General features: G+C 35.5%; 2 protein-coding genes and 1 long non-coding RNA gene across 10 annotated transcripts; 2 read left to right on the top strand and 1 right to left on the bottom strand.

The window, feature by feature from the left end:
* The first annotated feature begins 13,892 nt into the window (after positions 1–13,892).
* Positions 13,893–15,120, top strand: LOC107894678 (L10-interacting MYB domain-containing protein-like). The gene is made up of 3 exons (XM_041083609.1): positions 13,893–14,335; positions 14,443–14,731; positions 14,906–15,120. Exons 1-3 carry the CDS (start codon positions 13,988–13,990, stop codon positions 15,118–15,120), a joined length of 852 nt encoding a protein of 283 aa, XP_040939543.1. The 5' UTR covers positions 13,893–13,987.
* Positions 15,121–45,215: 30,095 nt separating this feature from the next.
* On the bottom strand, positions 45,216–54,527 carry LOC107894142 (protein FAR1-RELATED SEQUENCE 12). Of its 8 annotated transcripts, none has more exons than XR_005906176.1 (5): positions 54,192–54,362; positions 52,734–53,278; positions 50,913–51,113; positions 49,598–49,743; positions 48,862–49,503 (listed from the first exon to the last, which is right to left on the bottom strand). XR_005906176.1 is itself a non-coding variant. In XM_016819364.2 (4 exons), the coding sequence occupies exons 1-3, from the start codon at positions 54,244–54,246 to the stop codon at positions 50,919–50,921; spliced, it is 795 nt and encodes a 264-aa protein (XP_016674853.1). In that variant the 5' UTR covers positions 54,247–54,362; the 3' UTR covers positions 45,216–45,400; positions 50,913–50,918. The 8 variants fall into 8 exon arrangements, 6 of the variants coding, with proteins under 6 accessions (XP_016674853.1, XP_016674855.1, XP_016674849.1 ...); XR_001683169.2 differs by having other exon boundaries at positions 48,866–49,503; positions 49,598–49,670; XM_016819364.2 differs by lacking the exons at positions 48,862–49,503; positions 49,598–49,743 and adding an exon at positions 45,216–45,400.
* A 2,148-nt stretch (positions 54,528–56,675) lies between these two features.
* LOC107894942 (uncharacterized) lies at positions 56,676–58,947 on the top strand. Its single transcript, XR_001683327.2, has 4 exons — positions 56,676–56,754; positions 57,227–57,309; positions 57,422–57,502; positions 58,898–58,947. It is a non-coding gene; the product is annotated as an uncharacterized lncRNA (long non-coding RNA).
* The last annotated feature ends 13,142 nt before the right edge of the window (positions 58,948–72,089 follow it).

Genomic DNA, 72,089 nt, shown 5'->3' with positions numbered 1-72,089 from the left:
TTCGGTTGTGCAAAAAGGTTTTTTTTTTTGCTTAAATGAAACCTTTGACTCTAGACAGTTGGTTTTTAAAAGATTGATGGAAGTTCATGACATAAAAAGCTTGCTAGGATAGTGGTAAGTGGCATGTGAAATATGCCTTCGGGTCTGAGGTTCGAAGCTTGGTGTTGAAAAAGGAAGTATTTATTTTGTTGCAGATGCTGAGGAAGTGCCCTTGGTTGACCGAAATTGAGGTGTTTGAAGAGTTTTGAATAGGCGGTTGAGGAGATAATAGAGGAGAGATTTTAGGAGGAGTTTGTGGGATTTGAAAGTGGGAGAGGTTGTGCTGAATTTGAACTCTTGTTCAAGAGAGTTTCGATTCAAGTGGAAAAGGGTTGGGATGTTGTCGAATTAGGAGTTCTTTTTGGCAAAAAAATCGGCTTTAGCTTCTCCTTATGCTGTTGGTGCCGATTTTGGCTATTGTTTTGGTGCGGCATTCTTGACTCTTAAAGTCGATTAGTGCTTATTATTTTGGGTCTTTTTCTATTTAGTGCTTTGCGATTTTTATGTTTCTTTTCTGACCTTTACTTCTGGGTTATTGATTTTCTATTCCACTCTTTCTCATTCGGCTTCTTCTCCCCTTCTTGACCGATTGTTGCTATCATTTTTCCCGTCTCTTCCATAATCGGTTGTGCTCTTAAGGCAATACCTCGACCACTTCTCCTCTCTTTCTCTTTCATTTTTCTACTCTCTCTCAAGCCCTTCTCACTAATGAGTGGCCTAATATTGATTGGTAAGTCACGGTTTGTCTCTACTCTTTCGGCTTATATCCTCTTTTCCCTAAATGCCAATTTTCCATCTCTTTTCTCCTTGGTCATGGTGCTTTTGTTTCAGATTTTAGTATTACTCATGGAGTGAGAGAGTTCTCTAAGATTCCAGAAATGATCAGAATCTTCCTCTTGTCTCTCGTTCTAAGGTAACACTATTCACTGGTATTTTATTGATCTGAGGTACTTTGGTTTGGGGTTCTTTGATCTTGGCCGAATACTCCTTTTCATTATTGAAAGTTGTGTTTTCTTGGGGTTGGTATGTGTCGCTCAACTCTTGCGTATAAGAAACAGGCATAATGGATTCGCTTATCATGCAGATAATCTTCAAGGAGTCTGTTAGAAACTTTAGTCAACAATCTAAGTGGGCTATAATGTGACAGCCCAAAATTGACCCTAGTCGGGAAGTGGTTTCGGGACCACAAAACCGAGTTATAAAAATAATTAATTGCTATGTTCTATGTTTATTATGTGTGTGTACATGCATATGTGGAAGTTTCATTCCCTAATTTTGCCAATTGCATGAGGAATTATTAAATAGGGATCAACATGAGACATGGTGAAATATGATAGGCTAATTTTAAAGGGCTTATTAGTGCATGTCAACACAAGGGTGGACTTGCATGTCAAATTGCCCAATTCCCTTATAGTGGCCGGCCAAGATGGATTGATGATGGGCAATATATTTGTTGAATTTGATATTATAATAAGAAATTGGGTTATTGGAGTTATAATGAATAAAAGAAAGAATAAAAGAAAAAAGAAAGGTAATGAAAACAAAGCTTGTATCCTTGGTTCTTCTTGGCCGATTGTAAAGAGGAAGATAGGAGGGAAACATTCGGTCACTTGAAGCTTGAGAAGGTTAGTAAAAATTTTGTTAGTTTTTGAAATTTTAAGTTTAGTTTAAGTCAATTAGCTAGTTCCATATTAGCCCATTTGAAAACTTGGAATTTTAGATGTTGGTTTGAGCTTTCGGTTGTGGTTGTCAAGGGAGGAAATGAGATTTTGTTTGTCTTCAACAATTGATTGGTTTATAAGTGTTAAATGTGAGAAAATTTTGTTTGGGTAATTGTAATAAATAATTAGAGGCTTAATTATCAAAAGGTTTCGGTTTTGATATTATTTTTATAAGCATAATTAGTTCAATTTGATAATAAGGTATGAGGTGATAAGTAAAATTTTCATGGTGGTTTAGGTTTAATGACATTCGGCTATGGTATTTGACAATGGTAAATTTTGTTGTTTCATGATAAAGATAGATGAGTGTTTGAGCTATACAAATAATCATATGTGAGCAATGGGTGCTAAAGGGAAAGGAATCGACTACCTCATTATGTACCAAGGCCGAATGTGTACTTGAATTAGGAAGTTATTGAGTAATGTTTGTACCTTAAGTGATAGAATAGAGTGAATGCTTGGAATGTGATATGTGTGAATTATATGTTAAATTAAGGTTTGCTAAGCTAGCTATTAAGGTGAAATGCAAATGTTAGTATTTGATTTGGTAATAATCTGCTTGGGGATAGCAGCAGTAAGGTGATTTTGGAAAATCACCATAATTTTTAGGAGTTGAATTAGAAGCTGAGTAAATTATGTCATTAAAGCTTGAAGAGTCTATTTTCTTACAAAAGAAACTATAAGAACTAAAGAGTTACCGATCTTGAGATATTTGAAGTATTGTGGGGCTGAGTCAAAATGACTACTAGATTCCCTGTTCTGTTTTTAGGAAATCATTATAAATTGTATAAAAATGATTATAAGATAAAATTTATATGCTTAAACTCCTTAATGAGTCTAGTTTCAAATGAAATCAAATACAACACATTTGGAATTCTGTAAAATGAGAAATTTGATTCGTAGTGAAGAGTGGTCAGATTAGTCAAACAGTGAAACAGGGGAAACTTTAAGAAAAAATCTGGTATTGATTGGCCAAGCCTAAAATTCTGAAAATTTTATGGATGGAAGATATACGAGTCTATATTCAGGGAAAATTAACGTCAAGTGATTTGAAGTTTTGTAGCTCCAGTTATAAATAATTTAGTGACTGCTGCTCAGGGAAAACAGCTCGTAGTGAATATGTGATTTTGTTGTAAACATTAATGAAAATTTGCTAATGAATTATTTATTGATTTTTATAAAGCTTACTATAATCTATGTGTGTGAAAGTCGAATCAATTTATATATTATTCTGAAAGTAATACTTGAATAGTCGATTAATGACTATTTTAAAATTTGTTGAACTTAAGCTCAAGAGCAAAGGGGAACTAAATCCGATAAAGGGAAGGAAAAAGTAATTGAATAGCCATTGAAGTCGTTCGACAACATCCGAGGTAAGTCTTCGAGTAATGACCCTACTTGAATTATATTGAAATGATTAGTCATCCTATGATGGATAGTCAAATGTGCATAGAGACTATGTTATAAAGCCAATTGAAATCATGCTCTTTGTGTGTGGCTATTGAGCCGAAATTGGAAAGGTTTAATAAATGCTTTGTGTTTGAGCCTTAGTAACGAAAGTGAAATATGGATGTGTCATGATTGTTGATATATATGTGCTAGTGATTTTATCCGGGCTAAGACCCGCAGGCATTTGTGCGAGTTGATATATCCGGGCTAAGACCCGCAGGCATTTGTGCGAGTTGATATATCCGGGCTAAGACCCGCAGGCATTTGTGCGAGTTGATATATATCCGGGCTAAGACCCGAAGGCAATTGTGCAAGTTGATATATCCGAGCTAAGACCCGAAGGCATTCGTGCGAGTTGCTATGCCCGGGTTAAGAACCGAAGGCAATTGTGCTTGTGGTAATATCCGGCTAAATTCCGAAGAAACTTGGGTATGAATGTGAGCGTTTTGTGCTGTAATAAATTCAATTAATACGCTCAACAAACCCAAACGATAAGGTATGTTTGCATGTGATTCGGAAAAGTCGATTCGTTTTAAGTAGTATTCGTTCAATCGACTAACGAACTTTTGGGCTTTTATATGGGTTGATACCTTGTGTGTGTATATATGTTGACGAATTGTGAAGTAAGCATGATTATGAGAATGTGTATTAATAAAGTGATTCATTTAGCTATGTGAATGTAATACTTTAGTCAAAGCCGATTTCATTACTTGAAACTTACTAAGCTTTAAAATGCTTACTCCGTTGCTTTGGCTCTCTGTTTTATAGATTTTGTTCGTTAGCTATCGGATTCGGGATCATCGAAGTCGAAGTCATCCACACTATCAAAGCTCTTTTGGTACTCTTTTAGTTGAACTCTGGATATGGCATATATAGGACTACCCCTTGTTGTTTTAAGCACTTTTTGTGATGTATGTGTGTACAGCCATGCGAAAATGGCTTGTAGAAGTGGAGTATGGCATTAGACCATTTGTGTTTATGCATGTATATATGGTTTCATGATGTGACTATGGTTTGGAATGGAAGTGTTGGGCAAATGATCAGCCATTGGAATGGCTAAATATGATCATATGTGGACCTATGTATGACAAAACCCTAGTTGGTCCATGGTAACCACGAAATAGGTAAAGTTTACCTTGAAAACAGATGCTGACAGCAGCAGTGGTGTGGATTTGAAAAATCACAAAAATTTGTAGGAATGGAATTAAATAGTGAATAAATTATGTAATCGAACCTTGATGAATCTATCTTTATATTAAAGTAACGAAACAATCATATGAACAGTATATTAAGAGATATTAAAGTTCTCGTGAAACAAGGCCAGAACGGTTTCTGGATCTTCTGTTTCGAATTTTAAAATTCACCATAAATTAACCAGAGATAATTAGGAGTCATACCATATATGTATAGATTCCTCTCTGAGTGTAGTTTCTTTAGAAACAAACGGCATCAGTATTGGAGCCCTGTACAAGGAGATATTCAAGTCGTAATGCGCAAAGGTCAGGGTAGTCGATCCCTGTAACATGGGAGACTTTGACTAATAAACTTTACTAATTGGCCCGACCAAAAATTCTAGAAAAAATATGTAGATGGACGTATGAGTCTAGTTTCAGGGAAAAATCACGAAACTGATTTTTGAGTTGTGAAACTCAAGATATGATTTTTAAAGCGACTATTACACAGATTGGCAGTGTCTGGAAAATTTTTAAAAGTCTGTTAACACCTCGTGTTCGACTCCGGTGACGGTCTCGGGTTCGGGGTGTTACATATAACCACTCTTGTTCAAGAAAGGCAATAGTAAGTAATCCTTTGGAACAAGTTTCAGTTAAGGTTTCTTGTAACACGTGTGTTAGATATTTAACCAAAGTTTCTATTGTAATATGTTAGAGTACACGTGGGCTAATTCGCTCGTTTTCACAACCATGTGTGTAATCACACTGCTTAAAGTGTAAATCGACAACAGCCGAAAAAGTATGACCATTGACGCTACCCAAGTGTACGCTCGCTTGTGTGGTGGTTCGAATGAGTAAACGTGAGTGTTTGATCATAGAGGCCACTATGAGCGATTTCATGGGCTTAGGCCGTTTTGGACCGCGTTGGACCGAAATGAGCCATGTGGGCCCCATAGGCTCGTGGCCCCACACGGGTAAATCACACGAATGTATGGAAATTATTGGGTTAGGCTGTGTAGTTCACACGGCCAAGGCCATTTTTGGGCTTATTGAGCCACAGGGGCATGTAGGCCCACATGGGCCGTGTTATGGGATTTGGGCCCATTTTCACTGATTGTTTGTTAAGGTTGCACGGGTCGGCCAAGACAATTGTGGACCTACTGTTGGGCCGGTAAGTGTACCTGGACCCTTATTTTTGTAATTGTCTGATATACCCCTATGTGATGTAAGACTAATTGAACATGCCATGGGTGCTGTATATATATTTATATTATGTTGCATTGCATGAGGTGGGATATTTGATTTTGGAGGAAGTGCTCTGAAAGGCTATAAGCTTATTACTGGCGGCTCTGCTGTCAATACTATTTTAGTGCCGCAACCAGTGCTACTTGGAGTGCAGGGTTGGGTGGGTCGATTTTATCCCCACATGATGTTTAGGGTTGTTACGGAGATGGTGTGTAGAGACTGGATTGGGTAGGATTTTTTGATTGCAAACTGTACTGATACTGTAATGCGCTTAGGCCCCACTGATACTGTTACTAAAATGGCCTCAGGCTTAGACTGCTATTGTTACTGAAATGGGCTAAGGCCCTAACTGAGACTGCAAGGGCTTAGGCCCAAAATGTGTTTACTCTGATTGGTTGCTATTAGGGGATTACACACTGAGTTTCATAAACTCACCCATCTGTTAACTGTGCAGGTAATCCCCAGACTTAGGCAGATTGTTGCAACGGAGGACTTAATTGTGGCCACTCACTTTACTTAACTTTTATTAATTTACGTTTTGGTTTACTTTGGGTTGTCTTTATGTAATAAGGCCACTTGGGTATTTATTTTTAATTTGTTATTTTTTTATTTTATTCATTGGATATATATATCTACTAGCAGTAGGATAGTCGCATGATTTCAAAAGTCAAACGTTTCAAAAACACCACAAAATCACAACTAGATTTAAAAGCTTCTACGAATGAAAACCGTTTTACAAAATTAATCACTTTATAATATAAGTAAACTTTAAACATACAATCAATGAACAAACACGACTTTCAATTGGCTTTTTAAATTATAAAAAGAGGCTGGCTAAAGTTTGGATTTATGCTTTTGGAAAAACACTTCAATGTGATATCGCCAGATTCGGTCCTGCCGTCTGGGTCGGGTTTGGGGTGTTACAGGTTGTACTATGTTGATATGAGTATGCACGAAATGGTATAATAGGTACAAGCATATTTATATGAAAGTTTGTTAAAAAAGGTAAGATGGATACTTGAACATATGTAGTAGTATATCATGCATAAGATTGGTTGTGGCTTGGTTTTAATGTCTTGGATTGGTTGGTGCATTGTGTTGGAAAATTTATATAGGTAGAAGACAAGTTTGGGTGAGAAATAAGGCTTAGAAATAGTCTTATTTTGTCCACACTGTCAGAGACACGAGCATGTGTGTCAGCCATGTGTGACACATGGCTATGTGTATGGGCATGTGGTTTGGCTGTGTGTCCCTTGCATCTTCAAATTTTAGAAAAAGAATGTTTCGAATTGCTCACACAGGCGTGTGTCTCAACCGTGTGTGTCACATGGCCTAGCACATGGGCATGTGACTTGGCCGTGTAATCCCTACACTTAGTTTTTGAAAATTAAATTGTCCACACAGCCTAGCACAAGGGCATGTCGCTAGCGTGTGACCCAAGTTAGAGATTTACATAGGAATAGACACGGGCTGGGACACGACCGTGTGCCCCACATCAAATGCCCACATGGGCATGTGTCCCCTGCATCTAAGAAAAATTTTGAAATTTTGCAGAAAATTTCCTGAGTCCTCAATTCTATCCCGACTTGTTTCAAATGCATAAATTGGACCTCTAGGGTTCATTTAAGGGAAAATATAATTGAATATGATTGGTATTGGATATGAATAGTAAATAACATGAATTAATTGTTTTTGTTCTGTAAACTCCAGTAATGTTCTGTAACCCTATTCCAACGACGGATGGGTGAGATGTAGTACATTTATTTGTATCAGAGTTAAGGTTTAGCCGATTTTCAGACTAATGTAGCAAGTATGAGTCTAGCTATACATGACATTATATAATTTTTGATAGTGTGATATCACCTGACCATTGTAAGCATGTTTTTCATATAGGAAAGTCGTCCAACCGAGCTAAATCCGAGGAAGCTGAGAGCAATGCTCAAGCTTCAGTTCAAAGAGCTGCTTCAAGCAGTAGAAGACCTGTACCTAAAGGTCGAAGTGAGGAGGCAAAAGAAGCCTTCTTTCAAATAATGAATGAATGATTCACTGAATACTTGAGAACAAATCCTATTGTACAACAACCTCCCCCTCTTTCTCTTCAACAGTTCCTGAAATGCCATAAGGTACTGAATTTATTAGAACTGGTAAACCTCTGGTAGATAAAATTCGTAAATATGGGGTAGAAAAATTTAGGGCCACTGCTAAAAATGATCCGAAAATGGCTGAATTTTGGTTAGAAAATACCATTAGGGTTCGGGATGAATTATCTTACACCCCAGCAGAATGTTTGAAATCTGTAGTCTCTCTGTTAAAAGACTCAGCGTATCAGTGGTGGAATACCTTGATATCTATTGTACCGAGGGAAAATGTTACATGGGTATTTTTCCAAATAGAATTCAAAAATAAGTATATTAGCCAGAGATTCCTTGATCAGAAAAAGAAGAAAGTTTTAGAGCTTAAATAGGGGAATATGAAAGTATCCGAGTATGAACAAGAATTTGTCAGATTAAGCAAATATGGCAGAGAGTGTATCCCAGCTGAGGTTTCCATGTGTAAACGGTTTGAAGAGAGATTAAATGAAGATATCAAGTTGATAGTTGGGATTCTGGAATTAAAAGAATTCATTGTATTGGTTGACCGAGCACATAAAGCTGAGGATTTAAGTAAACAAAAAGACAAGCAGAGATGGAAGCCCAGACTACAAGTAAAATATTTATGGGAAAGTCATAATTATCAGTTTCAAAGAAATTGAAGAAACATCATGATTGTTCTATCACATATATAGGGTATTCTGGAAGAGACTGAAGTACTCAACGCTCTAATCTGAGATCTCCGTCCCCATCTATAACAAGTGTAGGAAGTGTCAGAAACCCCAAACTGATATGCAAACATTGTAATAAATTACACTTTGGGGAGTGCCGCATGAGAAGTGGGGCAGGTTTTAAGTGTGGTTCTCTTGACCACTATCTCAGAAAATGCCCGACAAAGTCTGAAAAAAAAATTGTTCAAACTTCAAATCCAGGCAACACCGTCTCGAGAGGTAGACCATCCCGTCACACCGAGAATATTGTGGTATTTAAGGTGTGATGAAAGATTCAACTGTCAAATCTAGTAAGCATCACTAAAAACATATGCTATTCGTGCACGTGATGATGCTTCTGCACCTGATGTTATTACTGATACATTTTCTCTTCTTGATACTGATATTACTGCTTTGATTGATCCTGATTCAACACATTCATACATATGTACAAATTTAGTGTTTGTTAAAAATTTACCTATTGAGTCCACTGAATTTGTGGTTAAAGTTTCAAACCCCCTAGGCCAGTATGTGATGGTAGCTAAAATTTGTAAAAATTATCTGTTGATGGTACGGGGTTATTATTTTTCAGCTGATTTGATGTTGCTTCCATTTGATGAATTTGATGTAATTCTAGGTATGGACTGGTTAACTCAACATGATGCAGTAGTAAATTGTAAACAAAAGTACATTGTGTTAAAATGTCAAAATGGTGAATTGCTCCATGTTGAATCTGATAAATTGGATGGGTTGTCTAATGTGATCTCAGTTATATCAGCACAGAAATATATCAGAAAAGGGTATGATGCCTATCTTGCTTATGTATTGGATACTAAAGTGTATGAATCGAAGATTAAGGCTTCCTTTGGTTCACCGTTTAAAGCTAGTGAGGTGCAGTTGGACTACCAACCTCACTGGGAAGCTGTTTGGTTGAGTGTTTCAGTGCAACCAAAATCAATTCTCACCACACTTATATCCCAAAAATCAACTGGAGCTTTCAGCAGCAGTATGCTCACTGGTGCAGCAAAGGTTGAACTTCCATTTATTATTTTACCATTTTATCCTTAAAGTTTCTTTATCAATCTTTTTTTTTCAGATTTGGCAGCCAAATCCCGCTGATAACGGGGAAAGAAATACCTTTGCTGCAAGCTGTGTCAACTCCTCCTCAATCGAAAACTGATAAGCCTGTGATTGTAAGTGTTAAGCTCAAATTTATCCCTTTGGAGTCTTCTTGATGCTTTCTGTGTGCCATTTCTTTTCATTTCTGGGTGTATTTGTGCATTTTTCTCTCCCACGCCCTGTCACTATCCCCAAACCTCCCTTGTCTCCCAATCTGCTTTCCCCCTATGGCTTATGCCTTTAATAAAAATCCCTCATTTTTTTCCATTCTTAAGACAAACTTCATTTATTGACCCAACTTTATCATCATTCTTTGACCATGGCATCGGTTAGTTCTTGTTTTCTTTTCCTTTCTTTTTTTAATTGATTTCTCCATTTGCAATATGATTTTTGTTCATAGTTTTTTTTCTGCTATTTCTTTTGTTTCGAACTTTGGGTTTTCTTCATTTCTTTGTTGATCCAACAATTGGTGTAACTTTCTGCTTATTTGAGGTTAATTGGATCCTTGGGAAGTACTTTAGTCTTTGATTTTTTCTTCTGAATGTGTGTGCTTATAGTAAGCAATAGATTATATATCTTAATTTTTTTTTGTTTAAGGGGCTGAATTTTACCAATTTCTTGTTTAGTTTGGATAATGCAAATAAACTGAAGAAATTCACACCTTACTCTTTCCTGATTTTGATGTGGAAAATCCCTTAATTGCATTAATTTTATACATTAGCAGATGTAGTTTTTGTTATGTATTTCTAAAAAACAATGTTGAAAGTGTATCTACCTTTGGTTCATTTTGACTTTGTGGATTGTTGCATTCAATAAGCCATTTTTACTGAAACACAGTCCTAGGAACTTGAATCTCTTTATACGTAACTTAACTGATGATAAATCTGATCTTTTTAAACATTGGTTTCATATGACAAAGAGTATTGCTCTGTAATATGATTGGTTTGTCTTGCACTTTTGTCATTCTATTTTCTGGATTTTATGATTCAGTTTATGTTCCTTTGTTCACCTCTTGCAAATTCCAATACTCAAAAGATGGAAATGTCACTGCATTGATATGGGGAGCATCACCACAATCACGATCTGATCGGCAGAAGGACCAAGTTGAGACAAATGCTAAACAGTTGGCAGCTGCATCAGCTCAAGCTGATATATCCTTAAAACTTTGTGCATTTTTTCTTTGTTGTTAATGAATTGACATTTGATTTTGTGTTCATTACAGTATAAAAGAAAATTAGTTCTCTGGTCACTAGTGTTGGCCTTTCCAGTGATTCCTAGTGATGATTTAAATCTTGTAAATCATGCTAAGTGTCTAGAAGAGACTAGTTTTTTGTGTTCGTTAGCAATTGCCTTATTATCTAAAGCTTTAGTTTTTATAAATGTGCTTGAACTGTGTTTAATTTGAAATGATAATTTTTTCTCCTTAGCTGCTTTCACCAAAAGCCATTTTTAGAGCTAACTTGAATTTGTTAATTTCTGCAACTTACACCAAATGTCATCGGCATAAAAATGTAGAGCTAGTATAACTTTTACTAGAAATATATTTCGTGTGTTCTGATTTAGTGACATGCTCAAGATTCTTAGCTTTGTTGTGAAATTAACTTCAAGATACAGAATGACTGCATCGAGGCAGAACAACACGAGTTATTGGGTGGTACCATTCACATCCCCATATTACTGTTATTCCTTCTCATGTTGGTAAGTTTTGAACATTTTAGTTTTGTTTTTGCAAAAAATCTTAATTTGCTGACCTAGCTTTTTGATACGAAAATATATTCGTCTGTTTGAAGCATTATATTGAAATAAGTTGGGAGAATAACATGATAATCTTTGTATGTGCACTCTTTTGTTTCAGTTTGAGCAGAAATTTCACATGTACAGTTCCCTTTTTGAAATCCTAAGTTGTTTTTGTTTGTTTACTTGTATCATGAATTATTGAATGGGCAGGTGCTTAGTCCTTTTTGCATGTCTAGGTTATTCAATTTTCGGTCACACTCTCCTATTAACTATTGGATATATTTTATATTTAATCCAATGGTTGCAAGTTAAAATGATTGGTTTTCTAGTCCAGTTAATTTTCAACCTGGCAAGTATGGAACCACATCTTTAAGATTTGAACGCATGACATTGTGTAGCTGATAGGAGAGTGTTTGCTTATTGGTGAAACTTAACGAAGAGGATTCTTCATTGTGTAGGCACAGTGGGATTGTTTATTGGTCATTACTTTTAACTGAAGCCCACTTTTGGTTATTTCTTGTTAGATAGTGTCATATTTATGATTGATTGCGGGGCATTGAAAAGATTTTCTACTTTTACCTTCTGCAGATGTGCGGACTCAGGCAATGTATCAACTTCTAGATTCTGGATTTATTGGGCTCATATTTTCTTGTTTTAGTGAAGATACAAACAAGGTTAGTGCTTCATTATAGAAGTTCTTGTTAACCCCGGAAAGCTCAATAAATATAATTGTGATAATTTCAGGTGGGAAGAATACAAGTCATTGCTTTTCAGTCATTACTTTATCACCACTGAATAGAAGCTCAGTTATTGATCTGGAGTCATCTCTAAGCTCTTCTGAAAATCCATTCTTGACATCTGGATCTACAAAAGTAGATAGTCACATGCAAGACACCAGTGATTCCAGACCAATTAAAGGATCTGCCAAGGTGCAATTTATGATTATTGAAGTTAAAATTTGTCATATATCTTGTTATCGTATCAGGGCTCTTAAACAAGCGAAAGTGAGGAGATAAGTAATGCTTTAGATGATGGAATGGAACATCTTTGTGTATTATATTGCACAAATTTTAGTTTCCATAAACAAAGTGCTTCTTTAGATTTGTTGTTACTTTGCTTAACTTTTCTTTCTTAGTGACTGCTCTAATCTCCTCTGAGAATTTTTCTACTTGGAAAAATGCAAAATGTTTAGGCAAAAATGAGCTATTCCTGCTGTTAAGGGAAACTATTGTTATAAAAGAATATTTAACTATAAAAGATTAAAAATAATTATCATTTTATCTAATAAATAGTTTAAATTGATTATATAATTCATGATCCTATATTGCTTTGATTTAGCATAATTTACTTTATTTCTGATTTCTTTTAAATTATTTGAGCAAATTTTCATTTCATTTTTGTTTTGAAGTAAGCTATTCCCTGTATGAACAAATTTGACTGAACTAGAAAATTTTGGTATATCTCCACTGAGATTATTATTGAGCATGCTAGGCTGTTTGCATTCCTATTGTTTTCATACCTTTAGGTATATCACTACCTTGTAGGTATATCATTAATATCATGCTCGGAATAATTCAACGGCACTTAGCCTGCTAGATTTAACCTGAAATCATTTCAACGGCAACTAGCCTGTTAGGCTCTTAGCCTGAATATCACACATAGTAATTTCATTCACTTTATAGCATTGACTAATATCCAATTTCATAATGCATTCGGTCATTACATGATACAATATATTTAAGTTACCATTCACTTATATTAATTCATAGCACATTCGGCTATTACACTTAGCCATTACTAGATTCATACTCATATCATTTACCCTTGCTTCTCCGAAATACAATTGTCATTTATCATTCTCTATAAACTCTTAACATATAATTCATTGCCATCCACAATTCAATTAAACATGTTAGCCTTTTCGGTTCATAACGTAAATAAATTTAAGCCTTTTCGGTTCATAACGTAAATAAATTTAAATATGATTGGTAATCTTAATGCTTGAGTTACTTTTTTGTTGTAGGTACATCATTTTGAGCTGCCCTGAGCTTCCTCTTACTTTTGCTTATCCCACTCCTGAGTTTCCAACTCCAAATTTTGAGTATCATACTACTTTCGACGTTGTTGTGTTTGGAACTGTAAGTAATTGATCACCTACATGGCATTGATATAATTCTTAACTACTCTGTTATCGCCAGAATTATTGTAAGAATGCATCTTTGGTGAATTACTGCCTCTAAAGTTAATTAGTAATATTGAATGCATACAGTTGAAGACCATATGCATGAAAAAACATGAATAACAGGATGTATGCTAACTTTTGGATAACAAGAATACTATTTATAGTTGGAGGTATGGATTGTTCTTTGCTCTATTGAGTGAAATTTTCCTGTTGGTACTATGGCTTTTGTTCTTTCTTCTTATTTTATTTTCATATCTACATGACACATGACACATGAATTGCATCTCATTTTGGAAGATTCTTTATGCTTACACTTCTTTGATGGAGTTATATGTATCTGCACAAGTTATTTGTTATTTAATGCCCTGTTTTATTTACTGATTTATGTTGTCCAAAGTAGGACATATTGATTTCATTTTTGCTGCCTAGTGCCCTATTGTATTATTGATTTATGCTTACATACTGATTTATGCTTACACTTGTGTTATTTAATGCCCTATTGATTTCAAAATAATAATAATAGATGGTAAAGACACGAAAATTTGTGGAGAGAGATAGTACCTTAGCAACAAAAGCTGTTTGGGATGACGAGCTGACATTGATATTTTGTGAACTTTGCGTGAATGAAGTCAATGCTGGTAATAGACCGACAACTCATCTAAACTCAAAAGGATGGGAAAATGTTGTTGCTCTTTTTCAAGCAAAAACACAAAAAAATTATGGAAAACCTCAATTGAAAAATAAGTGGGATACATTAAAAAAGGAATGGAGGTTATGGAGGGAGTTGCTTAAGGACTCTACAGGTATTGGATGGTGTCCATCTAAAAGGACGGTCGATGCTACCGAAGAATGGTGGGCTGAAAAAATACAGGTTAGTGTTAACATTGTCATTATTTTAATGCATAAAGTTTATTGAAATTAATCATTTACAACTATAGAAATCTGAGTATAACATTTAACATTTAACATTTTATGTAGGAAAATCCTGATTTTAAAGGATCTAAGAAGAAAGGAATTGAACCACGATTGAATGATTTAATATGGCAAATGTTTGGTGGCATTGTAGCCACTGGAGAGAATGCATGGGCACCTTCGTCCGGTGTTCTTCCAAGTGGGGTTCCTATGGGAGATGATACACTTAATGAAGGATTTGGTGATTCAGATGAAAATAGCAATAAGAATGAAGATATCCCTCCTAATGAGGTACCATCAAACCCTTCTCATGAAACTCCTAATCGAAGAAAGGAAATACTTGGGGTTGTACACGGTAAAGGAAAAAAATCAAGTTCAAGTAGAAAATCATCAAGAAATTCATTAGCTACTCATATTGAGAAATTGTGTGAGAGTATGGCTAGTCCAAGGAAGTCAATCAATGAAATTATTTTTCCTCACTCTGAATATTCTATTTCAAATGCAATGGATGCTTTGCGTGATTTGGAAGATGAAATTCCAAAAAAAGATGAACTGTACTATTTTGCCATCAAAATATTCCAAATACCGGTGAAACGAGAAGTGTTTTTGAACTTAGATCCAGATGTTAGAGTTTGGTGGCTTCGACGTGAGTATGCTGAACAAAATCCGATTGCATCATTTTCATCCTTGGTAGCAACATCCTTATTCCCCTTCCAATCATACCATCCACCACCTCCACCATAAGCTCCTTAGAATTATTATTGTAATATAACTATGCTAGTTTTTTATATGTAAAACTAATGTATGATCTACTTTTTTATATGTGAACCTAATGTATTATCTACTTTTTTTATATGCAAAACTAATGTATGATCTACTTTTTTATACGTAAACCTAATGTATCATATTTTTTATAATATCCCGAATTAGGGCCTAATCGGAATAGTGGTTTTGTGACCACAAATCCAAGATAGAAATAATTATTTTATAATTATTTTGAGGTTTATGATATGAATGCATGACTGTGTGAGAATTTTGTGAAGAAATTCTATACGTAAAATGCTTAATTTGAAATTAGGGACTAAACGGAATAAGTTGCAAAACTTGCATTCTAGAAGTTTTTAGTATGAAATTGATTTGGAATATTAATTACGAGGCTTTAAATATTTACCAATTTCTAAAATTTTGGAAAAAAATGGGCTTGTACATGAAAGATTATAAAGAAAGGCATTAAGGGCATTTTTGTCAAATGGTAAATATAGCCATTAAAAAAGGAAAATAACACAAAAAAATCTGCTCATCTTCTCCATAGAAGCTGCTGAAATTCTCCTAACACCATAGCTAGGGTTTTCAACATTTCAAGTCTTGATTGTAAGTGATTTCCATGCCCATTTTTAATGTTCTTTTCGATTTTAAAATCTAGAAAGCATGTTCTATCATTTTTTAGTAATATTTTGAGCTAGAATGCATGTATGAAAATTTACCCATGTGTGACATAATTGTAATTTGATGAATAATGAAGGAATATGATGTGTTAGTGTGTGTTTAACTTGTACCTACTGATTTTATGTGAAAACTTCTAAAAAGGGGACTTAATTGTAAAAAGGGTAAAATTGAAGGTAATAATCTAATTTTCATGTAGACTATGGGCTATTATGGATACTAGGAAATTCGGCTATGTCTATATGTCATGTATGTTTAATGTACTACCTAGTCCTTGAAAATTCATAAAAAAGGTGAACTTTGTTATAAAACAGAATCCTGCAGCAGCAATGACGTGAGTTTAAAAAATCACTAAAAATAGTAGAGATAGGATTAGATGACGAATAAATTATAAAATTGAAGCTTGATGAGTCTATTTTCATATGGAAGAAACGAAATAAGCAAATGAGAGGTATTATAAGATATTTAAGTTTTTACGAAACAGGGCCAGAGCGATTTTTGGATCTCCTGTTCTGATGTTGAAAATTCATTTAAAATTGTAAAAAACTAATTAAGAGACATATTTTATATGTGCAGATTTCTTATTCAGTATACTTTTAATAGAAACAAACGACATAGTCATTTGAATTTTTTACAGAGGGAAAAATGATTCGTAGTGAACAGGGGTCATAGCTGTCGAGTCCTGAATCAGGGGAAACTTTAACTAATAAACTGTACTAATTGGCCAAACCAAAAATTCTATAAAAAAATTAGTAAATAGATATATGAGTCTAGTTTCTGGGAAAATTTATGGATCTTAATTTTGATTTTTTTAACTCAAGATATGATTTTTTTAGTGACCGTGACATAGATGAACAACTTAATACAAATGTTGAAGTCAATGGTTTAAAATTGTCCGAATGATAAAATTAGGTTTATTAACACCTCAAGCTCGAATCCGGCGACGGTCTCGGCCGTGGGGGTGTTACATTTTTTATGTTTGGTATTTTTAGGTATGATTTTATTCAATTTTTTATGTTGTATAGAATGTCACAAGTTATTAATTTATTTTTATTTGATTACTTTTTCAGGTTATGGATGAATTTAACCATATGTGTAATAGTTTTTATATGAATTATGATACCCCTGAATTAAGTGAAGAAGCTCAACGAAGAATAGCCACAATTGTTACACAAGTTCAGCACAACAATTATCATGAAGAGGAAGAACAAGTGTTAAGCAGTGTATTGCTACACCATGAAACTTATTTCACTAAGCAACCGTGTATGGATTCAAATTATACAGGTCAAATGTGGGTGGACGAAGTATTAAATGGGCATGATGATCGTTGCATGAATAGTTTTAGGATGCCAAAAAATATATTTCACAGCTTGTTGCATGATTTGCAAACAAATTATGGCTTAAAGCATGGGAAGGTATCTGCGATGGAGAAGTTAGCATTATCATTGTATATTCTTGGAAATAGAGAATCAAATTCAAATGCAGCAGAGCGATTTCAACGATCTGGGGAAACCGTTATTCGAATTTTTACTGATATGTTACATATATTTGCTCGAATGGGAATAGACACGATTAAACCCATTGAAGGTCAATTTGAGGAAGTACCGAACCATATTCAACATGATACAAGATATTGGCCTCACTTTAAGGTAAAATTTACACAATCTTTATATTTTTAAAATATAAATTATTTCTAACTTTTATCTCATTACTTGTATTTATTTTAAAGGATTGTATTGGGGCCATAGATGGAACACACATAAAAGCATGCATTTCGCCTTCTTGTCAAATACCTTATATCGGACTGAAAGGTGAACCAACTCAAAATATTATGGCAGTTTGTGACTTCAACATGTGCTTTATTTTTGCATTTCTTGGTTGGGAAGGAACAACACATGACAGTAGAATTTTGTTGCAAGCACTTAGAAAACAACAGTTAAAGTTTCCACACCCTCCACCAGGTTGAACTTTAATTTTATTAATTAATCTTTACATAAAAAACAATATTAAAATTTTTAATTTATTTTTAAACTGATGTTATGTTTTACTTTTTTATAGGAAAATATTATCTTGTGGATTCAGGATATCCACAAATGGCAGGTTTTCTAGGTCCATATAGGGGGGAACGATATCATTTACCTGACTTTCATCGAGGTAATCATCCAGCATCTGGAAAAAAAGAAATTTTTAATCATGCCCATTCTTCGTTACGCTCTATGATTGAACAAACATTTGGAGTTTGGAAAAAAAATGGCCAATATTAAGAGATATTCCAAGCTATTCATTCGACAAGCAAGTTTTAATAGTTATTGCAAAAATGGTTTTGCATAATTACATTCGAAGACATGCTTGGTCAAATGATGAGGATTTTCGATAATTTGAGAATATACCCGACATGCCAATCTCTTCAGGCCATTTTGATAGAGGTGAATCGAGTTCTTCTAACAGTGAAAGTGACCTTGAAATTGCAATGTTAAGGGAAACCACTGCAAATAGTTTAATGAATCAATATTTGTAAAAACAAATTTGTATCAAAACCTAATTTCTAGTAATAATGAAACTTGTTATGTCTTATGTTAATAGATATATATTTTTTATTGAAAATCATTCGTTTAGATACTTCAAAATTTGATCCAAGTATAATGTTACTATTTCCGAAAATAATATTTATCATTGTTATAAAATAATATTTAACTATAAAAAATTAAAAATTATTATCATTTTATCTAATAAATAATTTAAATTGATTATATAATTCATTAAAATATTTATAATAAAATATTAAAAGATACATTTTAATATTTTATTAAATGAATTTATAAATTCACATATTTTAATAATTTTATATAAGTAAAATAATTTAAAAACTTCTATTATATATCAATTCTAATATGATGTCCTTAATAGTCATTTTTCATTTTCACCTCACCGCTACAGCTGCATTTGAATCCAAACACACACTCCACCGTTGTTTCTAATCTCACCGCTACAGTATCCAATCTCACCGCTACTGTAACTAATCTCACCGCCACCGCTGTTTTTAACCTCACCGAAGGTAAACACACCGCCCATCCAAACTAAGCCTAAGTCAGTGTCGATTGTTTATGAGATTCCTGATGTGTTTCTGAAAGAATTACCCAGATTACCACCAGTCAGAGAAGTAGAATTCTCCATAGACCTTATTTCAGGGACAACACCGATATCTATAGCACCTTACAGATTGGCCCCTACAGAATTCAAAGATTTTAAAGCACAATTGTAAGAACTGACTGACAAAGGTTTTGCTCGACCTAGCTCATCACCTTAGGGTGCACCGATTTTATTTGTTAAAAAGAAAGATGGATCATTGATGTTATGTATTGATTACAGGCAACTCAACAAAGTCACAATAAAGAATATATATCCACTGCCTCATATTGATGACTTTTTTGATTAGTTGAAAGGTGCCACTATATTCTCGAAGATAGATCTTCGTTCTGGTTATTAAGATAGATCTTCGTTCTGGTTATTATCAACTACGGGTAAAAGAATCAGATGTACCAAAAATAGCCTTTAGAACTAGGTAAGGGCATTATGAATTTCTTGTGATGCCGTTCGGTTTGACTAATGCACTTTCGGTATTTATGGATCTGATGAACATAATGTTTAGACCGTATCTAGACAGATTTGTGATAGTATTTATTGATGATATCCTAGTACATTCTCAAGATGAAAATGAACATGCTGATCATTTGAGAATTGTCTTGCAAACAATGCGTGAAAAACAACTGTATGCCAAATTTAGTAAATGTGAATTTTGGCTTTGGGAAGTTAGTTTTCTAGGACATATAGTATTTGCTGAAGGCATCAGAGTTGACCCGAATAAAATTTTAGCAATTGTTAGCTGGAAACCACTGAAAAATGTGTCAGAAGTTAGAAGTTTTCTGGGACTACCTGGATATTATCGAAGATTTGTAAAAGGATTTTCTATGATAGCTTCTTCAATGACTTGTTTGTTCCAGAAAGATGTGAAGTTTGAATGGACTGATAAATGTCAGCAGAGTTTTGACATATTGAAAACCTTGTTGACAGAAGACTAGTGTTAGTTTAGCCTAAATTAGGTAAGGAATTTGTGATTTATATTGATGCATTATTGAATGGTTTAGGCTATGTCTTGATGCAAGAAGGTAAAGTAATAGCCTATGCTTCTAGCCAGCTAAATCCACATGAAAAAAATTGCCCGATACATGATTTAGAATTGGCAGCCATTGTGTTTGCATTGAAAATTTGGTGACACTATTTGTTTGGTGAAAAATGTCACATATTCACTGATCATAAAAGTTTGAAGTACCTGATGTCGCAAAAAGACTTGAATTTGAGACAACGCAGGTGGCTTGAATTATTGAAAGATTATGATCTGGTTATTGATTATCATTCAGGAAAAGCCAATGTGGTTGCTGATGCTCTGAGTAGAAAATCTTTGTTTACTTTGTGAGCAATGAATATCTGGTTTTCATTGATAGATGATGGTTCAATCATAGCTGAGTTAAAAGCTAAACTGACATTTCTGCAGTAGATTTGCAAAGCTCAGAAAAATGATGATGAGTTACAGGCTAAACAGGTAAACTGTGAGTCAATTTCCGATTAAGAATTTCATATTGGATCTGATGATTGCTTGTTATTCAGAGGCAGAATATATGTACCGAGGAATTCAGAACTTACTGAATATTTTGAACGAAGCTCATAATGGTACTATGACTGTTCACCCGAGAAGTAACAAAATGTACAATGATTTGAAAAAGATGTACTGGTGGTCGAGAATGAAACGGGATATTTTTAAATTTGTATCTAAATGTTTGATATGTCAGCAAGTTAAAGCTGAACATCAAGTGCCTTCGGGATTATTATAGCCAATAACAATACCGGAATGGAAATGGGAAAAAGTTACAATGGACTTTGTATTGGGATTACCCCTATCTCTGAAAAAGAAAGATGTTATTTAGGTAATCGTTGACCGTTTAATGACGTCTGCACACTTTATTCCAGTAAGTATGGATTTTTCTTTGGACAAGTTAGTAGAGTTATATGTTTCTGAGATTGTTAGATTACATGGGGTACTAGTCTCCATTATTTCTGAATAGAGATCCCCAGTTTACATCCCGGTTCTGGAGCAAGTTACAAGAAGCTTTAGGTACACAGTTACATTTCAGTACCGCATTTCATCCTCAAACCGATGGTCAATCCGAATGTGTAATATAGATACTAGAGGTTATGCTTCAGTGTTGTGTTCTAGAATTCGAAAGTAATTCGGAAAAGTATTTACCTTTAGTTGAATTTGCATACAATGATAATTATCAGTCCTGCATTAATATGGCACCGTATGAGGCTCTGTATGGTCGTAAATGTATAACTCCGTTATATTGGATAGAGCTCAGTGAGAAAAATATACACAGAGTTGATTTAGTCCATGAGACTGAAGAAAAGGTAAAGATGATTTGGGATAGTTTGAAAGCAACCTCTGATCGTCAAAAGCCCTTATGCCGATCTTAAACGAAAAAAGATAGAATTTCAAGTCGGAGGCAAGGTATTCTTGAAAGTATCACCTTGGAAGAAAGTTCTCCAGTTTGACCGTAAAGGAAAATTGAGTCCATGATTCATCGGGCCATATGAGATCACAGAAAAAATCGGACCTGTTGCATATGAATTAGCATTACCACTAGAGCTTGACAGAATTCATAATGTTTTTCACGTGTCTATATTGCAACAATATCGGCCAGATCCTTTACATGTTATATCCCCGACAGAAGTTGAGATTCAGCCTGACATGACTTACAGTGAGGAATCGATCCAAATCTTGGCACGTGAAACAAAAGAGTTAAGATATAAAAAGGTACCTTTAGTGAATTTTTTTGGCAACGACATGGAATAGAAGAAGCTACATGGAAATCGGAGGAAACAATGAGAAAACAATATCCGAATCTTTTCTTGGTAAGGTTTTTTAGGACAAAAATTCTTTAAGGGGGAGAGCTGTAGTAGCCCAATTTCAATTCAATCAGAACAGTGGTTTTGGGACCACAAATCTGAGTCAGAAAGAAATTTATTTTAATATTATTGCATGGTCTGCATTATGACAGGAATGACATGTGAAAATTTCGTTAAGAAAATTTTACCGATTTCATGTTTAATTATAGAAATGTCCATATTGCATAAAATGAAAAAGTTTAATTCTAGTATCTAGAAGGATTAAATAGCTATGGAATTCAAAATTTAAAGTCCTTACAAGGCAAATAGACCATTAATAGAAGTTAGTAGATATTTATGATGATTCATCCATGGAAAATTAGAAAAAGAAAAGTACTAAATTGGAAATTGAATTAATTAAAAATGGAAATAAGCTAATATCTTCTTATTTCATCATCTTCCCCAAATTAAAATACATGGAAACCCTAGCTAAGAGAAAGTGAGTTCCAGCAAGTTGTTTTGGCACAATTAGGTATGAATTCTTGTCTCGTTTTTAGTAAGTTTTATATTTCCAAGATCGTAGTAACCTAATTTATCTATTTTGGGGATTAATTTGTAAAGTTATCAAAGTATAAAATTTTTTCCATGGATGAGTATGCTGAAATTTTGAAATTTATGGTAGAAAATTAAAGGTTGTTGATAGATAAACAACTTTTGTAAAGGAAATTTTCATGAAATTATGATTTAGGGGCTAAATTGTAAAGATGTAAAATTCACAGAAAATTTATGAATTTTATGAATTGCATGGGATATAATTGTTATATGAAAAATTTGGCTAGGCATGGAATAAGGATTAAATTGCATGAATGATGCGAACCTGGTTGCATCATAGTTCGACACAACTCGACGTCATCGAGAGTGGCCTAAACTCAAGGAGCCCAAGTGCAAAATGAAGCTTAATCACAGCTCGTTGAGCTTAATTAAGCTCATTTCCAGCTCAATAAGCTTGTTTGCTTGTTTTGAATTTATTTCGTTTTAGTTGTTGGAATAATTACTTGCTTAGCTAAATTAGTTAATTTGGTTCAGCTCAATTAGTCCATGCGTTCTAAAGCTGCTAGCTATTTAATTAAGTTAGTTAATATAGTTTAGTCTAAATAAATGTGTCTAAATTCTGGCCATTTTAATTAAGTGTTAGTTCATACATAATTTTAATATGTCCAGCCTATTACATGTCTTAAATATGTTCATTTACAGTTTATTAAATTAAGTTAAGAGTTAAAAGTGTTTATTAAGTATAGTGTGTTTAAATGTGTTGTTAATGTGTTTGTTAAAGCTTGTAGGTGACTTTTCAGCTGGAATAAGTTAATTCCAAGTGAGCTGTTACAAAGTGTTAAATATGACTATTCAGTTGGAATCAGTTACATTCAAGGAGCTGTTACAACATTTAAAGAAGAGCATTATGCGCCATTAAATTTCAGCAGCCTATTCCTCTTCTCCAAGGAGTTGTTCAAGAATAGCAATGGACAAAAATTAAAGGAGAGCATTATAAATGTTGCTGGTGTCTATTTAGCTACCCAAGGCTAATTTAATGAAGGAATTGAAGTCGTTTGACTGCTCAAAATGTTGAACTCTTCCAGCTTAAGTTTTTAGCTCATTTATTCAGCTGAATTGGAACATTAAATCATGTTAATAGTTGCTATTACTTAGGCTTACAGATTTCAAGAGTTTTTGCTTAGTAATTAAGTTTTATTTCAGCTCATAACCACACATTAAAGCTGAATTCATGTGACTTTTCAGCTAGGTCTCATGTAGCACTATAAATATTTTGTAATCAGCTTGTTTAGGAGACTTTTGATCCTTTGATTAATGTTTATAACATTTTTTGAGTTTTCAACTCTCCTATTTCATTTTAGACTCAGCATGACTTATCTAGTTTTCTAGTGGCATCATCCTATTCTTTTCGAACTTATCACTCTTAAACAGAGTGTGTCATTCACCCTTTTACCTACTAGTTCCCATCTCCATATAGATAGTGGGTCACAGTTTATCTATCCTTCTATCAACCTTTAAGTGTCCTATAAGATTTGGGCTAGTACTTTATTTTTAGTGCTAGTTCTTTCTTGACCTTAAAGCCATTCAAACCATCCACATTACCATTTTTCAAACCACCAAGTTCCTTGTTAAACCGATCCATATCCCTTAATTGTCTTAAACTATCACATACCCCTTTGTTTAAAGCCTTACTTAGCTGAATTCAATCAATACTCTGTTCAAGAATGATACTTCTCCATTTTAATGATCGGGCAACATAAACGACTAGAATCATTACTGAGGCGAGTTCATATCAATGAATTTCATTTTTCAAGCCTAGGGACGAAATTGATTAATTAAAAGTATAGGGACAAAATGGTACTTTTACCTAAAATGTGAATTTGATTGAATTGAATATGAATTTCATTAAATTGAGTTAAATTTACACGTATAGATCTAGATAGACCTAGTACAGAATTGGATCGAGGAAAAGAAAAAGTGTAGGATTAATAGATTCTCATACACGAGCAAGTGTTGAGGCAAGTTCGTGTAACTAAATTGTGTACATTTATATGTTTGAATTAAATGTTGTATATGTAAATTGTATAATTTCCATTTATATGAAATTGATTAAATATCTAATAATGCTTGATAAACATTAAATCCCATTTGAATAAATGAAATTCAATGGATATAGGATTTCCCATACTGGTTATGAACCTGCATATGTTGTGGACACACCATAGCTCTTATAAGCAACCTATATAAGCCCTCTCGAGCTTTCCGTTACATGGTTCCTACGAGCACACCAATCGGTATTAACCCTGCATGTGTTGCGGTCATACCACAGCTCTTTGTGAATGTTATGTTATATGATCGGTATGGATCCTGCATATAATGCGGACATACAGCAGCTCTTTATGAGCGTCCTGATATAGGCTCTTTGTGAACTTCCTGATATGGCTCGCTTGAACTTCTTGTTATATGGTTATCCGAAGCTCTATAATAATAACTCTTCGGAGTTACCTGTTAAGCTCAATAAGCTTCTTATTTTAAACTCTTATAAGTTTCCTGTTATAGCCCGGATAAGCTTCCCGTTACATGGCTCACATGAGAATCCTATTTTATGGCTCGAGAAAGTGCTCTTTGATTATGTGTCCTAATGGGTACCTTCGAATATGAATTGACAGATCATTGTTTTGTACATCTCGAGTGTACTACTTGGGATCCATCGATATTTTAGTAATTCGACGAGCAAAACTCTTGAACTGAGAAAATATGAGATTTATATGAATTATATCTCTAATATCCCTGAAATACCTAGAAACGGTTGCACAATGAGCTCATCTTCAATTTCATGATAATCACGTAAATTTCATGACTAACTTGTTTGATGAAAGCATGTGCTTAAGTAATTGGCCAAAATTTTTTGGATGCATGTATGTATACTTACATTGAATGAACATGATTGATAAGTTAAATTCTTGTTATACGAACTTACTAAGCATTAAATGCTTACTCTTTTTATTTCCTTTGTGTTTTAGTACTCAGAAGCTCGAAAAGGTTGGAGCAGGTTGCATCAAGATCACACTATCCTTCAACTCAAATTGTATAATTAGCAAAACTATTTTTGGTATAATGGCATGTGTAGGCTAAATTAGACCAAATTATGAAATGTTTTGGCTGAAAATAGCCATTGGAATGGTTAGTGATGATATATTTTGTGTATATATATACGTGAGGTTGTATTATGTTGATATGAATATGCACAAAATGGTATAATAGGTACAAGCATATTTAAATGAATGTTTGATCAAAAAGGTAAGATGGATACTTAAACAATGTAGTAGTATATCATGAATAAGATTGGTTTTGGCTTGGTTTTAATGTCTTGGATTGGTGTTGGTTTTGGTTTGGTTTTAATGTCTTGGATTGGTTAGTGCATGTGTGTTGGAACATTTATTTAGGTGGAAGACAAGTTTGGGTGAGAAATAAGGCTTAGAAATAGCCTTGTTTTGTCAACATAGGCAGAGGCACGGGCATGTGTCTCAGCCGTGCGTGACACACGGCCATGTACACAGGCGTGTGTTTGGCCGTGTGTCCCCTGCATCTTAAAATTTGAGAAACAAAATGCTTTGAATTGCTCACATGGGTGTGTATCTCAGTCGTGTGTGTCACATGGCCTAGCACATAGGCTTGTGACTTGGCCGTGTGACCCCTGCACTTAATTTTAGAAAATTAAATTGTCCACACGGCTTAGCACACAGGCCGCCGTGTGACCCAAGTCAGAGAGTTTCACGGGCATGGACACGGGTTGGGAAACTGCTGTATGCCTTACATTGAATGCCTACACAGCCTAGGACACAGGCGTGTCACTTCACAGTGTGGCTCACACGGCCTAACCACACGGGCGTGTGTCCCCTGCATCTAAGAAAAATTTTGAAATTTTGCGAAAAATTTCCTGAGTTCCCGATTTAGTCCCGACTTGTTTCAAATGTGTAAATTGGACCTCGATGGTTCATTTAAGGTAAAATGTGATTGGTTTCGAATATGAATAGTAAATAAAATAAATTAATTGTATATGTTCTGCAAACTCTAGTAATGCTCTAAAACCTTATTTCGACGACGAAAATGGGTTAGGGGTATTACATTCTTGGTCCTATTTAGCCATTCTAACGTGCTTTCACATGATGTCATAGTGTTTTTCAACTATAGACTTACTCATTTCTATCATGATGTCATAACATCTTTCAGCTATGGTCTTACTCATTTTAGGCATATAACCTCTGATCGGTCCCATGGCCTAGCCATGATCATTCTCTTTACTACACTCATTGCATTCCATCCATTCATTCATTTCACCACTGTAAACTAACTTTTATAACCATTTCATGTACGTTTTTACACTTCATGGAAATGTCCACATATCATCTAAACACATTTATGCATCTTTATACTAATATACCCTATTCCTTGTGCTACCTTCTGATCCTTGTTTCGAATAACTAATATTTCCATCATGTCGTACTGTAAAGCCCATAGACCAATTATACCACCGAACCTCTACAAATCCTCTTTGTTAATTTGAACACATAAGTGTTCCCTTGCAAGGCCGGGTATTCACCGATAATGGTTTGCATCAAAGTGCCATAACGGATGTAACACCCTGAATTTTGGGGTTATGTGTTTTGAGCTTTGGGGTTAGGGTCAGTGAGTAGGCTGTGCTATTGTGTTTAATTGCGCGTTTAGGTGATAGAATGGGCCTGCTGGTCTAGTGGTTTATTGTGTGTTAGTGTACCTCTAGGTTCTGAGTTCGAGCCGTCATGTGTATGGTTTGGGGAAATAATTTTAATTTAACTTGGTTTTAAAGTCTAAAATACCTATTTTAACTTTTAGTTTAATGATATTTTTGGATAAAAACTTTCCAAAGTGATTTTCACGTTCTCTTGTTTCTTTCCCTACTCTCTCTTGTCAGATTTTATTATTTCTTTTCTTCTTTTTATTTTTCTTCAGGATTTAAAAATTATACTTTTCTCTTCCTTTAAGTTCTCATCTTTAATTTTCATTGATGGTTTTTGGATAGTACAAGGTTTCGAGCAAAGGTAAGTGGTGTTCTTGGTTTTTGGTAGAGCAATTTTAGGTTATTCATATGTGTTAGAATGGTATGGTGATGATATGGGTTTTTTGTTTGTGTAATTGAGATTTCAGAATTGTGTTGAGGAGGATTTCAGATCTTCTTTGGTATTGGAATCGTGAATTCAAGTATGGGTTCAAAAACTTTCCTTTCATTATTAAAATTTTATTTTGGATATGTGAATTTCGACATATTTTGTGTGTTTTTGTTGACCAATCGAAGGGTTGATTGTGGTGGAATTGCTTGAAATTCTGACTGTTTTTGATGTATTTCTATGTTATTGAGTGTTGGGATCGTTTCAACATCAAAGGCATGTTTTACAGCCTATTTCAGTGTGGTTTCGTGATCACATGGGTGGCCACATGGGCGTATGCCCCACATGGGTAGCTCACACGGCCTTATGAAATTAGAAATTAGGGTTTTGGGGTGAATTTTGGTGCCACACGGCTGGCCACGTGGGCATATGTCCCACACGGGCGTGTGAGATATCCACACGACCGTGTCTCCTCTGTTCTTAATTTTCAGCATTTTTGGACAATGAGTTGCACGGACTGCTCACACGGGCGTGTGCCCCCTCCACACAGGCGTGTATTGCTTTCACATGGATGTGTAGACCACCACATGGCCTGGGCATTTCCACACAACTGGGGCACATGGTCGTATGGCCCTATCTCACTAATTTTTGTACTGTTTTAATTCATGACCTGTTTGTGGTTCTGTGTGTTTCGACCCTTGGCTAGGTCCTAGTAAGGGTAGTCAGGACTCTATTTTGACTCGGACATATCTGTATATGCAATTTTTGCATTAGTTAAGTGACTTGTTAATGTTAATGTGCCTAACATTTGAGTATTATGATGTGTGATTCTGGATTTGGTTGATTGAACATGCGTACTTTCGCTTCTATTTAACTAGTGTGTGACTTTCTGAAAACTGTGTACATCGATTCTACAATTGATTGACTAATTATGAGCTTCTGTGTCTGTGTAATTGATAGTGTTTGGTGTGTATCCTTGCATTTGCATTATGATTTCGGGTTTGAGATATAAAGAGAAAGAAGTCTGATTTTATTTTGCAGTTTCAACTACAATACATCTATATAGCTGTTTACCACACAGTACGATACTTCTGGTAGCTCAGCTGCATACTATTATTTACGTGGCTTTGATCTACATACGTGGTGTGTAGGGTTGGATGGGCCTTCGAGGTCTTATGTGGTGTGTAAGGTTGGTTGAGCTTTTTATAGCTCATTTGATGTGTGAATGGGGGAACGAAGAGGTGTTTGGCTGGATGAGTAGGTTTCATTTTGATGCATTTGTTTTGCATTCTGTCTGTCTGTCTGTCTGGTTGCAAGATTAACAGTATATAAATCATCGCATTCAGTACTGATCTGTCTGTTCTGGTTGTGATGATTATTTGGATATCGGATTGCCATTGTGATATTTTTTTATTGTGGCACTTAATTTTTTTTTCTGTCGTTCCGATCTCACACTGAGCTTGTGTAGCTCACCCCCTCTCAGTTTATCCCTTTACAGGTACTCTCATTTTCTGTTTCTGTAGCTGAACTTGGTGTACGGTGGTCTCAAAAATGTCACACTTTTAAAACTGGTTAATAAAGTATTTTCTGTAAATTTTATTTTGAATATTGAGGTATGACTTTTGGGTTTTACGCACGTAAGCATCTTTTGGATTGAAATTTTGGTAATGTCAGCATTTTACAATGGAGAGTTTTACGTAACTTAAATACCGTTTGTTTTCTAGATAGTTAAACTAAAATTTTTCCTATGATCACTTCGGTGATCAATGTAACCTCCGAGATTCGGTCTAAACTTCTAGGTCGAGTTTTGGGGCAGTACACTAGAGGCGAAACATAAAATAACATTTCTCCTTTCTTCTTTTCACCATCATACGTATCAACACTCTGATACCCATTTTTGTCGATCCAGATATAGAGCTTATGCACTAAGGAAGGAGTATTCATATCAATGCATATGCAAGACTCATGTCTATGACTTACCGAAATCAATAGTCCATGCATCATCTCATTTCCATATTTCTTTTATAGACGTACCAAAACCAAAGGTTAGTGTAACACCCCTAATCCTTATCCATCACCGGAATAGGGTCACGGAGCATTACCAAAGTTTACAGATCAATTACAGAAAATTTCATATCATTTACTATTCATATTCGAAATCAATCATAGTTTCCCTTAAATGGGTCCTTAAGGCCCAAAATACACGTTAAAGTCAAATAGTGACTAAATTGGAAACTCAGAAAAGTTTTCGCAAAATTTTAAAATTTTTTCCACAATTTAAAAATTTTTCTTAGGTGCACGGGACACACGCCCGTGTGATCAGGCCATGTGGCTCACACGACCAAGTGACTCACCCGTGTCTTAGGTCGTGTGGGCATTCGATATGAGGCACACGGTCGTGTCCTAGCCCGTGTTCAAATTAGGGTAGCTACTGACTTCGGTAAGACGGCCAGCCACACACTCAAGACGGCCAACCACACACTCGTGTGCTAGGCCATGTGGACAATTAAATTTTTGAGACTTAGGTGTAGGATTCACATGGCCAAGACACACACTCGTATGTTGGGCTATGTGTTTCACGTGGCTGAGACACACGCCTGTATTTCTACCCGTGTGACCAATTTCGAGCATTCTGTTTCTTAATTTTTAAGATGCAGGAGACACACGGCAAAACCACACGCCCGTGCACATGGCTGTGTGTCACACACGATTGAGACACGCCCGTGTGTCAACCCGTGTGGACAAAATAAGGCTATTTCCAAGCCTTATTTCTCATCCAAATTTTTCCTTGTACCTACATTATTACTTGTATACATATACCAACCAATTCAAAATGTTAAAACCAAGCCAACATTAACATTATCATGATATATCATCACATGTATTCAAACTTACCATTTGTAAGACATATATGTTTACCATAATTCAATCTAACCATATCAAGCACACATATATTAACCATATTATAATCTCATATATATATGTTCACTAAACATATCATCACTAGCCATTCCAATGGCTATATTACAATTAACCATTTAAGTGCCAACACTGACCAAGATAGCCTATACATGCCATTATACCAAAATAAATTTGCTATTTATACCAAAACAAGCTGAAGGATAGTGTAATGGTGCTCCGACCAATTTCAACCTTTACAAGCTTCCGAGCACTATAAAACTGAGGAAAGTAAGACAAAGTAAGCAATTAATGCTTAATAAGTTCGCATAATGGGAATTTTAACTTACCATTCATTTACATTTAAGGTAAGCATACAAAAATGCATCCAAGCAATTTAGCTAACAGCCTAAAATACACAACTTCTTCAAACATGTTAGTCATTATTCCACATAAATTTCGAGAATCAAAGATAAGCTCATCATATAGTAACTTTCATATTACATGTACATTTCCATGACAGATCATTTCAAGTTCAATTTAGCCATGTCAAAACTTTACTCGTTCAATTTATTTGAAATATCAATGGATACGCTCATGTAGTATACTTAAAATGTACAAAACTGAAAACCCGTCAATTTATATCCAGGGGTACCCATTAGGGCACATAATCAGGAAACACTCTCTCAAGCCATATAACAAGTTGCTCGTATGAGCCATGTAACAAAAAGCTTATTCGGGATATAGCAAGAAACTCATAAGAGTTTAAAACAGGAGGCTCATTGAGTTTAACAGATTACTTTGAAGAATTATTATCAGAGAGCTCCAGATAGCCATATAACTGGAAGTTCAAGTGAGCCATATCAGGAAGCTCAAAAAGAGCCTATATCAGGACACTCATAAAGAGCCGCGTTTGTGTCTGCAATATATGCAGAATCACAATTGATCGTATAACAGGACGCTCACAAAGAGCTGCGGTAGTCTACAACACATGTAGGATCACTGGCGATCAAGATGCTTGCAGGAACCATATAACGGGAAGCCCGAGAAGGCTTATAATAGGATGCTCTTTCGAGCTAAGGTGTGTCTGCAACATATGCAAGACCACAACCAATCGGGAAATCATGTATCCATCGAATTTCATCTATTCAAATGGGACTTATACTTATCGAGCAATATTAGGCATGTAATTAATTTTATACATTAAACATTTATACAATTCACACATATTCAAAATTCAAGTCCAAACATATTAATATACATAATCTAGTTACACGAACTTACCTCAATAAGCTTTCGTATACAAGGATCTACTAATCCAATACTTTTTGTTTTCCTTGATCCAACTCTGTACTAGGTCTATATGTATCTATATCAATGAATTTAATATCAATTTAATCCATTTCATTATCAATTTAATTCAATTCAATTCCTAGGAAAAATTACCATTTTACCCCTATACTTTCATAAATGACGACTTCATCCCTAGGCTCGGAAAATGAAATTCGTTCCATTTAATCCTTATTCCAAGCCTAACTGATTTTTACATATAACATTTACAGCACATATTTCATAAAAATCAGAAATTTTCCATGAATTTTACATCTTTACTATTTAGCCCCTAAATCACAATTTCATGAAAATTCACTTTACAAAAGTTGTTTATCTATCAACAACCATTCAATTTCTACCATAAATTTCAAAATTTCAACATATTCATCCATTGAAAAATTTTAATACTTTGATAACTTTACAAATTGATCCCTCCAAAATAATTAGATTAGGTTATTTCGATCTCAAAAATATAAAAATTACTAAAAATAGGACGAGATTACTTACCCAATTAGGCTTGCTTGATTTTCTTTCTCTTTCCTAGGGTTTCCATAGAATTTGGGGAAGAAGATGAAATAAAATGATTGTAACATCCTGATTTTCGGATTTATTCGCGGTTTTCAATATTTTGTAAAGATTTTAAAATTTTGTATTTGGATGTGAAATTAATATTTTGAGTAGGTAAATGGGCTTATAGAAGGCCCATGTGTTGGCCAAAACCCGGTTGAATTTTTGAATTTTTGGACTTAGGAGTTAGGGGTTCTGGCTAGATGGCCCTTGTATAGAGATATGGGCAAATTGCATCACAAAAGGAGCCTTAGTAAAGTGGAAAGGGTGACGCCACTAGGCTCCTAAAAAGGTGGCGTGTGGAGCATTGGGGAAAGCATGGGATCGATTCCCTGTGTTGACAAATAGATGCATTTATTTTTAAGTGCTGGAGGGGTAAGTGTTGGAGTCCAGGTGGATTCTGCTAGAGGAGAGTTTGAAACAGTCTAAACGCTTGGATTAAGGAGTGATAAGGGGAGAGATTTAAGGGATTGGGAGAGAGGCTAGGAGTTGGCCGAATTAGAGGAATTAGAAAGGGGATTTCGGCAGAGGGGTATTAGGTTAGTATTTCGGCACTTAGGGTATTGAGTGGTGCCGTTTTCTTCTGCTTAAACACCTTAGGGTTGTTCTTTTCTCTCTTTTTTCCTCTCTAGCCGAAACCACCATTCTCTCTATTCTTCTTTCTTCATTTTTCTTCTTCAAAACTGTTCATCAAACCTGCGTTCATCAACACTTGTGCAGAAACCACAAAAGCCGAAACCTCAAAAAATACATTAGTTGTGCCGATTTCTTCCAAGCCAAATCCTTCGATATTTTTGTGCCTAATAAACGAAAATCATCTTTTCTAAACCCTAGATACCTGTCGGCAATTCTACATCAAGGTTATAGCCCCACATTGTCATCTCCTTCATCACCCAAAAGCCGAAAAACCATAGATTTGGGGGCTTATAGCCGAAACTTCAAAACTCCGAGAGTCGAGTTCTACCGTCGTTTGAAAGATAAATCTGCACCAGATTGCGTGGAGATTAAAAAGGAGTAAGGGGTAAGTGTTCATCATCTCAGATCTGGTCCTATTTTACAAAGTTAGGAAAAGCCGAAGTCCCTAAAATCTAGGGAGGCTGTTGATTTGGGCATGTGGCTCTAAGGGTTTTTAAATGACGTTTTCTGTCAATTATTAGTGTCTTCTTTAGTGTTGGATTGAAGGTGTGGGTTGTTGGAGCAATCAGATTCGGAGCTAGCTATCGATTTTGGCAAAAAGGTAAAGTTTCAAAGGCTTTTAGGGACATGGTTCGGTCATGGATAAGTAGGTTGTGGGTTTAGTGATTATGGTTTTTAAATAAGTACTGTGCTAATCAATTGTAGGACATCGGAAGAGATCTCAGTAGCAGTCGTCGCGAAACAGGTGTGTACCGAACACCCTTTCTTAGTTCAATTCGGCAAAAGCAAAAATACCGAAATTTCGGCATTTCATGGGCTTGTGAGTATGCGAATGCTCTCAAGATGTAGAGTAATTGTTATATCTAGCACCGCAAGGTGGTAAGTAAGTTTGTGTGACGTCTTAACGTACTTCGAAAAAAGAGGGCCTCGATGGGCCAAAACTAGGCCCAATGGGCTTACGGACCAATATGGGTAAGAGATGGGCAAATTAGCCTGTTAGTTAGATGGTGGAACCAAACTGCATAAAACTATTGAAAATTACTGAAGTAGCTTGTGTAGTTGCTAAGTTACGAAAATTACCCCTAAAGAGCAAAATTACCGATATACCCCTAGGGTTTAAATTGGCTAAACTGCATGATTGATTAATATTGTATTTTACATGATATGCTTTTATTAATATTTGTTGCATAGGATTGGGGTATTGATGGAGGAAGTATTGAAAGTGGTTCATCCACGTACTGGAGGCTTTGCCTCAACTTACTGATATTTGAGCAGCGTTGCTGCAACTGTGGAGTGTAGGGCTGGGTGGGTTGAGATATTCCCCACATGGAGTGTAGGGCTGGTACGGGTGCAGTGTAGCGGTTGGTGGGTTGAGTAGTCTCCCCAGATGGGTTTGCATGCGTTACTACTATTGTTACTTATGTTACTGAACTGGGCCTATGGGCCACACTGTTGTGTAAAAAGGGGCTAAGGCCTTGCTACTGTATTCTGAAAAGGGCTTCAGTCCACTGTGTACTGTTATCTGAATAGGGCTTAGGCCCAACGGGCTCGAGCTGATTTGGGCTTTGGATGGGTTTCTGTATGCACTGAGTTTCCCAAACTCACCCCTTCCTCTTCCATCCTTGCAGGTGAGTCCTAGCTGGTGGACTTGGAGCTTGGCGGGATTCAGAGGGGCCATGAAGTTTGATTGCCGAATTTAATAAGTTTAGAATTTAATTTGGATTATTTTTATTATGCTTAAAGTTGTAATAAGGCCGCTCTTTTTAATTAATTTTATTTTGGGGATTATTAAACTAGTTAGCACTAGGGTTCGTTTTATAAAAACTACTTGTTTTTAAAAGATCACGATGACGCGCAAAGTTTCTGCAAAGTAAATGTTTTTCCCAAGAAAATAAATATTTTAAGCAGACTTAAACTTGTTTTAATGTTTGTAGACACGTAACCTGCTTAAAGTGTGGCAATGGATGTGTGCATGTCTAGGATTGGATCTGGGAAGAGCTTGGTACTTAAGCGGTCCTATAAGACTCACCTCCTCTTTTCTGGCTTCCTACCTGGTGCACAGCTTCCATTCACTTTAACTTAAAACAAGAACAGATTTTTGCTAAACTCTAAACAAAGAATTTAGATAAACACACGTTTTTTGAAACATCTCCATGTGACATACTAAATTCGGCCGTAACGTCTGGGCCGGGTTTGGGGTGTTATATTTAGTGATATCAAAGCCAGGTTTCAACAAATCGGTTGTGGATCGGGTCCGAAAATCTTTTCAAAAAAAAAGTTTTTCTATAAGTTTTCGAAGATGTTCAAAGTTTTTCTATTGTTAAACGGGGTTAAATTAATAGTTTTAAAATAAAAGTGTTTTCAAATCAAATCTTTTTATTTTCGGTAAACGAAAACATGGATATTTTAAAATTTTTAAATGGACTGATAAGGAAGTGGCACACTGAATCCCCGGCACCAAGTCTGTAAGTGTTCTTTTTCTGCTTTAAATATTTATATGGAACTAGACTGGAAATAATACTGTAGATAGTACTGAGCCTTAGAGATAGTGCTATTGATAATGTAATATTAGGGCTACAAAACTGGGACCGTAGCTAAATTGTGATTGCGTGAAAATAACTCTGAAACTCTATCTGTTCATAAGACATTCTGTAATAAATAGTGAAACCAATAAACTAATGTCATAAAATTCGTAAACAGATAAATCGTTATGAGTACAAGGGTTACTCGGGGAAGAGGCCATGGTCGAGGCCGAGGTAGCACCCAAGCTGGATCTGCGTCATCTGAACACATACCAGCTAGCGAGGCACGTCCACCACCGGTTAATGAAAATGGCCCATATGACCGGGCCGCAGGGGATGACGCTTTGTCTCAGGCTATGTTGAGGGTTTTGGAAAGGGTGGCCGGAGCTAACATCGGGCCCATGAATAGGGGGTCCATTTCTGAACGACTTCGGGCCAACGAAGCTGAGATTTTTAGGGGCGTATCTGGAGTGGCCCCAAATGTGGCTGAGTACTGGTTGGAAGCCACAGAGCGGATCATGGATGACCTAGACTACTCAGTAGAACAGAAGTTGAAAGGGGCGGTGTCGTTGCTGCGGGATGAAGCGTATCAGTGGTGGTTTACTGTGAGAGAGGGTACCCCAGCTGAGAGGGTAACATGGGAGCTATTCAAACAGACCTTTAAGGCAAAATATGTTGGAGCTAGCTATGTGGATGCACGCAGAAAGGAGTTCTTGAATCTGACTCAGGGAAATAAGACCATTGTTGAATATGAGGCGGAGTTTCTACGATTGAGTCGGTATGCTAATGGCATCGTTTCCACCGAATACGAGCGCAGCGTTCGTTTTGAGGATGGCCTCAGAGATGAGTTAAGGGTGCTCATAGCTCCGCAGAGAGAGCGAGATTTCACTGCACTGGAAGAGAAGGCTAAGATAGCCGAGGAGGTGAAGCAAACCGAACGAAAGAATCGTGATAGGGATCAGAATCGGTTCAGGAGGAATGCTGGACCAACGGGTGCTGCAAATCGAAATGTTAAGAGAGCTAGGATGGAGGAACCGGTTCGAGCAGTTCCGGTGAACACAGGTAGACCGCAAGCTTGTGGGGATTGCGGCAGAATGCATCAAGGAGAGTGCTGGAAGCGTTCTGGGGCTTGTCTTCGTTGTGGGTCTAAGGAGCATAGGATTAAGGATTGTCCTAGGAGGGCCACTTAGGCTTAGGGGGCCGAACAAGGGGCTGTGCGACCGGCTCAACCTGTGAGGGATGGATCGCCGCTGCCAAGAGGTCGTGGACAAGGTCGCGGTGGTAATGGCCGTGGACGTGGGGCACCCGGCAGGGGTATTGGTAACACGGATGCTCGTCAGCCAGCTTTGGTGTATGCTGCTCGTCGCCGCGAGGAAGGTGACACACTTGATGTCATAACTGGTACGTTTTTTATATATAGTGTACCTTATACTGCTCTGATTGATGCGGGATCAACCCATTCATATGTGGCATATAACATTTCTAGGGCACTGGGTGTGCACTTCGAGGAGACTGTGTGTGGGGTGTCTGTGATAAGTCCTTTAGGTCATTCGGTTAAGGTAGAGAAACTCTTCAAGGAGGTGCCTTTGGAGATTTAAGGCGGGGTTTTCTGTGGGGGTTTGATGGAGTTACCGCTTGAAGAATTCGATTTGATACTAGGGATGGATTGGTTGACCAAGCATAAGGCAACTTTAGATTGTGCAGCTAAGAGGATGGTGTTAAGGACTGTCAATGATGAAGAGGTAATGATTATTGGAGAACGGAAGGATTACTTATCCAATGTAGTATCGGGGTTGAGGGCTGAGAAACTGATGTGCAAGGGGTGCTTGGCATATCTGGCTTTCGTAAGCCAAACTGAAACTGAGGATCTGACTGTGGAGACCATCAGAACTATTAGGGAATTCTGGGATGTTTTTCCGGAAGAGCTTCCTAGATTACCTCCGAATCGGGAAGTTGAGTTTGGAATCGATTTGTTGCCTGGAACAGCTCCAGTATCTATTGCACCCTATAGGATGGCACCGAAGGAATTGGTGGAACTAAAGGCTCAAATTCAAGAATTGTTGGATAGAGGCTTCATTAGGCCTAGTGTGTCTCCTTGGGGAGCACCGGTCCTGTTTGTGAAGAAAAAGGACGGAACGATGCACATGTACATCGATTATCGCCAGTTGAACAAACTGACGATTAAGAATAAGTACCCACTACCAAGGATTGACGATCTGTTTGATCAGCTTAGGGGAGCTTCGGTATTCTCCAAAATTGATCTTCATTCTGGATACCATCAGCTAAGGGTAAAAGAAGGGGATATTCATAAGACAGCATTCTGAACTCGATATGGACATTATGAGTTTGTGGTCATGCCGTTTGGGCTGACGAACGCACCTGCAGCTTTTATGGATCTGATGAATCGAGTATTCCAACCTTACTTTGATCGGTTCGTAGTCGTCTTTATCGACGATATCCTGGTATACTCTGAAATGGAGGCGAAACATGATGAGCATCTCCGTATTGTGCTGCAAGTGTTAAGGGAGAAGGAGCTCTATGCGAAATTTAGCAAGTGTGAATTCTGGTTGAGGGAGGTAACCTTCCTAGGGCATGTGGTCTCTGCCGAGGGGATTAAGGTGGATCCTCATAAAATTGAAGCAATTCTGGAATGAAAGCCACCTAGGTCAGTATCGAAAATTCAGAGTTTTCTAGGGTTAGCAGGTTACTACAGAAGGTTTGTGGAGGGTTTCTCGGTGATGGCGGCACCCTTGACAAAACTCATAAGGAAAGGAGTACCATTTGTCTGGACCGAGAAACAACAAAAAGCTTTTTGATCGGTTGAAAAAGGTATTGACTGAAACGCCAGTGTTGATTCAACCGGTGTCCGGGAAGGACTTTACTGTATACAGCGATGCGTCGCATGTGGGGTTAGGTTGCGTCTGATGCAAGAGGGCAAGGTGGTCGCTTATGCATCGCGACAGCTTAAGGCTCATGAGGTGAATTACCCTACGTATGATTTGGAGCTAGCAGCGGTGATTTTTGCGTTAAAAATTTGGAGACACTACTTATATGGGGAAAAGTGCATCATATACACAGATCATAAGAGCCTAAAGTATTTGTTGACTCAGAAGGAGTTGAACCTTAGGCAACGAAGATGGGTGGAGTTGCTTAAAGACTACGACTGTTCGATAGAGTACCACCCAGGAAAGGCTAATGTGGTGGCGGATGCGTTGAGTCGAAGGGTTGTTACTGATTTGAGAGCCTTGTTCGCACGATTAAGTCTGTACGACGATGGAAGCTTGTTGGCAGAACTGCAAGTAAGGCCTACTTGGACTGAACAGATTAAGGAAAAACAGTTGAAGGATGATTCATTAGCTCTTCGGTTCTAGCAAGTTAAGAATGGTGAGAACGAGGATTTTGGGTTGAACACTGAAGGAGTTCTGTGCTTTCGTGGAAGGGTTTGTATTCCAAAGGACCCTGAATTGAGGCAGTTAATTCTAAAAGAGGCTCATGGTGGACTCTGTGCCATGCATCCTGGGGGGAATAAGTTATATCGAGACTTTCGAGAGGTGTACTGGTGGCCCAGATTAAAACGAGAGGTGACTGAATTTGTTGGGAAATGTCTGACATGCCAGCAGGTTAAGGCTGAGCACCAATTGCCTTCAGAATTATTGCAACCTGTGAAAATTCCGCTATGGAAGTGGGAAAGAGTAACAATGGACTTTGTGAGTGGGTTACCTTTGACACCCACCAAGAAAGATTCGGTGTGGGTGGTTGTGGATAGGTTAACAAATTCTGCTCATTTCATACCTGTTCGTATCGACTACTCACTGCAAAAGTTGGCCAAGTTATATGTGGCGGAGGTAGTGCGACTGCATGGGGTGCCAGTGTCGATAATTTCTGATCGAGACCCTAGGTTTACATCTCGATTTTGGCGGAAGTTGCAGGAAGCGTTGGGTACACGATTGGATTTTAGCACCGCTTTTCACCCACAGACAGATGGATAGTCAGAAAGGGTTATTCAGGTTCTGAAGGATATGTTGAGAGGTTGTATCATTGATTTTCGTGGAAGTTGGGAGGACTACTTGCCACTGGCGGAGTTTGCTTACAATAACAGCTATCAAGCAAGTATTCAGATGGTACCATATGAAGCGCTCTATGGGCGAAGATGTCATACGCCGACATGTTGGACAGAGTTGGGTGAACGACAAGTGCTTGGACCGGAATTGGTGGCAGACACTGAAAGCAAGGTTAGGCTGATAAGGGATCGGTTAAAGGAGGCATCCGATAGACAGAAGTCGTACGCGGATCTGAAGCGCAAAGAGATTGAGTTCGCTATTGGGAATATGGTTTTCTTGAAGGTTTCCCCTTGGAAGAAAATTTTGAGATTTGGTAAGAAGGGTAAGTTGAGCACACGGTTTATTGGGCCTTACCGAATTGTTAAGCGGGTTGGACCAGTGGCTTATCAGCTAGAGTTACCACCAGAACTGCATCGTATCCACAACGTTTTTCATGTATCCATGCTGAGGCGGTATCGATCTGACCCAACTCACATCATACCAGTTGCGAAAATCGAGGTACAGTCAGATTTAACTTTCGAGGAGGAACCTGTGCAAATACTTGATCGTGACATCAAGGTGTTGAGAAGGAAATCAGTTCCACTAGTGAAAGTACTTTGGAGGAACCATAGCAAAGAAGAAGCTACTTGGGAGACTGAGGAAGCTATGCGTCAACAGTACCCTCAACTGTTCTAATAAGGTAAAATTTCGAGGTCGAAATTTCTTTAAGGAGGGTAGAGTTGTAACATCCTGATTTTCGGATTTATTTGCGGTTTTCAATATTTTGTAAAGATTTTAAAATTTTTTATTTGGATGTGAAATTAATATTTTGAGTAGGTAAATGGGCTTATAGAAGGCCCATGTGTTGGCCAAAACCCGGTTGAATTTTTGAATTTTTGGACTTAGGAGTTAGGGGTTCTGGCTAGATGGCCCTTGTATAGAGATATGGGCAAATTGCATCACAAAAAGAGCCTTAGTAAAGTGGCAAGGGTGACGCCACTAGGCTCCTAAAAAGGTGGCATGTGGAGCATTGGGGAAAGCATGGGATCGATTCCCTGTGTTGACAAATAGATGCATTTATTTTTAAGTGCTGGAGGGGTAAGTGTTGGAGTCCAGGTGGATTCTGCTAGAGGAGAGTTTGAATCAGTTTAAACGCTTGGATTAAGGAGTGATAAGGGGAGAGATTTAAGGGATTGGGAGAGAGGCTAGGAGTTGGCCGAATTAGGGGAATTAGAAAGGGGATTTCGGCAGAGGGGTATTAGGTTAGTATTTCGGCACTTAGGGTATTGAGTGGTGCCGTTTTCTTCTGCTTAAACACCTTAGGGTTGTTCTTTTCTCTCTCTTTTCCTCTCTAGCCGAAACCACCATTCTCTCTATTCTTCTTTCTTCATTTTTCTTCTTCAAAACCGTTCATCAAACCTGCTGTTCATCAACACTTGTGCCGAAACCACAAAAGCCGAAACCTCAAAAAATACATTAGTTGTGCCAATTTCTTCCAAGCCAAATCCTTTGATATTTTTGTGCCTAATAAATGACAATCATCTTTTCTAAACCCTAGATACCTTTCGGCAATTCTACATCAAGGTTATAGCCCCACATTGTCATCTCCTTCATCACCCAAAAGCCGAAAAACCATAGATTTGGGGGCTTATAGCCGAAACTTCAAAACTCCGAGAGTCGAGTTCTACCGTCGTTTGAAAGATAAATCTGCACCAGATTGCGTGGAGATCAAAAAGGAGTAAGGGGTAAGTGTTCATCATCTCAGATCTGGTCCTATTTTACAAAGTTAGGAAAAGCCGAAGTCCCTAAAATCTAGGGAGGCTGTCGATTTGGGCATGTGGCTCTAAGGGTTTTTAAATGACGATTTCTGTCAATTATTAGTGTCTTCTTAAGTGTTGGATTGAAGGCGTGGGTTGTTGGAGCAATCGGATTCGGAGCTAGCTATCGATTTTGGCAGAAAGGTAAGGTTTCAAAGGCTTTTAGGGACATGGTTCGGTCATGGATAAGTAGGTTGTGGGTTTAGTGATTATGGTTTGTAAATAAGAACTGTTCTAATCAATTGTAGGACATCGGAAGAGATCTCAGTAGCAGTCATCGCGAAACAGGTGTGTACCGAACACCCTTTCTTAGTTCAATTCGGCAAAAGCAGAAATGCCGAAATTTCGGCATATCATGGGCTTGTGAGTATGCGAATGCTCTCAAGACGTAGAGTAATTGTTAGATCTAGCACCGCAAGGTGGTAAGTAAGTTTGTGTGACGTCTTAACGTACTTCGGAAAAAGAGGGCCTCGATGGGCCAAAACTGGGCCCAATGGGCTTGCGGACCAATATGGGTAAGAGATGGGCAAATTAGCCTATTAGTTAGATGGTGGAACCAAACTGCATAAAACTGTTGAAAATTACTGAAGTAGCTTGTGTAGTTTCTAAGTTACGAAAATTACCCCTAAAGAGCAAAATTACCGATATACCCCTAGGGTTTAAATTGGCTAAACTGCATGATTGATTAATACTGTATTTTACATGATATGCTTTTATTAATATTTATTGCATGGGATTGCGGTATTGATGGAGGAAGTATTGAAAGTGGTTCATCCACGTACTGGAGGCTTTGCCTCAACTTACTGATATTTGAGCAGCGTTGCTGCAACTGTGGAGTGTAGGGCTGGGTGGGTTGAGATATTCCCCACATGGAGTGTAGGGCTGGTACGGGTGCAGTGTAGCGGTTGGTGGGTTGAGTAGTCTCCCCAGATGGGTTTGCATGCATTACTACTATTGTTACCTATGTTACTGAACTGGGCCTATGGGCCATACTGTTGTGTAAAAAGGGGCTAAGGCCTTGCTACTGTATTCTGAAAAGGGCTTCAGTCCACTGTGTACTATTATCTGAATAGGGCTTAGGCCCAATGGGCTCGAGCTGATTTGGGCTTTGGATGGGTTTCTGTATGCACTGAGTTTCCCAAACTCACCCCTTCCTCTTCCATCCTTGCAGGTGAGCCCTAGCTGGTGGACTTGGAGCTGGGCGGGATTCAGAGTGGCCATGAAGTTTGATTGCCGGATTTAATAAGTTTAGCATTTAATTTGGATTATTTTTATTATGCTTAAAGTTGTAATAAGGCCGCTCTTTTTAATTAATTTTATTTTGGGGATTATTAAACTGGTTAGCACTAAGGTTCGTTTTATAAAAACTACTTGTTTTTAAAAGATCACGATGACGCGCAAAGTTTCCGCAAAGTAAATGTTTTTCCCAAGAAAATAAATATTTTAAGCAGACTTAAACTTGTTTTAATGTTCGTAGACACCTAACCTGCTTAAAGTGTGGCAATTGATGTGTGCATGTCTAGGATTGGATCCGGGAAGAGCTTGGTACTTAAGCAGTCCTATAAGACTCACCTCATCTTTTCTGGCTTCCTACCTGGTGCACAGCTTCCATTCACTTTAACTTAAAACAAGAACAGATTTTTGCTAAACTCTAAACAAAGAATTTAGATAAACACACGTTTTTTGAAACATCTCCATGTGACATACTAAATTCGGTCGTAACGTCTGGGCTGGGTTTGGGGTGTTACAATGATGATATTATATATTTATTTTATTTATCATCTTTTATTTATTTCAATTTCCAATTTAGTTTTTTTCTTTTCCTAATTTTTCATGGATGAATCATCAAAAATATCTACTAACTTCTCTTAACGATCTAATTACCATATAAGGTCCTCAAGTTTTGGATTCCATAGCTATTTGATACTTATAGCTACTAGAACTCAACTTTTGCATTTTATGCAATTTGGTCCTTTCCAAAATTAAACATGAAATCGGTAAAATTTTCTTATCGAAATTTTCATACGTTTTCCCTATCATAATGCAGACTATGCAATAGTATTAAAATAAATTTTCTTTCTGACTCGGGTTTGTGGTCCCGAAACCACTATTTCGATTTCACTAAAAATGGGCTATTACAATTAAATTAACACACCTAAATAAATAGTAAGACAGTAAACATGTTGATATAGTTAACAACCACAAAGTACAAAAGAACTCACCAAAAACCTTCACACAGGGTTTTATCTACTCAACAGGTTCTTTTCCCTTTACATTGGGACCTTCTCCAGTATATTTGGCTAAAAACAATCAAATAAATATTTTAAATATAAAAACAACCAAAATTTAACATAATAATAAGAATTAGTAAACATGCAAACAATTTCCAAAATAAAGTTTTCTTCATGTCCTGTATTTCAAATGAAAACCCTAATGAACAACTCCTATGACTTCCTCTTCTTATTTGGTAGAACTTAAAGAAAGATTTAATATTTGATTACAAAACAACTTAAAAGAAGGTAGCTTCTACAAGCTTAACAATAATTTCCTCTGAAATCAATGAAAAACACTTCTGAATTTTCTTCGATGATAACGAAAGTGAGCAGAGAAGATGAAAAATAAGTTTTCTCTCCATTACTAGGTTGTTCTATTTATAACAAGACTCTAATCCAATCCACACTCTAATTAAGTTCTGTAATCAATATCCACGCACACACATTTCCACTAATTAATCACATCCTACGAGGTTCTTTAGCTGTCCTTGTTAGTAACACATTACCTCCACTAAGATGCTACATGACTTATACTTGTCTTACTAGCAATGATTTCTAACACACTAATACATTTATAGTAACACAAAACACAAGTTGCAGACTTTTTAGCAGGAGGATTCACTAATTGTGGAGTGAGAGTTCGCAAGCTTGGCAAAGCTTAACAAACTACTTCACCAGGGAATACGCCAACGCCAACTAGTCTAAATCTTGCAACTTAGGCGGTTTCGCTAGTACAACCTCCCAATAATACTATTTGTGATAAGGAGGGCAACGATACACCTTAGAAAACACTTGGGATGTAACCTCCCTAACCCGACCTAGACGTTATGGAAAATTCTAAAGGTTACATTGGTCATCAAAAAGGCTTAGATAAACTTTCATATTTTCAAAAATGTTTTAAAACCATTTACTTTTCTATTGAAAACTAGTGAAAATGAATATTTGTCTTTATATCGCGAAAACATATTAATTCCAGAAGATAGATTGATTTTAGAATTTCATTTGTAAGGAATAATCATTTTAAAAACTAAGTTGAACTTTTTTAAAAGCTTATTTCAGTATAGCAGCGGAAAATAATGATTTAATCAGACTTTTAGTAAAAATCAAATTTCATGCATAGTCATTTAAATATCAATTCAAGCAGTTTGAAAATTTATGTCATGCAATTCAAAATAAATCCCAAAATAAAGTCTCATGCCGCAATCCATATAAAAATTAATGCAGTCCCAAAACAATTATTAAAATCAAGCTTAAAGTACTTAAAAAGTGAAAACATCCCAAAAGCTCCTCCGATAGCCGTGTCCAAATCCTAACCTCGGGGGTTATTTGTAAAACCAATAAACTAATGGGATAAGTTAAAAAGCTCAGTGTGAGTCTTAACTAAAAAATATAGTAATAAACAGTAACAATTAACAATCAAGGTAGTCAATAACAAAGAAATTTTTAAACAGTATAGAATCACATTTTTAGTATGCATGGACATGTCGCTGCAATATTTTTAGTAAGGTTCCCACCCAACTCCGCAACACACAAATATAAGAGTTCCCCAGAACTCTTCCAGCCAATAACATATCAATTTGTGGACGAGCCACCAATATTGCAGATAAAATGCCAATATTGCAATCAAGCTGCCAGTATTGTGGACAAGCTACCAGTTATGCAAATAAACTGCTAGTATTGTGGACAAGCCACCAGAAATGCAAATAAATTGTTAGTATTGTAGACAAGTTGCCAATATAATGGATAAACCATCAGTAATGCTGATAAAGTGCCAGTATTGCAGACAAGCTGCCAGTATTGTGACAAGCCACCAGTATTGCAGACAAGTTGTCAGTACTTCCTCCTTTTATCCCAACCCTAATGCAATATGGCATGTTATTAACAATATCACAACAATACAATAGGCATGATTAAAGTATCCAATCATTAGTAGAAATACTAGGCATGATTTAAACATGCAATCAGTAATAAAAATAGTAGGAGCATTTAATAATGCTTTCAGTATTACCAGTATTAGAAGCCACATTTTAACATGTGGCCAAAGTTTCAGTAACAGTGCACATGATTTATCATGTAATCAGTATCGATAGCAAAACATTAGCATGCTTTCATATCACATAACTTGCGAAACATTACCGAGTCATATAATAATATACATACATATTTGGTAACACAAATTTTTTAAATCAGAGGTACTTACTTGAAATCAATCCTCATAAAGGATTTATCAATCATTAAGAATACTTAATGTATTCATTTAGCCAATATTTTAGAGCAGAATTAAACGATTATTATTAATCATAATTAGGTAATATTTATGGACAAATCATATACAACTTTAGTAGGTTAAAACCTACACTTGGAATAAAGACCTCGTGATACTAAATAAAATCTTCCACCCTTTAATGTTACAGATCTAATCAGATCTTGCTTGATTTGATTAAAGAATTAAGGTACCAACACCAAAATACCCATGTTAATTTTGGTTTTACAATCCAAAGTAATCCTCTTATAAAATCGAATGAATAATAACTTACTCCAACATTCTTTCAACCAAAATCCAATACTCTTGTTCTAATGCAAAAATCGAGTGATTTGGACTTAGACCTTCAACAAAAACTCAACTTTAGTGAGATGAACATGCAAGATTCGACCATAACAATTAAATAGAAAAGTTACAATTCGATTGGGCAATCATTACTTACACTTTATCATTGAGATCAAAAACTACGATTTAGTGGTATGGCGGTGATGGTCAGACGATTGTGTAGTGGCGGCAATGAGAGGGAGAGAGGGGAAGAACGATGGTAAAAAGGTGGTTGAGGTGGTGTAATAGGTGGCATAAAGGAGGAGATGTGGTAGCAAAATGAAAAGAAGAAGAGAGGATGAGCTAAAGAAAAAGGGGTGGCACAAGTGATGGTTTAGGAGAGAAAATATGAAAAAGGAAAAAAATGAAAGTTGATGGCTTTCTTTTGGTAAAAAGGGTGTCATAACTAGTTAAAGAGGAAGGAAATAAATGTGAGGGAAATAAGGGGAAGACAATGAAAGTAGAAGAACATGGAGTGAAAAAAGGAGAAAACAAGGAAAGGAGGACGAAAAGGAAGGAAAGAATCTTCCACAAAAGGCAAGTGTTTTGGGCAGCAAAGATGTTGACCAAAAGGCTGCCAAAATAAAAAAACAAATTGCAAGGATGAGGACTCAAACATAGGTCACAAGGGAAGCTATGCTTGTCCTTAACCACTATGCTAACACACGATCTTGTTTAAATGTTTACAACATTTATTTTTAAAACAGGGAATGACACGTACTAGAGTTTCAAGGAAAAATAAAAATAAAGTGAGAGAAAGGATTCGAGCTTAGGTCTTAAGGACAATTTCACTAACACTTAACCATCAGACCAGTAACTCCTTTTATTTTACAAACTCACAAAGATAATCTTAAAACCGGGGCATGACCACTCTCGATTCACAAACCCGATTCTACTAACCCAAATTTTGGGATGTGTCATGGGTTTTTCGCCCCTCTCATGTAATCGGGCCCTAAGCTTCTCATGTATTGGGTAAAATTATGTGTTATCCGGACTTTTATCAACACTTATAATTGATCCAACCCAATAGCTATTTTCTATTTCCAAAAATATTATTTATTTTAATTAATTAAATTATTTTTAAATTCCAATTCTAATTCCATTAAAATCATGACAACTTTACCGTATTAGAATCCATGAGGAAATTAATTTAATTGTCTCATTCAACAAATCTATGATGACTAATTAATTTAATTCTCACTTCGAACTTCAATTATTTAATTACAATAAATTAAATAATAATTCAAGGAAATTAATTTAATTTCTAATTCATCTTTTTTTACCTAGCAAGAAAATGCATTCACTACGGATAGTGATACATGCAATCTATTTCTCTTAGTTTTCGTTTTATCTATTTCATATTATCAGTTTTACATGCAATTCATTTCGAGTTATCTTGAGCAAGCGGAGAGACCGATTGGACATATATAATTAGGACTTAAATGATTTGTAATTAAGTTCTGATTTTTTCGCTTATTAAGTACAACATTATTTAATCATAGAGTTATTCTAATATAGTACCATTACTTAACTCTCATTTATAATATATCATTATAAAAGCTACTTGATATGTGTTTGTCCAGTGAGTTTATCATAAGTGTATTACCTTCATAGCATATCTTTAATCTCTTTGGGATAAAATTCATTCTCCCAACATGACTTCATTTGATCTCATGTTATCTATTATATCTTCTAATATAAAATATCAATTACTAACACATAGTAATTAAATCGTTTGTCTTATGACGAATGACTCGTGACCACATTCCTTTTTCAAAAATACATAATGCCAATGAAAGGATATCATTTACCCTTATAAGATTATGACTCCACTGTTGTGGAACGATGCAACATCATGCAAAAATCGTATACCCAACGTTTTAGCTTCAGTTCCTTATCTATTTGAACTGAGAGTTTTAATACATTAAAATATGAGTTATGTATATATAGTACATCATCCACACAATATTTAGGTATGTCACATTATGGACATCACAAGTGAATAAATCCATAAACATATCTAGGATAAATTCAACTTGAGTCTTGTCTTATGTATTGTTAGTTTATACAACGACATTTGTCTCTATCTTTTGGGAGTCATCCACTCCAATACCCATGTCATCTCCCTAATTGGACTTGATAAATGTCATAATAGACTTTCAATCGATTTACTCAATTTTGATTAGACTACAAACCATTTAGATTATCTACTAAGGCTTAGTTTAGCATTGCTTCTCAAATGTGCTTTTAGGGAAAAAAACACTTTTGAGGAGAAGCTAAAATTTCAGTTTCCGAAAAAAGTACTGTTGGGCTAATTTTTGACTGGGGAGAAGCATTTTTTCTCTCAAAATGAAGTTTGTTTAGGAATACTTTTGTCTCAAAAGTGCTTTTTGTCCCAAAAGTGCTTCTTAGAAGTAATACTAAACACACCCTAATATTAGATGTCTTCTCGCATTATGATTGACTACATAATGCAACTTAATATTAGCTAAACATTAGATAATCAATAAGTCAATATTTGCTTATATTTGTTTTAAGTGAAAAAATTGTTAAGGATGAATAATGCATTAAAACATATCATTTCAAATTGGAATGATAAAGAGAAAAATATGTTAATTCTAAATTATAAATTTTTCAAAAGTTTCATTTTCTTTTGTCTCATTTTTCAATTCTACCAAGAAATGAATGGAAAAAAATTACTTTTATTCTTTAATTTTTTCCATCTTTCCCACTAAGTTCACCTGTATAAAGAAAAATTATATTTTCAATTCTTATGTTTTTCTACTCTTTTTAATTTCTATCTTCTCAATTTTTGTTCTACTTTATCAAGCAAAGTCTAAGGGTGTGCTTAGTTTAGTGAAAAAGTTAAAAGAGAATAATTTTGAGTGTGCTTTGTGGGAAAGAAAAGTGAGAGGAAAGAAAATAGTAGGAATGATCATTTTCCATTCTAATGGATAAAAATCAATTATCCTAAATTGAAATGATGAAAGGAGAGAAAATAAGAGATAAATTTACATTAGTTCAAAATTATGCATTTTTCAAATATTTTATTTTCTTTCCTTTATTTTTCAATTTTTTTCAAGCAAGTAATTGATGGAAAGAAAATAACTTGTAATTTCAAATTTTTCATCATTCCTACCAAAAAATTATATTTTCTTCTATCCCTTTATTTTCTATTCTTTCAATTTTACTATGATGTTTAGCATGAAGACATTATTGCCCAACTTTCCAAGGGTCCTGACAACTTAATTCCTTTCCCTTGAGGAAACCAACAATAGCACTAATAGGATTCAGCTCTTACGGGGTTGCGTAACCAAAGCTGAGAAAGCTCTGCGGCTTGCGCAATTACTCCTAAAGGATATGGGGTTTCCTCCTTCAAAGCAAACAGAAGAATGTTAGCGATGCACACTTCGATATATCTATCACATTTGAACGGAACAATGTTGACAATTGGTGTTATCTAATACCTAAATTGGAACCAAACCAGATTGCTCTCAGTGGAGGAACAAATCATCCTCCACCCACATAACAAAGGTTGGCCTGCAAAATAACAATAGTTGTGCATTACCTCTTTACAGGGTGGTCATTTTTGCTTCCTCCTAGGAGTTTAAAACTGCCATTCATATTAACAGAAATCGAAATAAGGGACCTCCTTGTCTTAACAATCTCTTTGATGTACTAAACTTTGTCTAGTCCCATTGGCAAAGATCTGATAGCTAACTGTGTTAATACAAGCCATCACAAAATTAATCCATTTATTCTTTTTTTTAAGGCATTCGGAATTCCTTTTGCCTGTTTTTTTTCCTCTTTAAGAATCATATGGAGTCTTCACTCCTACAATCATGTCTTCATTTTTGTCTATTGTGCATAAATGCATTCTAGAATGCGGTAATAACATGGCCTAAACAGACCTTCACTCTATTTACCAATGTTTTAGAGATAGAGAAAGACTAAAATATTTTCCTATAAATACATTTTACTATATCAAATTATCGTAGCCAAAAAAATGAAAAGCGATGTTAAATGGTGCAAAACAGATCTATGATGATTGATGTCTAAAGAAATGAATGTTCTCAACATCCTTGACAAAAACGGATAGATTTAACTTTTTTTTTGTGTTAATTTTTTTTTAATTATGTTTATTAAAAAATTAAAAATAACATTCAGGTTCAGTTAATTTAAAAAGAAATTAATCCAATTTAGTTCAATCTCAATTAGTTAAAGTAAAAGATCTTATTTTATTTACATGGTTTGCAAGACCAAAAATCATGGTAAAAAAAAGAAGTTAAAATAAAAACAGCAATTAAAAAATATCAATATATAATTTAACTGAACAGAAAAAGTCATTTTAATGCTACCTAAAGAGTGACCAAATTTTAATCCGATTGTTTAAAGAAAAAACAAAGAGTACAAAAATAAAAAAAGAAAAAGAAAAAGAAAACTCTAGAATTAAATAATCTAATCAACTAAATTAAAACCCCCAATAACAAATATATTGGCACCCTTCACACAAGTTGCAGCAAGGCTTGGCCCCAAAAAACTGTACATTGACTGACCTAATTTAATTTGGTATAAACCCTAATTCTGATGTGGTTCAAATTTGGAAGCATAATTATACAAGGCAAATTCTAATGAATTGGTATAAACCCTAGATTTCACAGCCAACAGACCTCACTAAATTCTCTCAAAAACGTAAAAGACATCTATTTTTACCCAACTACTCAATAACCAGGTTTCAGTCTATATATTTATATATATTTCAACGATGTATGAAAAGCTAACCAGGAACTATACACGGCTCTGTTGCTCTTTGCTCTCAATTTCACGCACACGGTCGACTATGTGCTGGATCTTCTTTGATAGACTCTCATTGTGCTCCTCAATTTGCTCAAAAATCAATTCTAGATGTCTTTTATAAGTTGCAGCTCTCTTTTTCTCAATGGCCAGCTGCTGTGTTAATTCTCGGATTTTATTATGTTCATTCTGCAACAAAAACAAGATAGATAAACTAGTTTCAGTACAGGTAATGAATGACATTATTGAAACACATGACTTCAACTTAAGAGCATTTAATATTAACTTGTCTAGTACAAACAGCGGCAGACATACATGAGTGGTACTAGACAAAACTGCAGAGGCTCAAAATGAAATTTTCAGTATTTAACACAAGTTGGATGTGAACCTGGCCATTTGACCAGTTAAAACATGAAACAAAGCTTTGTGTCCACCAAGGCAATAGCAAAAACTTGAGGATAAAGGCTCTAATTGACACACCAAAATGAGGCCTCAACCATAGATTCAAAGAAATTCAGATCTCCATCATTAAGGGCTCAAAGACATTAATACATAACCATTAAAATGGTCAAGAAAACATTAGAAGCAATAACAAAAGACATTTATTAATTTTGTACAAAAGCTGAAAATGAGTTTTTAGAGGCTAAAATACTGAAGTTATAAGAGCGTAGTAAGTTTCTTGACAAGATCAACGACATTACAAAAGAAACAACATTTTCGGTTATGTCAAATAGTGTCCATAGAACAGCATTTCCCAAAACGCTCTACTTCAAAAAAAATTGTTACTACAGCTCCAGTAAGTACTACAGCACACAAGAATAAAACATCTGTTGTTTTTTTAAAGGCAACAGTGCAAGGCAGGCAGGCATATACATTAATAAATTGCTAAATGATTCAGAAATTTATAATTTTAATTCTTATATAACATGCTAGTATTTTGAATGCCTTGTACTCCCTTCATCACATAATACCCATCCCTTTACCATTTTAAGATGCCCCAAAACAAGGCAACTAACAAAAAGAATCAAAGCCTACGCTATCAAAGAAACCTACACTATCATTTACCATGGAAAAAGGACAAAATTATCATCAAAGGGACCTTTTTGAACTCGAGTGGAAATGCAGAGTTATCTGGCAGGACTAGTGCATTTCAAGAACTTGTGCAAAAAGACTCCATGTGTTGCAGAATGGAGATTAATAACTAGAACGAACTTTTTGTTTCATTTCATTAAGCTCTTGTAGTGGCATTTGGGACTCTACCTCAATAGTTAAAACACATGGACGAAGCCACATACATCATCATCCATTGATTATCACAACAATATATTCTAGGCATGGTAAAAGATATAGGCAACTATAAGCAAATTGGTCTTATTTAATAGAAATTAATTAATAGTCATTCTGAACTTTATATTATTAACTATTAAACGGCCAAATTAGAATCAACTTTCATTTGCCATGTTTGTTTCTTGAATAATATATCAATGCATCCATCTTTTCTTACACTTAATGCTGCCCAATACCACTCAGCATCTGACCATAATTCATATTAGGAGCACCATTAATCCTCTGATAGCCAGCTATTTAAGATGCTTCCATCATGGTTAACATATACCTTTGGCAAAAGCATTATTTAGTGGGAATTTTATTTTATTTTTTTATAATTTCTAATTTCGAAGTAAGATAACCATGCTAAAACAAAAAAAAAGTACCGATGCTTATGATAATAACTTACAACGCACAAACATGCATAGCGTATAACTTCAATAGAAAGTGTAGTTACATTATGACAGGAGGATAAAAACTCACCGGATATTGATCATAAATGCAATCCCTACGACCTTTTCCGGGCGCCAGAGGGTGAGTGTGCTCCTTAACAAATTTCGTGACAACCCATTTGCCGGAACTTACTTTCCTCACCAAAATCATTGCCCTGCATCCAACCCTCGTCTCTGCCCTTTGCCTCACAATTTTTTCTCGCTTGTCAGGCATTCTAAAACCTTCTTTGTTGCAAACAAGTGCCCTACCAATAGCAGATCCATCACGCCTTGAACGGGAAAGTTTACTTACCCGAATGATGAATCCCACCCTTGTGGCATACGCATTATAAAAAGCATGTGCAGCTGCCTCAGATTCAAATTCCTGACCCACGTAAGGCTCATCAGCCGGAATACCCTCTGGGATGTCATCCCTTCCTGGAGAAATTTGCTCCACTTTTTCATTCAATTCCTGTTGAAACGTTTCTTCAACAGGATTTTCTCCTGTTTCATTTTCATTTTCCATGCTACTAGCCTCTGCTTGGACGGAATTCAGTACCATGTCACCATTAACATCACCATGAACCCCAAGCTCCACTGCAAGAACAAGCCTTTTTCTAATTATTGCTAGCAGATGAAAAGATAAGAATGCAAATATACAAAGTTAAACTTTATATTTCCTATTGAGGTCCAAAAGTTCTTGGCACATTGAAATTAACAGTTACCAATAGACCATCTAGTTACCGATCAAACTTTATATTACAAAGCAATATAACATTATAACTAGTGGTTGTTTCAAACTTTTTTCTTCTCTTGCTTCCAGATTCCAACCAATCATCAAGAGCATAGATTGGATCCACGATGAAAATAAAGGAATAGAAAACAAAAATAAAATTTACTTAACACAATGCTCCAGAATAGAACCTACAATGAGTCTTACAACCAAGAACCATGTTGCTACAACTCTTAATTTTTCTAGGAAGAAACCGTGTCCGATGTATATACAGACTCCAGTATGGTGACAGAAGTTTACAAAGACCCTACAAATATATGAAATTATTATTATTAATATTATTATTATTATTATTATTATTATTATTATTATTGGTGGTGGTTGTTGGGGGGGAGGGGGGGTGGGCTACCAATTAACATAGGCCAAAATAGATAAGGCATAAAGGAAGCATATTTCTTGTTTCTAATACTTAAGTGTAAATTATAAACTTCTTAAGAATGAAATAATAAAAAGAAAAAGGAACAAAAAGAAAATACAATGTTTATTTCTCGAGTCCTGATTGGAGTTAACTCTGGAATAATTCAGCTCTTTTTTCCTCTTTTATATAAAAAAATTTCCTTTATTTTCCTACCCCCAAACAGGTTTTGATCACAAATTTACTTGATATCATCAATTAATTCTACAACCTAAGGCCCTAATGCTATACTTGCAAATATTGCATTCTTAAAAGGGGGGAATTTAAAAAAAAATACCAGAACGAACAAAACAAATTAAAACCTAATAAAAATTGAAACTCTAAAGTTTCTCGCTTCCACTTGCATTTTCCCGGCATCCAAACAGAGTAAATTAATAATTCAAACGAAAAAAAAGAGCATGTTCAACAATTGGGACTCCGAATCGAACATTAATAAAAACCTAATCAAATTACTGAAATATATAACTTAAATTGACTAAGAATTAAAACTAAACAAAAAAAAGAACTTACTAGAAATTTCAGCCTTAATGAGATGAAATTGTGACAATCGATTAGGATTTAGGTAAAGGAAAAGAAGGGGCGAGACTTTTGGGGTGCGAGATCAGGGTCGAGAATTATAGGGACGCAAAAGAATGTGACGTGGCAAGCGTAGATTGGTTTCAGTAAATACAAAGTCAAACATTTTTTATACTCAAGTTGAATGTTGACACGTGTTTGTTAAGTAGACTATGCCTCAAGCCTATACCTCCAAAGTCCATTCCGTTTTCTTTTTTCGCGGTTTACGGAAAGTTTGATAAACAGTTTATGAATATTTTAAGTTAAATAAATTATTATAAATAATTTTTTAAATATTTATATTATTATTTAAGTGATTCCATCAATACCAACTCCATCAAAATAATTATGAAAAATTGTTCTGTAATTAAAAATTCTGAGGTTGAATTTGAATTAATATTATTTAAGTTAATAAAACATTAAATTTTACTACTAAACCAAAATTTTATTCTATCATAATATTTATATTTTAATATTATACATATTTTATTATCTCGATTAATTGTATTTATACTTGCTATTTATAAAGCCCTTTTATCGAGTTGGTGTCAATCATTGGACCCCAATTCAATTAGGGAATTATCAAAAAAAATTTATTTGCAAAGTTATATAATTATGTAGGTGTTTTTGACATTTTATATTTTTATAAAGCGCAAACTACACAAACGGTCATTTAACAATAAAAAATTTTCATTTTGGGCACCCAAAATAAAAATTTTGCAATTTAAGCACCCACATTATGTAGTTTGGCCATTCTGATCATTCACATTAAAATCACAAACGATAAGCTGACATGGTAGTTAAAAAAATCGGTATAATAACAAGTTTAGCTCTCAACTTTTACATAATATATTGATTTAATTGTAGCCTCTCCAACTCGACTTAGACGTTATGATCAAATCATGAAAGATTACATTGGCCACATCATGAAAGATACATCAACCATTGAAATAACTCAGTAAAACGTTTAGTTTCAGTATTCATCAAAAATCATTTTTATTTAACCAACTTGTCTGTCAATCAAAAAATCATAGTTTGCTTTTAATGAGTTTTTACCAAAACATTATCATTTCAGTTCGGAACCGATTTAGAAATCAAATCGCTAGGTTTGAAGTCGTTATATAATATATATAATATGTTGGGATAAAAATCGAATTATGTTGGGATAAAAATTAGCATTTTATTCTATAATATATATAATATGGTTGATAACTTAATTCTAAAGTGTTATTCATTATTTTAAAATTTAAACACTACTTAATCATTATTAAACACATTATCTATCATTACTCGATTTAAATGATATAATGAAATAATAAAGTCTAAACTAATAAAATAATCAAGTCCATGCCACAGTCGTTTGCACCAAAACAAAACCATGCAAAAATATGAAATAAGTTGGAAATAAAAATAAATATGTTTTGTGTTATTTTTGGTAAAATTCAACGCCGGTCCTCTAAATGCCAAGTCCGAGCCCTAACCTCACGAGTTATCTAGAATGATGGAAAACTAAAGAATGAATTGTGAAGCTCAATGTGGTCTTAACACAAAAACATATTTAATATAACATTCAATTGTAGAAAACATAGCATAACAGTTTATTAGCCTAAATCTACAGTGTGGCTTGGTCGTGTGACCCAAGTCAGAGAGTTACATGAACACAAAAATAGGAACACGGGAGTGTGGCTTGGCTGTGTGACCCAAGTCAGAGAGTTACACAGGCACGAAAACAGGCTAGGACACAGTTGTGTGTCCTTATTTCGATTGTTACACGGCCTGAGGCACAGGCGCGTGTCTTAGTTGTGTGAGTCACACGGCCTAGCCACATGCCTGTGTGACCTATGTAGTGTGTGTAACAGCCCGATTTTGGGCCTAGTCGGAACAGTGGTTTTGGAACCACTATTCCGAGGCCGGAGAAAATTATTTTGATGTTATTTTATGTGTTATAATGTGATTTTATAAGTGCATGTTAATTTTGGTATATTAATTTTAGCGATTTCTAGTCCAATTTCGAAAAAAGACTAAATCACGTAAAAAGTAAAAGTTGTGTTTTAATACCTAAAGTTGTTAAATTGCCTTGTATCTTAAATTGGTGGTTTTTAATGTGAAATTAGGCCATTGAAAGAGTGATGGCCGGCCATGAGACAAGGAATTAAATGTTAGGTAAGTGTTAGGTGACTTATTTGACAAATAAGTAATAAAATAAAGAAAATAAAATATCATCTTTTCTTCATCTTCTCTCCACCGATTTTTCCAGCCAAGAAAAGGGTTTAGAAGCTGGAAAATTTCAGCAAAGAAACTCCCATGCTAGTAAGTGATTTTTAATGTCTTTCTTGATAATTTTTGCATTTTTGGAACCCCTAAAGCATGAGCTTTCAAAAGAGGGGACTATTTTTCAAAATGATTAAGAGTCTAGGGTTTTTACATGAAAGAATATGTGTTGTTTTCTGAGTTTTTATGGAAGAATATGAGTCTTGGTAGTGTTATAAACAACTTTTATGAAAGAAGTTTGCATGAAAACACCTAAAATGGGGGTGTTTTGCAAAGTTGTTAAATAAGTGTAAATGTCTGAAATAATTGAATCTGTGAGTTGCTATAGTTATGAAAATGGTTTGTCTAGGCTTAATGAGTAAGAAAATGTGATAAAAATCATTTTACGAGCCTAGGGGTAATTTGGTAATTTTGAAAAAGTATGGGAGCAAAATCGAAAATTTTGCCAAAATGTGTCATTGGACTAATTTGATTAGTATATTGTGTGAATAAGTTAAATGTGATGTTATAGATGATGAAAAACGAGATTCGAGATTAGAACGAGGAAAAACAAGAAATTGATGTTTAGGCCTCTTTTACCAATGTAGTGTCGAGGTAAGTTCGTATGACTAAATAAGCATGTTATCCATGTTATTGTTAATATACTTGAATCTACCTTGCTTCGATTATATTGAATTATATGTTGATGATATTGAGTATGCTGAAGGTGATGCCAAAAGTTAATAACATTCACGCGATGGTAGAAGACATTAGAAATTCAATGGAATATGATATCCCATAGAAACGAGTAAGTCATATGTAAATAATATTACTACATCGTTATTACACGTATTTGAATTGATATAGCATAAATTGCTTGATTGTGGAAATGATTATGTATGATGAGAATTGATGTAGAGGAACCTCCCTGTTGAACCTTAGGAATAAAAGGATATTCATGCCATGACATTGGGCGATGTGTGTGTGCTATTGTAAGACATGTCTGGGACATGCATCGGCCACATTATGAGAGCCAGTGCAAGACCATGTATAGGACATGACATCGGCATTGAGACGAGAGCTAGTGTAAAACATGTCTGCGACATGGCATCGGCATTATACCCTATGTTTGAGGCTTAGTGAATATCCGATAGCTTTCCGAATGGTTCAATAGTGAGAGTTACGGTTTAAGCTAAATGAGAAAGGTTATGACCATATTATGAGTGGTACAGGTACTTGCATGAAATTGATGAGATGTGAGTTCAATTCATGTTATATGATTAGTAAGGAATGAATATGAACATGTTGAGTAACAGAGGTATGTATGCCAAGCTCATGAGAAATGATTTCAGTTTATGATGCACATTTAATGAAGATGTAAATAGGTAATTCATGCCTATGAGAATGATTTTCTGATGACCTTATGATTATAGGTCTATACTTATGATGTATGAATATGTAGCCTTACCAATGTGGTGGAAATGAATTAATATGGTGTGACAAATTTAGTATCGTTAATTAACACTAAAATAGTTTTGGACAACAGCCATAGTCCGACTTTGAAAATACACTAAAAATAGTGTAAAATGATTTAGAGGTTGAATAAAATATTCAATTAAATATTTTTGAGTCTAGTTTCTTAGAAAAGAAACCATGTAAGCAAAAGAATCTCCTATAATGAGATATTTGAAGTTGTGTGAGATAGAGTCAGAATGATTTCGAAATCCTCTATTCTGATTTGAGAAAATCATTATAAATTGTACAAAAATAGTTATGAGTTATAATTTATATGTTTAGAATCCTTAATTAGTCTATTTTCAAGAAAAATAGACTAGAATATTATTCAAGTCTTGTTCTATGAGATAATTGAACTTTAGTGCAGAAGTGTCAGAATTGTTAGACAGTGAATCAGGGGTAACTTTGAGGAATAAACTGTACTATTTGGATAAACCAAAAATTTTGGAAATTTTATGGTAGAAATTTACATGAGTCTAGTTTCAAAGAAAATTAATAGAACTTAATTTGGAGTTTTGTATCTCCATATATAAATATTTTATTGACTATTGTACAAGAAGACAACTTATCATGAACCTGATAATATGTTGGGAACATTGATAAAAGCATGTTAATGAGTTGCTTATTGTTTTCATATGAACTTACTAAGCATAAAGCTTACCTCGCCTTCCTTTCCCATGTTCTCTAGTGTTGCCAGGTTAGCTCAGGTTGGAGTTCGTCGGAGATATTATCACATTGTCAAGCTATTGCTATTGGTGCAAGTGATTTCAAGTACTTTGAGTCTATGGCATGTACAGGAGTTTAAATATTTGAGTAAGTGATATTGATTTGGCCAAATGTATTGGCTTATTTTTATTATGGGGTTGTAAACCCATTTTAAAGATGCATGCATATGCTATGGACTTACGTGATGAGTTTATAATGATTATGGCATGAATGTGGTAAAGATGTGAGTAAAATCTATGATATCTATTGCATGTGAAATTGCCATGGTCATGACATTTTAGGAATGTTTAAGTGCCTAATTTTGCCATGTTGTATGCTATTGTATAAGTATGCATGCATGTGTTGTGAGGGGGAAAAATGGCTTGAAAAATAGCCTTGTATTTGTCCACACGGGTAGACACACAGGCATGTGTCTAAGCCGTGTGTAACACACGATCTGCCCCCATGGGCGTGTTATCCAGCTGTGTGTCCCCTGCACCTAAGTTTTTCAAGTTAGTATGCATGGTAGTAAGCACACGGGCAAGAGACACGGCCATGTGTCTCAGCCGTGTGAAGGACATGGCCATAGGACACTGGCGTGTGTCTTGGCCGTGCGGCTTCAATTTGTTCATAACCAAATTGGCAGAATGTCCAGGTTTTTGGACACGAGTTCGGGACACAGGCGTGTCCCTAGCACACGGGCGTGTGCTCTATACCTACACGGGTGTGTGGAGCCTTAAAGCATGAAATTTTTCCAAGTTTTTCTTAAGTTCTCGATTTAGTCCCGAACCGTCTGTAATGCATGTTTTGGGTCTCGTGAGCCCGTTTAAGGGACAAAATGTATGTGAAATGAAACGTTTTAAATTGATCAAAATTTTACGGCCCAATTTTATATAGTTGGTTGAGTTTAAGTCCAGTATCACCTCGAACCCTGTCCCAGCGTCGGATACGGGCAAGGGGTGTTACAGTGTGAATTTTTCTAAATTTTTCCTTAATGTTTCAAATGTTTAGATTTGGTCCCGAATCATTTCTAAAGTGTTTCTTAGGCCTTGAAGGATTGAATAAGGGACGATATGTGTAACACCCCTTACCTGTACCCGAGACTGGGACCAGTTACAAGGCATTACCAGAATGTACTCGAACATTTTCGGAAATACGGATTATAAAATTTTGTTCCAATTTGAACCCAATCGAACAACATCTTAGTGTCCCTATTATGGGCCTACGGGGACCAAAACATACATTGAAAATGGTCCGAAATGAAACCAAGAACTTGAGAAAGTTCCTGGAAAATTTGCTAGGTTAAGCCTTACACGCCCGTGTGGAGGCAATGCACACGCCCGTTTGCTTTGGGACACGCCCGTGTCCTCTACCAGTGTGGAATTAATTATATTTATTTCTCATTTCGAACCTACAGGGGTTTTCACACGGCCAAACACATGCCCGTGTCCCTAGCCCGTGTCCTTCACACGGCCTAGACACGCCCGTGTGGTCACCCGTGTCCAAAAACTCGAGCATTCTGTTTATGACGTCAGCATGCATTTAGGGGCACACGGCCAAGACACACGCCCGTGTGCTAGGCCGTGCCCGCCACACGGTTGAGACACACAACCGTGTCTCTACCGTGTGTTTACTACCATGCATTCTGACTTAAAATTTTTAGGTGCAGGGGACACACGGCCATATCACACGCCCATGGGGCGATCTGTGTATCACACACGGCCTAGACACACGCCTGTGTGGACCTTTTTGGGCTATTTTCCAAGCCTTAAGTTACCCTTTAATAACCATATCCACTTATAGTTTTCAATAACACCTGACATGGTCTAATTATACTCTGAAATGACCTTAATATGCCTCATTGCATGTAAACCTCGTCTTATCGATTTTTATACATGCTAGGTTATCCCTTTTATATTAAAGATTTCCATGACTTGTAACTCAATTAAGCTTGGCTCGTTATCTTAACTCATTCCCAAATTGTGGCTTAACCATCCAATGTGATTTGGTCACATTAGATGTGCTTAAATGTGATATACCATATTTCATCCTCACTAGCACAACTGAACACAAGCATGCATAAAATTTGTAGGTCATAACCTACATCATTATGAGCCAATTCCATGGCCATATACAAGTGAATATCTATACCTTTACAAGCCTTCGTAGTGGCTAATCAAATGACACATGTAACAAAATAAAAAAAAAGCCCTATACATTCCATTAAACAAAATAAGAGTATCTATATACCAAAGCTAGACAACATGATAGTGTGTTGATTCTCCAACCATCTTCCAACCTCTACAATTCCTCAAGCTCTGTAAGACAGTGAAAAGAGAGGGGTAAGCATTTACATACTTAGTAAGCCCGGACAACTGGAAAGTAAACTTACCGATTAATTAGCATACAACCATATTAGGCAATAAAACCAACAAGCATGGAATGGTTTCCCTATCATATACACTTAATCAACAAGTTAGTCTCATAACAATGCACCATGTAATTTATCTTAAATGAGATCATCATTCAACATTTTCATTTTCATATCTCATGTTGGTCCCGTTGAGTTTCTCAGAAATCTCGATGGATTATCCATTTACCGTCAAGTTATAAGAGCGATCATCTCAAGTGCGCACTCCCGCGAACCTCACATCATACGGCGGGATTACCAGTTCAGGCTAAATCCCCTTAATATCAACTCATAGGGTGATGTCGGGATTACCAGTCTGGGCTAACTCTCTTATAGTGACAAACAACCTTAATGAGCTCGAACCTGAATTATCAGTCTAGGCTAAATTCAGACCCTAATTGGATTACCCGTCTAGGCTAAATCCACAATGTACATATTCTTCGGGAGGCTCGATCACTCAAGGAACACTCATCCGGGCTAGATCCTTTCTATATTTGAGATCAATGGATTACTCGTCCAGGCTAAATCATTTTCTGCAACATATGCAGGATCTCAAGTCACATGTAAGCCATGGGTTATCCATCGAATTTCCCTTTTTACTTCAACTGGGACATTTATCATCATGTCATTATTATTAACATATTTCATGGATTTGCATGCCATTATTATAACCGATCATCATGCATTCATAAAACATGCAATTAGACATATTAATAGTTTACTTAAAGTTATTCGAACTTACCTAGTACTCGTTTTGGTTTTGCGTCTCAGTTATTTTGAAACTTTTCGTTTTCCTCGATCGACCTCCAGAATTTGTTCCTCGGGGTCTATAACAATAAAAATGAATCATTAATACCTCACATTATTCTTTTCGAGTCTAAATTTTAGCCCCGGACAAAATGACCGTTTTGCCCCTAACCTTTCACATTATTTATGATTTAGTCCCTAGGCTTGTATGATGAAATGCATGAATTTTCTACATTATCCAAACCTAGCTGAATGTTCTTTCCTTTTATGGAAGCCCACATTTTTCCCTTATTTCACATTTCTACCACATATTTTACACTTTTTGCCAAAAGGTCCTTTTAGGGGTTTTTCATGAAAATCACCGAGAAAAAGATGTTTATCATACATCCAACTTTCATATTCCTCCATAAAAAATCAAAGAATAAACATGTCACACGTGGGTAATTTTGAAAACATGAACCCTAACTCAAAATATGGGTAGAAATGGAGAGAGTAAGCTACCGGGATTTCAAAAATACGAAGAACATTAAAAACATGGTTAGGGAGCACTTACTATTGAGCTTGAAAAATAAAGAAACCCTAGCTATGGTGGCTCTCAAATTTCAGTAGCTAGGTGGAGAAGATGACTTGATTTTTGTCTCCATTTTCCCATTTTATTTCATTAATTAGCCAAATAACCAAAATGCCCTTAAGCCCTTTCTTTGAAATTTTATCCATACTTGCCCATTTTTGTCCAAAAACTTAAAAATTGAGAAAATTGCCCATTAAGGACTCCTAATTAATAATATAAAGCAATTTCATGCAAATTGCTTCTAGAATCCAAGTTTTGTACTTTATTCAATTTGGTCCTTATTTTCCAATTGGACACCTTACTCATAGAATTTCTTCATGAAACTTTAACACATGTATATTTTCATATTCTAGACCTCATAATAATCAAATAATAAATATTTCAACGTCAGATTTTTGTTCCAAAACCACTGTTCCGACTAGGCCTTATTTTGGGATGTTATAATATGCATATGTATGAATGAATTATACTATGGTTAATGAAATGTTTAGGGATGAATTTAAGTTATGCTTTCACAGTAATGCTCTGTAACCTTGCTCCGGCGATGGATACAGATTATAGGTGTTACAATTAGTGGTATCAGAGCTACGATTTAGTCAGTTTTCAGACTGAACGTAGCATGTATGAAGTCTAGAAATACATGCCATTGTATAACCTATGATAGTGTGATGTCTCTTGACTCTGATGGGATTTGCTTCATTTATAGACAATGATGTTTTCCAACTAAGCTAGTTCCGATAATGCTGAAAGAAATATTCAAGTGTATGATTAAAAAGTTGCTAAGGATGAGTATAAACTCATAAATGTAAAAGTGGAAGTTCATAATGTTATGTTGATAATGAATGTTATGTTTTATGTATTCTTGATTTAGTAGCTTTACGACCTTCACCCCTTCACCTGCAAAGTCTTATATAATGGAATTTACAAGATTTATGTTGTTTAAGTCTGCAAAAAGGGGAAACAAAGGGCTCAATGTTTAATTGAGAAATAATATGGTCAGAACTGAGAGTTGGTTAGTAAGTAAAGAAGAAGTTAGTCATCGGTAATTGACAGTATCAGGCATGGTATCTAAAGAACGGTTAACCGAGATTTCTTCTAAATTGGTTTCTTTAGTGAAACAGGATAATGTGGAGTTATCGATGACTTTAGTAGTTAGTGGGATAGTGTTTGAACTGCAAATATATCTGAATGCAGCTGTTATAGTCGAGTATCTTACAACGATCTTCTTTAGATATTCTATATGTTCTCTTTATCGTCAGAGACATATGCAACTGTTCATCTTCAGATGTAATTCTTATCATATGGAAATGCTGGCTAACCATAACGTTAGATAGAGGTATTGTTAGTTTGGTTGATTAATGATCAACATTGCTCTATTTTTTTGGCATTCTATTCTATTAAGTTCAGTAGAAGACTCCATTAGAAGACTCATATGATTTTATTTTTCTACTTCTATTATTCATGCTCTGCTTTATATATATGCAATTTATGTTGTCTCTGTCACAACTAATTCCAGTGCGTATGAGCAATATTCTTCTTTTAGATTTTCTCTAGGGTATCATCGATCTCTTTATCATTCAATATGGGTTGTATTTTAGGAAATTCAGTAAAGCTTTATAACTTGGAATTATTTATCTCAGCAATCTTATTATTCTTATTGTTTAATCTATCAAACATGGTTCATATGTAAAGGAGAGGTAATTATATCTATAACGGTTATAATTCTTGGTTGGATCATGGGAACATGGTGATACAAATCTCAGACTTATAGAGGTTGTGTTACTACACTGGTTGTTATTGGAACTACATTTAGTTTTCTCTTTTATTTCGGAGTGTACTATTAATGGTTAAGGTATTGTTCTATATATATGGTTGTAGTGCCAGTTTTATTATTGTACTATGCTTTTAATTCATCTGATGGTTATGGCTTCGGTATGGTTCAAAGCTCTAGTTTTAAAAATTGAAATAGTTTCATTATATATCCCATTTCTAGCTTTCATGAAAGGGAGAAGCAACGACAAAAGTATAGATGGTGGAAGATCGAGCTTAACCTTGCATATTGGTTTTCATTACTCAAGTAATCTTGAATTATGTCAACGAGTTAAAATGGGATGTCATATTTTGAGTGAGTTAATGCAGTTTTTGATATTTTAAGGAAAGTACAATAGATTGTATGCCTGGTTTGTCTTGACAACAAGAAGAAAGAATTATTCTGAAATGCTATTATCTAATTGATAAGATTGACTCATTTGTTTTAATCAAAACAGATTATTCATTTGAAAAGTTAATTGAGTTATATGCATTTGAGTTTATCCCCATGTTCAAGAATAAATTTTGCGCATTCACGGGTAAACAAACGTACAATCAAAATGGGAAATTCATATATTCGAAGAGTTAATACAGAGATATATCAACTAGGTCAGTAAAATCCTCTTGATAGTAATACTTATCACACTTGTATTCAGATGATACTATTTGAAGCTTTTCATGAAATGAAACGTTTATCAGTTAAAGGTTATAGATGCACATGTTTTAGAAACGTTGGTTAGAATCTGTTGTGAAAAATACGAATTTTATCTAAACGCTATAAATTGTCTAATGTGCCTGGAATCTGATAATTTGGGTTTTCTTTCAGTTATGTTTCGACAGATGATTGTTGATAATTTCTCGATAGTTGTGTTGCTAATGGTAAAGTTATGACAGAAGAACATCATAGTTGTTCAGTTAAACCCAAGTATAGTATCAAATTCTGATACGAGTTATGAATTGAAATGAGTTATAATTGATTTATTTATGGACTACCATTAAAAAAGGTGAAAGAAAGACTTAACTTGATGGCTATTATCAGGTGAGAAATTTTGAGGACGAAATTTTCATAAGGGGGGAGAGTTGTAACAACCTATTTTTCAGTAGTGTCGAAAATAGTGGTTTCAAAGCCACAAATCTGATGAGTAAGTTCGTAAATATTATTTTTTAATATTTATAAGTCAAATATGATTTTTTAAAGGTTTTTGATATGATATTTTATATTATATAAATGATTAATTAAGTTCAAATGGTAAGACCCTAAACTCAAGTGGTTTTAGAAAATAAGGTATCGGGACCTCATTTCTATAAACCATTCGTAAATATTTTTATAAATATTTACGGAGTGTTATTAAGGTTGTATTAAAGTTTCATTAAGAAATTTTAATGTTTCGATAGTTAATTAAGCAAAAAGGACTAAATCGTAAAAAGTGTAAAAGTTAAATTCTAATAGTTAAAAGGGTTAAATGACTATAGAATTATAATTGGATGGCCTTATTGGATAAATAAACCATCCTTAAAATAGTGGGACAGTTTGATACTTTAATTTCTTTTAATTTTATATATTTATATATTATTTCTTTTATTATTAAAATAAAGTAACAAGGTTAATAAAAATAAGAAAACATAATGTTTTCTTCTTCAATTTCTTTTCTCATCACCGAAACACCCTAGCAAGAAGAAGAAGCTTCGGCCAAGCTTCAATGGATGCATGTGAGTTCACTTTTCACCTGTTTCTTTTATTTATTTATTTATTTTGGATTGTTACAACTAGGTCCAGCTAGCCCTTACCTTCGATTTTGAAACTGTTAAAGATTTTGAATGTTACCATTGATGAATTTTTATGATTTTAGATGTTAAATGATGAATTTGAGGTTTTAGTTGTTATTTATAAATATTTTATTAAGTGATTTTGATGAATTTAACTATTAGGGATTAAATTATTGAAATAGTAAAAAAAATACAAGGACTAGATGTGAAATTGTTATAAATGTGGGTTGTGTTGGATGCTAGTAACATATGGCTTGTATGAATTTTCAATGAAAATTGTTAATTTGCATGTTTTAGGCTTGGGGACTAAATTGAATAAAAATGAAAAGTTAAGGGCAATTTTGTAAAATGTCAAAAAGACTAAATTGCATAAAATGGAGCATTTGTTTTCTAAATTATTGAATTTAATGAAATTATTAATTTAGATTAAGAACGAGTGGAAAATCAAGGAGAAGGAAAAATTACCAAATAGCCCCTATACTTTGACATTTCTACAATTTAGCTAGGTAAGTTCATATGAAATACAATCATTTAAATGTTGATTAACTTGAATGTTTAATATGTTGTTCTAATGTAAATGAATCAATTTATATATGTTATGTATTATTATGTAATTTATCATGTCATGAAATAATGTAAATCCAACAATGTCATGACGATTATCGAGCCTTATTTGAACCTAAAGAATTCATATGATACAAATGACATATCATTAGGGTTTTCATGTTTCGGGTGCTGGTCTTGAATGTCCTACCAATGGCTGAGGTCTTGCAATTTTTGTGGATACCCCATAGCTCGTGTTAGTAGCATCGTGTAGCTTACATTCCAACCCACAGCTTGCATGAGTAGGCCCATTTTACAGCTCATTTGAGCAATGATGTAAAGGAAAGGAAATGTTACGATTATATGTTTAGCACACTTCATGTGAGCTACCTTGCATATCTGATGGTATTCTAAATGGTTCAACAGGCATGAAAAAGGAAATGAATGATAAGTGTTTGAAAGAAACTATGTCATGTATCTATGAAAAGGTTGAAATGGTAAGATTCATTGAAAGTATGATATGTTAAGGAAAATGATGAGTTCAAATAAATTATATTCATGTGAAATGGCTTATCTATTAAGTTCATGTGAATTATGTTTGAATATGATAACATGTGTTGTTGATGATGCTTAGGCTTGTGCCAAGCTACTGGTTGGATTGTATTATGTTTAATTTTAAAAGTTATGCATTGAAATGGTAAGTGTCCAAATGGAAATATGCTTATGTTCATGAAAGGGTGGTAAGAATCAAGGTTTGTATTTTCTAATGAAATGATTTATCATGTGGTTGATGTTTATACTTATGTCTTGTATTAAACAATAAAAACGGGTAAGAAAAAGTAATGAAATGGTAAGTTCATAATTGAAATGTAATATGAAGAAAAAAGGGATTGATGAGTTGAATGATATACTATATGTGAGAAATTCACGTATGCTTTGGATGAATTTACTTATGTCATGAATAAATATACTAGTTCATGAATTGATAATGTTATTTAAGTTTATGCTAAGGGAATGGAAAGTAAGTAAAGGAAGTAGTTTCATAATTTTATGAAAAGGTTAACGATGGTGTAATATATTTTATAAATCATATTATATTAGGAATGAAAAATATATGTGATATTTATGAACTTACTCATTTACGAGTTGATGGTTATTGTAACACCCCGAACCCGAGACCGACACCGGAGTCGGACACGAGATGTTAACAAACTTTGAAAAATTTTTCCAGACACTGCCCAGTCTGAGTACTAGTCGCTTCAAAAATCATATCTTGAGTTTCACAACTCAAAAATCAGTTTTGTGATTTTTCCCTGAAAATAGACTCATGTCCCCACCTATGGATTTTTTTCTAGAATTTTTGGTCGGGCCAATTAGTACAGTTTATTAGTCAAAGTCTCCCATGTTACAGGGGTCGACTACACTGACCTTTTCCCATTACGACTGGGATATCTCTCTGCACAGAGCTTCAATACTGATGCCGTTTGTTTCTATGGAAACTAGACTCAGAGAGGAATCCATACATATATGGTATGACCCATAATTATCTCTGGTCAATTTATAGTGAATTTCCAAAGGCGGAACAGTGAATCCAGAAACTGTTCTGGCCCTGTTCCACAAGAACCCGAATATCTCTTTCTGTACTGTTCCTATAATTGTTTCGTTACTTCCATGTGAAAGTAGATTCATCAAGGTTCGATTACATAATTTATTCACTATTTAATTCCACTCCTACGAATTCTTGTGATTTTTCCAATCCACACCACTGCTGCTATCAGCTTCTGTTTTCAAAGTGAACCTTACCTAATTTGGGGTTTCATGGACCAATTAGGGCCTTGTCATACATAAGCCCACATATGATCATACTTAGCCATTCTAGTGGCTGATCATTTGCTCAACACTTCCATTCCAACATAGTTACATCATGAAACCATCTATACATTCATAAATACGAATGGTCTAATGCCATACTCCACTTCTACAAGCCATTTTCGTATGGCTGTACACTTATACATTTCATAAAGTACTCGAAAGACAACAATGGGTAGTCCTATACATGTCATAACAAAATTCAACCAAAATAGTACCCAAAAGAGCCTTTGATAGTGTGGGCGACTTCGACTTCAAGATCCCGAGTCCGATAGCTGGAGAACCAAAAATCTATAAAACAGAGGAGCAATGTAACGAGTAAGCAATTTATGCTTAGTAAGTTTGAGCAAGGAATTCCAGCATGCACAAAGAATAGCACACATTTAGCTAAACGGAATATTTCATAATACGCAATTTACCGATATCAAACTTGCTTCACAACATTAACAACCCTTATGTACATACACAATAAACTAACTTGGCCGAAGGCCGGTAGCTCGTTTATCAACTGAGCGAACATTTATTTGTAAGAGCTCGATTAAATTCAACACATACGTAACATATCCCCATATTGGGATGTTTTTCGAGTATTCGCTGGAATTTTACAGCAAGCTCATTCATTACCAAATCACGTACCTTCGGGATTTAACCGGATATAGCTCCTCGTTCAAATGCCTTCGGGACATAGCCCGGTTTTAGTAACTCACACAATGCCTTCGGGACATAACCCGGATTTAACAACTCGCACGAATGCCTTCGGAACTTAACCCGAATTTAATAACTCGCACGAATGCCTTCAGGACTTAACCCGGATTTAATAACTCGCACGAATGCCTTCGGGACTTAACCCGGATTTAGTATCTCGCACAAAGGCCTTCGGATCTTAATCCGGATATATTCACTTAGCACAAAGCCTTCGGGACTTAGCCCGGACAGCATTCAATTAATCATGCTCATCTAACAATAATTCATAGCACATTCATATTTCATTTTCGTTTACGAAACTCAAACACAAGGCACATATTGTCCTTGCACATTCGGCTCAATAGCCACACATAGAGCGTGATTTAATCACATCGAAATTTAAGCTCTCTTACTCAAGAACTTACCTCGGGTGTTGTCGAACGATTCCGCTAGCTATTCAACCACTTTTTCCTTCCCTTTATCGGTTTTATTTCCCCTTTGCTCTTGAGCTTAATCAAACAAATAAATTGATTTCATCATTTTAGGCATCAAAAGATGAACACAAGGCACTTAGCCCATATTTATACATTAGACATTAAAGTCTCATACATGCAAAAATCATGCATCAACACAACATATTAGCTAATTTCTTGCCCTTGGCCGAATATGCATGTCCATTTTTGGGGTCGATTTCAACACTTAATACACACATGTACACACTAGTAAAGCATCCTCCCACTTTTCATCAATTTAACACATGCATTGCTCATTAACATGCAAAGTTACATTCGGCCTTAGCACACATCTTGCTAGCCGATTCTTCTCCATTTAGCAACCAATGCACATATGTGCTCACACAACAAAAAAATGCTAAAAAGGAGGTTCAAGAATCATCAAGCCATCATCACATGCATCATTAACAAGCTTCATATTTTGCATGCAATGGCATTAACACAACCTCCACCTAGGCCGAATCTTAACTCATCCTCATGCCTCATCACCACAACATCAAACATCAACCAAGAATGATTCATCCATGGTCAAGTGCCATTTCCATCACATAGCAAGATTTAGACCATGGGTTAGGTAGAACTCAAGCTAACAACTAAAACATGCATGCCTCTCATGGAACATCATCAAACATACCTTAGCCTAGCTACATGCATGGCCGAATCTCTTCACCTTTCTTCTTCTTTCCTCCTTAAAATTTTTGGCCAAGGATGAACCAAAGGATGAGAAATTTTTCTTTGTTTTTCTTTCTAGTTTTTGGCAAGCATGAAGATGAGAAAAGGATGAACAAAATTCCCCCTTTCTCTTGTTTAGCTCACGGCAATGGGGGGACAAACACCACACACACATTTTTTTTTCTTTTGTTTTCCATTTCTTTATTACCCATACTCCTTATTTTATTCTTCCACTAACAAAACATGTTTCATGACATGTTTTGCCCATCCTTCCTTGTCATGGCCGGCCACTACTCATTAGGGGGGGAATTTGACATGCAAGTCCCCCTTTGTCCACATGCACTAGTAGGTCCTCACACATTGACCTATCACATTTTAGAATTTTCTCACATAAGTCCTATTGACTAAATTCACATGAAATCAACCAAATTGAAGCTTGAAATTTTCACACATTCATAATTACATATTCTACACAATAAGTATCACATTCAAACATTTCGGTGACTCAGTTTAGCGGTCCCGAAACCACTTCCCGACTAGGGTCAACTTTGGGCTGTCACAACTCTCCCCCACTTAAGAAATTTTCGTCCCCGAAATCTTACCGGTAAATAGGTTTGGGTATCGTTCTTTCATCGAGCTCTCGGTCTCCCAAGTAGCTTCCTCGATCCCGAGTTTGAGCCATAACACCTTTACTAGCGGAACTCTTTTGTTTCGCAACTCCTTCACTTCACGAGCTAGGATACGCATCGGTTCTTCTTCATAGCTCATGTCGACTTGAATTTCAACCTCCGATGGGCTAATTATGTGCGATGGATCAGATCGATAGCGTCGAAGCATCGAAACATGAAAGACGTCATGAATCTTTTCAAGCTCCGGGGGCAAAATCAATCTATACGCAACCGGACCAACTCGTTCGAAGATTTCGTACGGCCCAATGAATCTTGGGCTCAACTTGCCCTTACGGCCGAACCTGAGTATCTTTTTCCAAGGTGAAACCTTAAGGAACACTTTGTCTCCCACCTGATACTCGATGTCTTTTCGTTTCAAATCTGCGTACGATTTCTGACGATCCGTGGATACCTTCAGACTTTCACGGATTACCTTTACTTTCTGTTCAGCATCTCTAATCAAATCAACTCCGAAAATTTTGCTTTCACCGAGCTCGGTCCAAAACAATGGTGTACGGCATTTACGACCGTACAAAGCCTCATAAGGTGCCATCTTAATACTTGATTGAAAACTATTGTTGTAAGCGAATTCAATCAAAGGTAAATACCGTTCCCATGAACTACTGAACTCGAGGATGCAACATCTCAACATATCCTCAAGTATCTGAATTATCCGCTCGGATTGACCATCGGTTTGGGGGTGAAAAGCAGTGCTAAAATGCAGCTTAGTACCCAGAGCTTCTTGCAATTTCTTCCAAAATCGTGAGGTGAATCTCGGATCTCTATCCGACACGATAGAAATAGGTACCCCGTGTAATCTCACAATTTGATAAACGTACAATTCAGCTAGTTTATCCAATGAAAAATCCGTACGTACGGGGATGAAATGAGCTGACTTAGTCAGTCTATCAACAATAACCCAT

This window comes from Gossypium hirsutum, chromosome A02 (assembly GCF_007990345.1).
Source record: "Gossypium hirsutum isolate 1008001.06 chromosome A02, Gossypium_hirsutum_v2.1, whole genome shotgun sequence".
Taxonomy (NCBI): Eukaryota; Viridiplantae; Streptophyta; class Magnoliopsida; order Malvales; family Malvaceae; genus Gossypium; species Gossypium hirsutum.
The sequence above is the reverse complement of the archived record's forward strand: the minus strand, read 5'-3'. Positions and strand labels throughout refer to the sequence as shown.

Bases quoted from the DNA above. Each gene is read 5' to 3' on its own strand.
- LOC107894142 (XM_016819364.2), bottom strand. From the start codon at position 54,246: ATGCCGGGAAAATGCAAGTGGAAGCGAGAAACTTTAGAGTTTCAATTT. The intron at 53,279-54,191 runs GTTTTAATTTGT...TTGTTCTTGCAG, and splicing joins AGAGTTTCAATTTTTATTAG to TGGAGCTTGGGGTTCATGGT. The intron at 51,114-52,733 runs GTGAGTTTTTAT...TTTTTGTTGCAG, and splicing joins GCATTTATGATCAATATCCG to AATGAACATAATAAAATCCG.
- LOC107894678 (XM_041083609.1), top strand. From the start codon at position 13,988: ATGGTAAAGACACGAAAATTTGTGGAGAGAGATAGTACCTTAGCAACA. The intron at 14,336-14,442 runs GTTAGTGTTAAC...CATTTTATGTAG, and splicing joins GGTGGGCTGAAAAAATACAG to GAAAATCCTGATTTTAAAGG. The intron at 14,732-14,905 runs GTAAAGGAAAAA...GTGATTTGGAAG, and splicing joins AATACTTGGGGTTGTACACG to ATGAAATTCCAAAAAAAGAT.